Source organism: Prionailurus viverrinus, chromosome C1, assembly GCF_022837055.1.
Source record: "Prionailurus viverrinus isolate Anna chromosome C1, UM_Priviv_1.0, whole genome shotgun sequence".
Taxonomy (NCBI): Eukaryota; Metazoa; Chordata; class Mammalia; order Carnivora; family Felidae; genus Prionailurus; species Prionailurus viverrinus.
The window spans coordinates 157799243-157871331 of NC_062568.1; the positions used below are offsets into that span (position 1 = coordinate 157799243).

Consider the following 72089-nt stretch of genomic DNA (forward strand, 5'->3'; position numbering starts at 1 on the left):
TGTCACAGAGATTAGTATTAAAACTTTAAAAAAACATGTACTGAGGGGCACCTGGGTAGCTCAGTTGGTTAAGAATCTGAATCTTGATCTCAGCTCAGGTTTTGATCTCAGGGTCATGACTTCAAGCCTCACACTGGGCTCCACACTGGGTGTGAAGCTGACTCACAACAAAACAAAACAAAACAAAACAAAACAAAACAAAACAAAACAAAACAAAACAAAACAAACATACTGAGCACATAACCCTATTATTATTACACACCAACCTCATTTGGGCTTGAGAATAAATGTGTTGGCTGTTAGGCTGTTGGCTGTGGGCTTGAGAATAAATGTGTTTGACTGTTAGGTGTCAGACCTAACCTGACCTTTTGGTTAAAAGTAACCAAAAGACCCATTTATCCAAAATAACTTCCTTGACAGTCAACCCTAATACTGAAAATTTATACCATTCATTCATCTAATCATCCATTCATTTGTTCACTCACTTATACCGGCTGTGTTCTGCATTGTGCTAGACAATGGGGACAAAAGACTAAATAAAAACACCCTAATCTTGATGTAGAGAAGCTGACAGATTGGTTGGGGAAGCAAATAAATTGCCAATTATAATACAATACAGGTGTTACAATGGGGAAATACAAAGCTGTGAGGTATTGCATGTCATATGTTATATATTCTTGGGGTTATATTGTCTATCTTAATTAAATAAAACATCTCAATGAGTGAAAAAAATAATAAATTAGGCAAACACTTGTGCTCATGCAAACTCTAATGAAGTCTGATGAAGAAAGGGACTTTGGGGCACCGGGTTGGCTCAGTCGGAAGAGCACACAACTCTTGATCTTGGAGTTTGAGCTCCATATCGGGTGTAGATTAAAAAACTTTAGAATAGGGAGTTTCTCTTTTGATTCACTACCATATACATAGTGTACACACTATTTGTAAGTCTTAACAGTCTTTTTAAAATTTCTTGCCTCCTGCATTATCCAGCCTGCATTAGCATATTATGCCTAATGCCTTTAGTCATAAAATACTATAATCTCACTTTCCCACTTCCAAAGATATGTAACACACACCCCCCAAGTTGTTCTATATGAAGTTTAAGCAGGTCTCTGAAATTTATGTCAAAAATTTTATCAATTGGTGAACTTCAGCTCCCAACCAAAATTAAGCTCTTAAAGACTAGATTTATCCTCTTGCCTGAAATAATAAAAATTAAAACAACAGTGTCCGAGATACTCAACATCATACGATAAAAAATGATGATCACTAAACAAGGTAAGTCATCCAAATGTACCAGCTTAGTGCTATGAAATGTTTCTGTGCTGTGATGCCCAGAAAGTGAACCTAGATAGAACCTAGAAGATTCTAGTTGCGGAGATGAAGCTGAGAATCTGAGGAGAATGCAGTGACTTAAAATTCACAAGAAGGAGTCCCACAGAGGGGAAAACCTACAGAGAGAATTCTGAAGCTCTGCATAATTTCCCCCTTAAGTATTCTGCTGAAATATTTATCAGTGCTTTTATGTAAGCAAATTACCCAAGGCCAAGAGGAATCTGTCTGGATATGAGGAAATTATAGTCACCTGCATTGAACTGAGAGTAGGACCTATCTATTACCACCATCCAGACTAGAATCTCATGATTCATGGAGAATTTAGTAGAACATACAGAAAAATTCTGCCTTAGTATTTGGACAGTACTGGCAAATTGGCCTTACGCTGCGCGTTTCAATCCCACTTGAGAAATCTTAATAACAAAACTCAAAAGGACCTGTTTCCAAAAACAATGAGTCCCAGAACAAAGCACAAAAATGTTTAAAGAAATATAAATAAACCTAGCAACCAATGAAGTAAAAATGTAAATGCCTGGTATCCAATAAAAATTACCAGGCATGCAAAGAAGCAGAAAAATATAACCCATAATTAAGACAAAAATCAGTCAATTGACACTGACACATATGTTATAGGTACCAGACAGGTATATTAAAATATTCAAAAATTTAAGTAGAGATACAGGAAATATTAAAAAAAAAACCCAAATAGAAATTCTAGAGATGAGGGGCGCCTGGGTGGCGCAGTCGGTTGAGTGTCCGACTTCAGCCAGGTCACGATCTCGCGGTCCGGGAGTTCGAGCCCCGCGTCAGGCTCTGGGCTGATGGCTCGGAGCCTGGAGCCTGTTTCCGATTCTGTGTCTCCCTCTCTCTCTGCCCCTCCCCCGTTCATGCTCTGTCTCTCTCTGTCCCAAAAATAAATAAACATTGAAAAAAAATTTTAAAAATAAAAAAAAAAAAAAAAAAAAAAAAAAAAAGAAAAAAAGAAATTCTAGAGATGAAAACTACAATGTCTGATATGAAAATACACTAGATGGTATTAACAACAACAGAATTGATTAATCCAAAAGAAGGCAGAAAAAAGGGGAGGGACAAAGAATGGAAGAAATGAACAGAAAACAATAAGCTGGTAGGCTCAAATTTAACCATATCAATAGTCACATTAAATATGAATGGTCTATATATCCCAACTAAAAGACACATATTATCAAATTGATAAAAAAGACCAAACTATATTCAGCCAACAAGAAATTCAGTTTTAAACACAAACACACACACATATATATATGCTTAAAGAGATGGGTCTTTGGAGCACCTGATTGACTCAGTCAGTTTAGAGTCTGACTCTTGATTTCAGCTCAAGTCATGATCTCATGGTTTATGGGATCAAGCCCTGTGTTGGGTTCTGCACTGACAGCACAGAGCCTGCTTGGGATTCTCTCTCTCTCTCTCTCTCTCTCTCTCTCTCTCTCTCTGCCATACCCAGCTTGCATACTCTGTCTCTCAAAATAAATAAACGTGAAACAAAATTAATTAAAAAATTAAATTAAAAAAGATGGTTCTTTGAGATCAATAACACTGATAAACCCCTAGCCAGATTTATCAGTGAAAAAAAAGGAAAAAGGTATAGTTACCAATATCAGGAATGAGAAATGCAACATAACTACAGATTCTACAGATATTAAAAAAATAATATGGAATTATTATAGACAACATTATACCAATATATTCACTAGCTTAGGTGAAATGGATAAGTTCTTTGAAAGACACAAACTAACAAATCTTATCAAATAGATATCTTAAATGAAATAGATAATCTAGCGTCCCGTCTCTACTAAAGAAATAGAATTTGTCATCAAAACCCTGTCAAAAAACAAAAGTTTCAGGCTTAAACGGCTTCACTGATGAAGTCCATCAAACACTGAAGGGAGAAATAATAGTAATCTGTACAGAGTCTTCCAGACAAGTTAAGAGCTGATAACAATTTCCAACTCATTCTTTAAAGCCATCATAAACTAACCAAAAACATTACAAGAAACAATACACTATAGACTAATATCCTACATGAACATAGATGTAAAAGTCTTAAACAGAATCTAAAAGTTGATTAAAATGATGATATATATTTCTGGTTTATCCCAGAAATGCAAAGTTGGTTTAATATTCTAAGAAAATAAACATAATTCACCATATTAACAAATGAATAAATAATATTCATATGATAATCTTAATGAAAACAACAACAACAAAAAGCATTTGACATAATCTAACATCCATTCCTGATTCAAAACCCTCAGTATGTAGAAAATTTCCCCAACCTGATAAAGGACATCTATGAAAAAAGCTATAGCTGACATCACACTTTATGGTGACAGACTCAGTATTTTCTACTTAAGATCAGGAATTAGACAAGGATGTCCTCTTTTACCACTTCTATTTAACACTGTCCTGGAGGTTCTAGTCAATAAAATAAGGTGAGAAAAGAAATAAAAACCATCTAGGGGCGCCTGGGTGGCGCAGTCGGTTAAGCGTCCGACTTCAGCCAGGTCACCATCTCGCGGTCCGTGAGTTCGAGCCCCGCGTCAGGCTCTGGGCTGATGGCTCAGAGCCTGGAGCCTGTTTCCGATTCTGTGTCTCCCTCTCTCTCTGCCCCTCCCCCATTCATGCTCTGTCTCTCTCTGTCCCAAAATAAATAAAAAACGTTGAAAAAAAAATTAAAAAAAAAAAAAAAAGAAATAAAAACCATCTAGATTAGAACAGAAAAAGTAAAACTGTCTTTATTTACAGCAACATGATCTTCTATTAGAAAATATGATGGAATCTACTTAAAAAACTGCCAGAATAAATGAGTTTAGGAAGAATGCAGGATACAACATCAATTTACAAAAATATATTTCCATAAGCTAGCATCTAAAAAGCAGAAATTCAAATTTAAATAAGTACGATTTACATTGGAATAAAATATTTAATAACTACTTACTAAGTGCTGGGCTTTACCAGACAGTGACAAATAAACAAGGGCACTGTCTCAAGAAACTCTCTAAGTAGGGAAACAAGAACAAAAACAGATAATATACTCCAATAAGTAAAGGAATAAACATATATGTGGACATTCAGTCAATTGTTATTAACAAATTTCTTTTATTAGTAAACCTATTTTCCCATTGTCTGAGAATGACCCATAAATAATCTAAAATTTCATAAACTGGATTAGCACAACCAGGATTCCTAATGCTATTAGAATAGTTCTTTTTCTGATATTCATGTGCCTAAAGTTAAGAGGATAAATTATTCCTAATCCACATTTGAGGTTCTTTTGTCTAATCAGTTCTCTGGTCCAGAGAGGGTGAAAAAAGTCTGTTCTGAAAGATTTCAGCTGCGCATTCTTCTTTGCATTTGTACCAACTTGCAGAACCAGAGAACTTAAAAGTGTACTAAGGCCTTAAATAGCTGAGGCACCATTAATCCACTAGGGCTGGCCCAGAATCCTCTTTTGTGCTTTGTGTGTCTGTGTGAAGCAAGAGCTAATTAATTAAAATAAGACTATAATCAACATTTTAAGTAAAATATTTTAAATTCTTCAGAGAAAACAAACCCAAATTCCACTCATTTTATAAACACAATTCTAAGATTATTCTCGTGCTCAATTCACTAAGGCAGTTATTTTAGTGACCTATATTAACTCGGTTGAACAAACAAATTTTATTGAGTTCTTATACTGATGCCCTGAACATAATGATGCATAGGCTCTACCTTTTTAAGGATATGTCAAAACATATCACACCCAAGCCAGAGACCACAAAGTAAACTATTACTCACATAGCCATGTGCAAAGCAAAGGGATTTCCTGAGGGGCAAGACCCACCAATAGGAGAGCACTCTGGGGGTGCTTGGGTGGCTCAGTCAGTTGAGCGTCTGACTTCAGCTTAGGTCATGATCTCAGAGCTCATGAGTTCGAGCCCCACATTGGGCTCTGTACTGACAGCTCGGAGCCCGGAGCCTGCTTCGGATTCTGTGCCTCCCTCTCTCTCTGCCCCTAACCCACTTGCATTCTGTCTCTGTCTCTCTTAAAAATAAATAAGCAGTAAAAAAAAATTTTTTTTAATGAAATAAAATTAAATTAAAAGAGAGAGAGCACTCTGGTATCTACTAGAGAAGACAGAAGATAGAGTGTGCATGGTCAGGGGACTATATATATATCTATCTCCTTCCCCATGACATTTTTCAATGATGCCAGGGCAGATTAATTTTGGCAGTGGTGGGGAGATAAGAGGGGCAGGATATTTGCCTTGCATGATTTATGGAGGTGCAGCAGAAGTGAGTGCAGAGATTTTGCTAGTCTATTGGTTTTCACCCTGGGGGAGCAGCTGGGGTGGCTGCCAGTTTCCATCCTGACAGGTGTTGAATGGTTTAGCCAAATGTCATTGTGCTGGGTGATTTAATTCTATCACTCAGCAATCATCAAGAAGCTCACAAACTAAAGTGGAAGATAGACATGCTAACAATAAAACAATGTAACGTGATACATATAAAAATGGACTTACATAAACGTTTCCAAAAAAAGTATAAAAGAGAGCATTCTGTCTGAGGCATCACAGGAAGGTGATGCTCTATCAGGGTGGTGATAGAAACTAGACATATACCAGATGGACAAGGGAAGGATGAGAAGAAAAAGAAAACTTTTTCCAAGAAAAGTTAGCTAGACTCTATGAACAAAGGGAAGCATGAAATGGTACACAACTGATGAGAAGCAATGAGCAGCTTGGTACTGCTGGAGCACAAATGAAAGAGAATGGCAGATGAGGACACAAAGACACAAATGACATAGGCAGGGATCAGGGTATGGGGGATCCTATAGTCATGCTAAAGTGCTTAGACTTTATCTAGTAAGTAATGCAGACCTCTTGAAAGCCTCTAAGAATAGAAGGGACATGGTCTAATTTTCCTTTAAGAAGAATCACTCTGACAGTATTATTGGGGAATGGTTGAAGACGCAGATTAGGGACAAGTTAACTGGGAGGCTTCCAGGAGCATCTGTCTACAAGGAGTACTAAAATCTTATTAAGCACATAATAAAATCGAGAAGATAATATTTATCAGAACTTAAGTGTGGGGTTAGAAATAGTACTTACAAGAATACAGACTGGAATCAGTCTGGAATCAGACTGCTTTGGTTTGAATCCCACCTCCACTGAACAAGTTTCTTCAGGCTAAGGAGGATCCAAGGTGCTATAGGAGGGAAGAAGAGTGGACAAGTCTTACGGAGAAGATGAATATCTTGCAGAATCTCACATTCCATCAGGAACTCTTGATACATCCATTTCCACTCAACTATTCCTCCCCTAGTCTTAAAGAACAGTATGACATTCAGTTGCTAAAAATCGTACTTAGTTCTTCATGCATCTGGCTACAAAATGGCCCTAATTCTTCATCTCTCCCTGTATCCATGACCTTGCTGTGTGACACTGTAGTTCTCACTAAAGGCAGAGGCTATTTTCATACCCCTTGAGGTATGGGCTGGTCCCAGGACTTGTTTTGGCTAACAGAAAATTGTGGAGGTGGTTATCAGTTTTGAGCCTAGCCCTTAAGCGACTTTTTGTATTTCTACTTGCTCACTTTCATTTCTGCCACAGGCAGAATGTGCCCAGGTTATCCTGCTGGACAAATGTGTATGGTAAAGCCAGTTTACCCCACTCATCCCAGCTGAGACCTAGAGATTAACCAACAGCCAGGCAAATCCCATTATGACAGCAAGTCCAGCCAATATCAGCAAATCTACCTAGCTAGCCACTCCAGGCACTTACTGTTGTAGGGCACTCAGGTTTGATGATTAATTTTTATGCTACAAGAGATAAATGATAGTCCCCGTGACTGCATTTTCTTACATCCCAGGCATATCAGTTACATCACACAAAGCCCTAAACTTCTACCTACCAAACAGATCTCAAATCCATCTGCATTGCTCTACTCTAGACTAAAATCATTACCAGCTCACCTGAACTACTACTATTGCTTTCTCTGCTTCCACTCTAGATGCTTATAATCTGTTCTTCAAATATCTGGGAGACTGGTGTAAATCAGATCATCTCAGTCATTACCCTGTTCAAAACGCTTTAATTTCTTCTTACTGCTCTAAGAATACAATCTAATTCAAGTTCCTCACCATGACCTCTAAGCCCAGCATAGTCTGCCACATGGCTGGGATTATTCTCTCAAAAATGGTTTCTTCAAAGAAATGTGAAATCAGTTCCTATTAAGAAATCTCTGCATGTAGAGGTGCCTGGGTGGCTCAGTCGGTTAAGCTTCCGACTTCAGCTCAGGTCATGATCTCACGGCTCGTGAGTTTGAGCCCTGCATCGGCTCTGTGCTGACACCTCAGAGCCTGGAGCCTGCTTCAGATTCTGTGTCTCATTCTCTCTCTGCCCCTCCCCCACTTGTGCTCTGTCACTCTGTCTCTCAAAAATAACTAAATGTAAAGAAAGCTCTGCATGAAGAAAGGAATATTATTTTGGTAAATGTACCAAAATATATCAAAATGAAATAGTTTGTTTGGCAGACAGAAACTGAAGATCTGATTTTTCTAAACAACAACAAAAATTAAGGTGGAGAATAAGAGGAGAGGAAGAAAGAAAAAGGAACAACACATTGGTGATCCAGTGTATAACACCGAAACAACAGAAGGGTACGGTCGGATGAAAAAGAGATCCACATTTGGGGCTTTAGAAGCCAAGAGGTCAAAACAATGCTTTGGGAAGGATAGAGCCTAGCTGTTTTCTGCCTTCACCCAAGAGAGAATATGGAGAAATGGGTTATCTCTGAGGTAAAAGGTATGAGCTGGAAGATTAGACATGAACTCACACTCCCTAAGCATGAGCATCGCTGAATATCACTTAATATTTGTACAGAGTACCTTGAGCTAAAAAATGCTTTTGCATACTTCCTTTGTTTTATACCTCAAGAACTCCGGGTTCCGTGAGGTTCAGTGCACAGTAATTAGTTTTCATTTTGACTTTAATAAAGCATGCTAACTTGATGACTCACATGATCCATGAGTCTATAAGTCTTCCAGGAATGAACTTTGACTTATATTTTTTTAAATGACCCTCAAGCCACTGATTTCTAGGATTGAAACAAGTTGAGAAATAAAGGCTACCAGAGATGCAAAACTAAATTCAAAAATCACCAAAATTAATTCCTGTTCTTAAACAACATGGCTATGGTCCCAGAATACCAAAGTCAACACAGGAATACCTATGAAAGGCATTTGGTACAGTCATGGGCACTCATCAGATTGGTGTTCATCTCCCAGAAAATGCTCTTCAATAGAAAATGCAGTTTGTCAGTGCTTCATCATTCAGCTGGTATAGGTTTTCTAGCACCTGGCTGCCACAAAGCCTTCTACTTTGGCCCCTTGCAATAGGATGTGAAAATGAAGAAAAGCAGCTGGGTTATAGCATTCCTGGAATTTCTCTTCAGTGGAATGACAGTGGATAGTGGACAGGTATCACAACATGGCCCATAACTCTACTCAAGAAGAGACACTTCTGAGCCAACAGAAGTGGTGCAAGAGATAGAAATTCCTTTTAACATTGCTTCCTACACTGCCTACTCTGCCTTCTCTCACTCTGCTCCCTTTACCAGATATTTTTTTTTATCTTCTCTGTGCCCATACCCTGCGTGTCACTTAGATTCCAACTCACTCTACTTCCCTATGAAGTCTTCCAACTATTACAGCCCCCAGTGATCTCTTTCTTTAATAAATATATAAAAATCAGAATTCATTCTCTCTGCATTGCTAAAACATCTCTCTCTCTAAAACACACACACACACACACACACACACACACACACACACACACAGTATGTACTTCAAGTATTTGTACCATATTTCAATACAGAAATCTATCCTTATCCTTTTTTCTACCTTTTATTTCTCCAATGCATTTACCAATCATAAAATTTGATCAGTCCATCTCTGGAATATCTCTTGAATCTGATCATTCATCTCCAACCCCAACACATCCCCCTACATCAGTTACCTTTACTTGTTTGGTCTGTAATTTATCTTGCCCAAATCTCCCTTTCCAATATATAGAATGTAAGTAAAGTAGTCTTAGTAATGCAAATCAGATTGTGTCACCCTTCTGAATAACACATTTTGGTGATTCCTTGTGTTCTCAAGATATGGGTCTCAATTTCTTTACATAGTTTACAAAGCTCCACATAATCTGGCCTATGGTTATCTCTAATCTAGCTTCATCTTTCACCATTTCCCCAGATCACACTCACTTCTAGACTTTTGTAAATGCTACCAACCACGCCTGAACACTCTTCTCCCTGCCCTTTGACTGGCTAACTTTTACATATTCTTCTTATCTCAGCTTAGAGACTTCCTCAAAAATCCTCTGGGACCTCCATATACCAATATAGATATTCATCCTATGTGATACCACAGTATCCTATATTATCAACATTTTACAGAGACAGAGCTCTTAGTTCTAAACAATGAAACCGACTTCAGTTAATCAAACAGCACACAAATATTTTAAATATTAGGTAGCTAATAGAATCCCTGAGATGGCTAAAGGATGGGGCTTGGATAACACCAGGCCAGTGATAATACACCAAGCCCCACTGTCGAATGGCTCCATGGAGGCACTATGACTGCCTTGGATGAGCAGAGACACAGCTGGTACTGGGCACTGGGTACTACCATGAGTACCCCTGCCCCTTCCTCTGATTGGTGGAGCCCAGGTCACAAGTCTGTGCCCTCACTGCAAGGAAAGCTGGAAAAATAAGCTCTTGCCTTCTGTCTTGGGATGCCCAGGTTAATCATTTTGTTTAAGAGCTCTGGGGTGAATAGCCATAACTACTTCTTAATTTCAAAATGGATAATGAGTTTCTCAAAAAATGTTAAAGTCATCAGCTTGTATAGTATATATTTTGTCCATTTCCAGTAGGCAGTACCATGTCTGTTCTGGCAAACTGAGGCTTATGGAAATGTGAAGGAAATAAGGCCATCTACTCTCTGAGGTCTCCCCACATACCAATGAACAGGAAGGTGAGGTGGAGAGCAAGCAAGCATTAGTGACAGGCAAGGACATGAAAAGGGCTCATCCTTAGCAAACTGGAAGGACATAAAGTCCTCAGCCTCATTGTAACTGGGGTGCTGAATGGGGCCAATGAAGCAGCCAGAGAGGGTTGGAGGTGCTGCAATATGCTTCCATAACACTCCATATCATGATTATTCCAATCATGGCACTTAAAAAATTTTATTCAATAGTTTGTTAGTTTCTTGTTTTCCTTGCAGAATTACACCATCTGTGATGATGGGGACAATGCCCATCCCTGTCTGACTCATAGACGATATGTAATAGATGTTTTAAAAAGATGTAAGTGAGTGAATAAATGAGGGTGAAGATGAGGGCACAGAGGTGGTAGAGGGAGGTGAGTGCCAGAGAATAGTGCCAGTTTCCAGTGGGGTGACCCGGATCAGCTCAGGCCTGATGCTAGCCACTCCCACACAGCTTCTTTCTTTCCAATCCACTTGTCATTCTCTTTGGGAAGGATTGAGGTCTCTGGAAAACAGCCAAAAAACTGTTATGGGAACGGCAAGCCCAAATAATGCTCAAGCATCAGGAGGATCTAAGTGCTGAAAGCCACTTCTGTTCCCCTTCTCTCAGCTGAGGGGGTGGGAAAGGGTTTGGAAAGCCCTAACTCCTTTTAGAGAGACTTAGAAGGCATATAAAGGCCCCTGGTTGAGGACTTGCTTCCTCATTCTGCACTTCGTGCCAGAACTCTCAATCCTTCACTGAGAGAAAATGTCCATCCAGTAAGTATCTCTGAGAGATGTTTTTAAATGCCTTAGTGGGTCGATAGTAAATGGGCTATTTCAAGGGGTCCTGAAGAGGATTGATGGCCTGTTTATGGGAGGCCTCCAGTCTTGACAGGGAAAATTTCTTCCTATTTATATATTGAAGCATATATCTAGCACTTAGGTCTAAATTACTGTGGGATTTTTGTGACTGGGCCTTGAAAGCAGTGGTGAGCATGAAGGTTGTAATGAGGCAGGTCTAGGTTCCAGCCATTTCCTAGCTATGTGATTTTGGACAAATTACTTAACTTTTTGTAGTCTATGTTTTCCCATATATAGAATGAGCATACAAGTATTTACCCATTGTGGTGACATAAATGAGCTAATAGCATACAAAGTTCTTTTTATGGTGTGTGGCACATAGTAAGTGCTTAATAAAAGATGGCTATCATAATTAGGGAGTCTGATCAGAGTTCCCACTCTAAGAAGTTCTAAAATGGAGCCAAAGTGAGGAGGCAGAAAATAAGCAAGAATATTACCTGAATCTCCTAGTCAGACTATTTTTAAAGGGCACCATAACTCTTGGAGACTGTTGAAGAAATGAGATGATAGGAAGAGATGATAGTATAATATAGGTGAGTAACAGAGAATGAGTTACTAACCCAAAAAGCTGTCATCTCCCTACTCTTGGAGATTCTTTATGAAGCAAGAGAATCAACAAAGCAGTGCAACAGGGCAGGGTAATTCTGTGGAAAGGACTCTGTCGGGAAGTCAAGAGATAGCAATAGGATTAGTTGATTTCAGAAATATGGGAAAACTGCAGAAGGCAGAATTAAGTCCACCATGACATTAAACGGGAGGTCATTTCCCTTCACATCAAAGGTGGAGGACTGACCCAGGGGCCCTGCCTTGCAAACCTGGTGACTTTTCCAGCCCCCAAATACCATGTGCTCCCAGCAAAGGCTAGACTGGCAGTGGTGCATTGTCGTTGATCCAGAGACTGCCTTCTCTCCTGAAGCTGTGCCTCTGTCTCAGTGGACTTTTTTGAGTATCAACATGGGCTTCTTCCCCATTATTCCACCTTTTCAGAGTTGAACATCCTGCTGGTGGTTACAAGAAACTGTTTGAAACTGTGGAGGAACTGTCCTCACCACTCACAGCTCATGTTACAGGTTGGTCTCACCGGTCTTGAAACCATCTTCTCTTTTTTGTCGAGATCCCTCTTCACTGGCTTTTGTTCATTGGCATCTCTCAGTAGTGTTTCCCACTGTGGGCTACAGACAGGGGAATCTGGAGGTGTGGCCTTTTTGTATCAGAAACCTATTTCCTCTCATTTACCCTTTATTTCCCTAATGTAGAAAAATCCTGCCTCATTGGAATCCCTTGGGGACTGAGACTACACCTTTGTCATCTTTAAACTAGTCAGTGCCTAACTCAGTGTCTGGCACATAGTAAATTTCCTATAAATGTCTGTTCCATCAGTGTCCGGATAAGTGAGGACTGGGTGACAAGCATCTGGAAACATTACAATAAAGGGTGGTAGGTTTCGTGCCTGTTACATTGCTTCTGAAGTCAGACAGATGTAGGTGCTAATTGCAGCTCCATTATTTTACTGGCTGTGAATCTCACAAGTTACTTAAACTTTCTGAGCCTCAGTTCCCTTACCTATCAAAAACCAAACTTTCCCTCATGGGGATGTTGTGAAGATTGAGTAAGACTAATTGAAAGATTCACCTAGTATTCAACACAAAGCAATCAACAAGTAGTTATTATTACTATTGTTAGCATCATTCAAAGACCTCACATGACCCGTACAGCATCCTTGCTTGGATATGGCAAATCTCTCCCCTACCCCCATTTCCTCTTCTGTAAAATAGAAGAGATGAGCCAAATGCTCTTTCTCAGCTAGATTCTGATGCTAACAATTTAGGCTCTAGCAATGAAATTAATGTTATGCCTTTAGTTAAGTCATGCTCTCTTAAAGTTTTTATCAGAACTATAAATTCTTAGGAAGCAGGCTGCTGAAACTGAGCTGTTGGGAATAATCCATTTGTTTAAAAAAGGTTGGTAAGGATTATACAAACACTGCACTTTTCAATAGATAAAAGGGCACAGACCTTACCGCTTAAACTAAAAGTCTTAGGCCTTTGTTGTGTACCCCTCATTTTGCAGATGAGGACACTGAGCCCTAGAGATGTCACATGGCAAATCCTGAACCAGAATCCAGGTCTCTGACACCCAGCCCTGTGCAATTCCTGCTACAGCAGGTTAACCTTCATCTGGACAGTAGCCCATACCCTCAATGGACCCTAGATTTCAAAAAGCCAGTATTACTGTTCCATTTAAATGCTCTTCTCTATTGAAATATCTTTTTATAGTGTTTTGATCCCTGCTCCTAATCTACCTCTCCTATTCCTCACTCCATCAAAATATATCAAGAAATTTGAATTTTTTCTTAAAAGGCAAATGTATTGATACCTGGGGAAATCTGTTAGAATCCATTTCCTCAAGGCCCTTTTCCTTGTCTCCTTCCAACCCTTTATCCAAACTCAGGCATTGTGACATTTCCCGCCACTTGGTCTCCTAGTGAAAGGAGAGTCAAGTCAGCAGGCATTTTTGTCAGGGATGCCCAGCATGAGAACTGGGAATGAAAATCACTGCCAGCTTTACGAAGAGGCTGCCCAATTGAGCTGCTAATATAATCACCACACCTTACCAGGGATGAGCACAGCAAAGGGCAGGAGTAAGAAGCAATGTTCTATGTCTCGCCTTCATCACAGGCAGGATCCCCCTTTGGCTCACTGGCAGTCTCCTTCGATGTGGGCCAGGACTCTTTGAAGTTGGATCTGAACCATTTTACCACCTGTTTGATGGGCAAGCCCTCCTGCACAAGTTTGACTTTAAAGAAGGACATGTCACATATCATAGAAGGTAAAGAATGCTAGGTCCTACTCCTCCTAGGGGTGAGACCTAGCTCAGCTCTTCCTCCTACGTGCTTCTGAACCTCTTGAACCCAAGAGAAGACCTATATATTTGCTTACTCTCAGAATCCACTGGGCCAGTGCATTTGCATAGGTACCTGGGAGGTGTGCCATGATAAAGAACCTAAGAACTAGAGCTTTGGGGTCCAACATGCCTGACTTCAAATTCTATACCTACCAGACACTATTTATCTAGGTGGGCAACGTTTGGCAAGATGTTAATCTCTAATTCTTGGTTTTGTCATCTCTAAAATGAGAAATAATAGAGTCTACTTCAGGGTTCGTTACAAGGATTAAATGAAGCACCTGGGAAGCATTCAGTAATAATAAGTTGTTATTATTACAGTTACTGTTATAGTTATTAGACCATTGGTTTTCTTGACTCCTTTTCTTTTTTAATAATCAGAAAGGCCCCTGGGAAGGAGGGAGTGGGGCACAAAGAGGGAAGGACCAGGGGCGCCTGGGTGGCTCAGTTGGTTGAGCGTCCGACTTCAGCCCAGGTCATGATCTCACCTCTGTGAGTTCAAGCCCCGCGTCGGGCTCTGTGCTGACAGCTCGGAGCCTGGAGCCTGTTTCCGATTCTGTGTCTCCCTCTCTCTCTGACCCTCCCGCATTCATGCTCTGTCTCTCTCTGTCTCAAAAATAAATAAACGTTAAAAAAAAATTAAAAAAAAAAAAACAAAGAGGGAAGGACCAGATTATGTCATAATAATACAAGAAAGAGAAGTTTTCTAAAAACAGGGGATTGTTGCTAAAAGGCTTGAAGGCTTAAGCCATCACTCCAGGAAGTACCCATTAACACCACAATAAATAGTCTTATGCTTTAACATTCAGACCTGTTAGACACTTTGTTGATCACCACAGGTATCAGGAATTCTGAAGAGCAAATGGAGGCTTGAAAGTAGTCAGGATACCTCAGAAGGTAATAGAAGAGAATTCGATCAGATCAAGCAAAAATTTAGCTAAGAAGTCAGAGAAAGCTTTCATATGCTCACTAAAGACCTTGGTACTTTTTCCTCTTCATAACTTTGTTTCTTCATCTATGACACTTTAAACACTTATACAGATTGCAGGAAGTGCAAAATCAGATTTTAATTGATTTTCCATGTGAGAAATCCTAGGCAACGTATGGGATATAGTTCGGGAGTTCTGCCTGTGCAAGATACTGGATTCAAGAATACCCTACTTTTAAAACTAGCAAAACAAATTTTACAATTGAAGAAAAAACAAGAGTGACAAAGAGAGACTGAAAAGAATATAATTCAACACACCATGTTCGGTATTTCTCCACTCAGTGTAGTTGATGGGTTATAGGCTACAGGAAGCTGGAGGTCTTATGTGAACTACCCACTGCATAGTGTGATATGGAGAAATGCGTGTTTCCTGGCTTGGGTCGACTTGAGTTCTAACCTAGCTTCATTACAGACGCCAACGGCTTAATTTCTGTGCTTGGACACAGCAAGTCCAAGCCACGAGCCTCAATTTCCTCATCTGTCACTGGGAGGTTTGTAAGGCATAAATTCAAGCCCACAGCATTGTCTCTTTCTTTCTTAGTCACCCTGAGAAAGTGACCTGACAATACTCTTTATTCTTGATGTAGTGGATTTAGGATTCCACATTCTCTCTGACCATTCTCAGCTCCATATGGACATACTGACTGGCCCTGCCTATGACCCTTTGCCATGTCTCTGTGTCCTCCAGGTTCATCCGCACTGATGCTTACGTTCGGGCAATGACTGAGAAAAGGATCGTCATAACGGAATTTGGCACTTGTGCTTTCCCAGATCCCTGCAAGAATATATTTTCCAGGTTACTGAAACTCAACGGCATATTATTAAAGACATTTTACATTAGCCCTTCTCTCTCATGGCTTGGAAGTTACTGGACTGAAAACTCCATTTGTTTCTGCAGGTTTTTTTCTTACTTTCGAGGAGTGGAGGTCACTGACAATGCCCTTGTTAACATCTACCCAGTAGGGGAAGATTACTATGCCTGCACAGAGACCAACTTCATTACAAAGATTAATCCTGAGACCTTGGAGACAATTAAACAGGTAGGACACAGTGCTCAGGCAACATTGCTCAAGACTTTAGAATTTGCACCCTACCATTAATTGTGCAGTTTGGGGGAAAGAACACGAGAGCCAGATAGATTAAGCTTCACCTCCTTGCTTTGTCATCAACTACTACCTAATGTGAGAGGGCAAACTTTGTTCCTTCATCTATGAAATTTTAAACACTTATAATATGGGTTGAAGGAAAATCTTTAAAAATGCTTAACATATTCATTCATTCATTTGTGACACAAATATTTATTCAGTCCCTTCCATGTATCAAAACTTACACTAGATGCAAAGGACACATCAGTAGGTAAGAAAACATGGGTAAGACAAAAATCTGGAATAAGTTATTGAGTTAATGGGAAGCTATTGAAAGTTTTTGCTCAGAGAAATGGTATAAGCAGAGCTGTGCTTTAGGATATTTAATCTGGCAGGTGTGTGGGAAGAAAGAAGAGATAAGAGATGGTTAGGAGACCAGTTAGGGGAATTTAAGACCAAAACTAGAAATTCAGTGTAGTGTAAATAGAAAGGAATAATAGTCCCAACACTAAGTCTCTATATCAATAGCTGATTTATCATTCTCAGCAGACTATTTACTAAGGCTTAACATATACTCTCAATAGCTCATTCTTGTTTTTAATGTATGTTTGTAATCATATAAGAGTATGTGTTAGATCATTTAGAGAAGAACTTAAGCTGAGTTCTTTTGTTTTTTTAAGTTTATTTATTTTAAGAGAAAAAGCATGTGAGAGTGAACAGGGGAGGGGCAGAGAGAGAGGGAGAAAGAGAATCCCAAGCAAGCTCCCTGCTGTCAGCGCAGATCCCATCATGTGTGACAGGGCTCGATCTCACAAACCATGAGATCATGACCTGGGCCAAAATCAAGAGCCAGCCGCTTAACTGACTAAACCACCCAGGCACCATGGAGCTGAGGTCTAAACCATTCATTTAACTCTGATAAGTAAACCTGTACTCAAATTGCTATGGGAATATAATTGCAAATATAATGTTCATGTATGGCTTCAAAACAGCCTTTATTAGGGGTCAGGTTCCATTGTCAACAGCACTGTACCTTGACTTCATATAAAAATATAGTTTTAAAAATCTGAAACTTTTTTATTACTATTACTAAAATAGCTTCCTAAGCAGTGCCTTTGCCTCTAGCCTGATTCTCTTAAATACAACTTCCTTAATTCAGTAGAAGCAACGTTTCTAAAACTCAGGCATAAATGTGTTACGGTATCGGAGGCATCCACAGTTTCTAAAATAAAGTCCAAACAGGGCTTTGCAGCCGCCTGATTCTTCTTTCTCCTCCTGCATGCATGCCTTTGACAGCAGCCATGTTCGATGACTAGTAATCCCCAAACAGCACGTGCTATTTCACAACTCAATGCCTGTACATCAGTGTTCCCACTCCCTAGAGCACACTGCCATCCTTCTCCACCTGATTAACTTTTACTTGTCTTTCAAGCATTAATTGGAGTCATTGTCCTTGAGAAGCCCTGCCTAATCTCCCAGTCTGGGTTAGATGACCCTTCTCTACAGATACCATTTTGCATTTACCAGCAATGTACTATATTTTATATACAGCGCTATCAAATAGAACTTCCTGTAATGATGGCAGTATTCTATACATCATTGTCCAAGTGCTATTGAGCACTTGAAATGTGACTACTATGACTGAAGAACTGAATTTAAAGTTTTATCTAATCATAATTAATCCACATTTTTATTACTACATGTGGCTACCATATTGAACAGCACAAGTCTAGACTACAGTTGTTGAAAGCAAAGACCATCTCTGTTTTCCTAGACCCTGGCACAGTAATATTAGCTCAATGAGTACTTGATAAATGAATGAATGTCTTGCCTATTATTTAAATAAGAATGCTAAAAACTCCCTTTAAAACACATTCTCCTAATCAAATAGAAAGAATTGTGGTTAAATAAATATATACCTCATCAATTATTCATTCGATAAATCTGTGTTGAGCCAGTCCCACGTAGAAATTCTAGTGCTGATTTTGCCAGCATGTGGCTCTGTATCCTTGAAAAAGTCACTTGACCTGTCTGGGACCTCAGTTGTTCTTTCTATAAACAGAGAGGTTTATGCTAGATTTGTGATTCTGAATTTCTTATGAGACTCCAAATTGAATTAAAGCGCTAAATCTTCTCTCCAAAAACATTTGCATTTAATTTAATTCCAGGAGATTCATGGTTCTCCTGAAGTCTATTTAGGTTAAGACTCTATACTAAATAGAATCTTGGGGTTTCTTTCAGTTCCAAATTTATACTCTCCACAAGACAACAGGTTTGGTATTTAGATTATACTATACAAATTTGCCATTTTTGTAAAATAAAATTACTGCACATAAGCAGTTTCACACAATTTACTTAATAAAATAAGGGGGATATAAAGAAACCCCAAGATTCAAATTACCACTTTGAGGACAACCTGTATGCGCAAAAGGAAAGTGGCTAACTAGAGTAGCATCTGGTATACACTGAAGAGCACAACCAGGGACATCTCCAAGATTTCAGAGGTGTTGGGGAGTCAGCATGGGGGTCAGAGGAGAAAACAGGCATTCAGGCAGACCTGAAAGAGGGTAGAACCCAGAAAGATGCAAAGAAAGAGAAAATGCACTTAGGGTGAGGCTGCAAGTGGTAGCAGTGAGGCCAGACCTAGAGACCAAAGGGGTAATACAATCTTTCTGTTTACATGGATGACCTCTGCTCTCTTTCCATAGGTTGATCTTTGCAACTATGTCTCTGTCAATGGAGCCACTGCTCACCCCCATATTGAAAGTGATGGAACTGTGTACAACATTGGTAATTGCTTTGGGAAAAATTTTTCAATTGCCTACAATATTGTAAAGATCCCTCCACTACAAGCAGGTCAGTTTACCAATTTGACTCTTCCTAAAACAAGTATCTATATTATGAGAAAGCTACCAGAAATACAGAATACCAGATCAGTATACCAGGATAGCACTATATATGCATGGTGAAATTATTCTCAGATTGCCCTTGCCCCTATCCTACCAGGGACCGATGGTTAAGGGCACCATAGCAGAAAATGACAACTTGAAAATATAGAAAACGAGTGGCCAAGTTGTTTTCTACAATGTTTCAAAAATATTGTGCATATGTGTATTTGATCATATAAGAGTTAGATTAAAATTCAGGAAATGTTTATTGAGCACTTATTCATGTGCCAGGCAAGATTAAATTTTTAAAACAACCTATATGTATGCATAATTGCACGTACACATATATGAAAGTGTACTAAGTATTTTGTGTGTGTTTAATTCCCCAAACTCCAAACAAATCTATTAACTCATGTTAATATTATAGAGAAAGAATATTAAGACAGAAAGAGAGTACTCTTTAGAATTCTCCATTCATCCTCCATTCATTGCCAGAAATTTGATAACCATCTTGGTGACAGAAGTATTTGAATAAAAATGGATTTTTGTTTAGTATTGGGTAGCATGGTTCTGAAGATATAGTTCCTGAATCAGCAGCATTATTTGGGAAGCTGCTAGAAATCCAGATCCCCACCCGTGGTTGACTAAATGAGGAATTCTGGGTGTGGGACCGCAGTGAGGATTTTTAAGAAGCTCTTTATGTCATCCTGAAGCACACTAAGGTTTGAAGACCACTGACCTAGCAGTAAACAAACTTTTATGTGCTTAAGAATTACTGTACAGAGCTAATGACACAAACCCACATATACTGTACTTTGTAGGAAACTTAAGAGATTATAAAAGGCATTTTGACCATACAAAAGTTTTCCTTTACTCCCTGACTTAGCACCTACCACCTCCAGTTGTACGATGTGACTCCCCTGTACTCTGCCTGCACAACACTATTTGAGTGCACTTTTCCAAATCTGCTGCTATTTGGATTTTCCTGGGTGACTGCAGCTTCTCATGAAATTTCCCTAAGAAACACCAATGACTGAGAAAATGAAAATAAGCTCTAAAACAAAACAAAACAATCAAGATCTGGAAATGTATTTCTTTACTTGCATGAGCTGTTCTAAATGCTTTGTATTAAAAGAGAAAAGAGAGGCTTTTTCCAAAGCCTTTTAAAACCGCTTTATTTCAGACAAGGAAGATCCAATAAGCAAGTCAGAGGTCGTTGTACAATTCCCCTGCAGTGACCGATTCAAGCCATCTTACGTCCATAGGTAACTTGAAGGCCTGCTATGAATCTTCAGGAAAACCAAGTTTAAAGATCTGTTTTGCCTACCTTTGATACCAATCCTGATCATGACATTTTCTTGCAGAAACCTAAATTTAAATGTAATTAATTTCACGTAGGCACTGTTGATTCATATAACTGAGCATACCTCATGTGCACGTATTTCTTTGTGGTTTGACAATCAGTCCTTCCCATTCACAAGTTTATTTGTGTTTCTAAACAGTTTTGGTTTGACTCCCAACTATATTGTTTTTGTGGAGACGCCAGTCAAAATTAACCTGTTCAAGTTCCTTTCTTCATGGAGTCTTTGGGGAGCCAACTACATGGATTGTTTTGAGTCCAATGAAACCATGGGGGTAAGACTTACATTTACTTACCAGATTCATGCTTCTGAAGAAGGTGTTTCATAATGTATGCTGTTTTCCTTTTTAAATCCATCAAAATATTTTCCTCACTTTTCAAGGTTTGGCTTCATATTGCTGACAAGAAGAGAAGAAAGTATCTCAATAATAAATACAGGACCTCTTCTTTTAATCTTTTCCATCACATCAATACTTACGAAGACAGTGAGTTTCTGATTGTGGATCTCTGTTGCTGGAAAGGGTAAGAAAGGACATTGGATAATATTATGTCTCCAGTCACTCCTAGAAATTAGGGACATTTTTCAGCGATGCTCTCAATATTTAATCTGAATTACATCTAGAAAAATAAAGTATGCTTAAGTCGCAGAATATAATTGAGAAAGCAGTAGGAAGGCTAGGTAATCAGAAGCACTCACAAACTGAATATTAAAACCACAGTTAATGACTGAAAACCGATCAGGTCTATGAACCTGACCTGAAACTAAAAAGTGCTATGACCTGATAAGTAAATTTAAACTTAACTTCACTGCAACTTGACAAGATCCCTTGGCGGGGGGGGGGGCTTGAACTCCACCCACTCTGGATTTGAAAGAAAAAGGCATGCTTTCTTCAGAATACCGAGTCACCAAAAAGACAGTAGCCTCTAAAGACACAGATGGAATCATGATGGAGAAGCAGAACAGAAAGTATAAGTCTGCTGTTATTTAAACATATCCATGAGGCAGGTTTGTTTGTTTGCTTGCTTGCTTTTCATGCAGCATGAGCATGGGCAGCAGCTTATGGCTCTAATATACCTGGGTCATTAGCAGGTTCTGAGTTGGAGAATGAAGGACAGGCAGGCACTTGTTCTTTTAAAAGGCATGGATTGTCTCTCCGAAATCATTTGCAATTGTCTGCACTCATGTCTGACTTCTTACTTTTGCAGATTTGAATTTGTGTATAATTACCTATATTTAGCCAATTTACGTGAGAACTGGGAAGAAGTGAAAAAAAATGCCAGAAAGGCTCCCCAGCCTGAAGTCAGGAGATACGTACTTCCTCTGAATATTGACAAGGTAACCACCCTCTACACAGATTTCAGATATAACCAGAATGTTTCATCTCTCTCAGGATTTGTTCTCCTGCCTTATGTTTATACATAAAATCTTGAAATTTTAGAGCTGGAAGGAACTTTAAAAATATACTAATTCAACTCCCCTCATTTAACAAATGAGGAAACTGAAGCTCCAAAGAGTGACATGACTTAGCAAAAGCCAATGGCAGCAGAGCCAAAATGAAAACCAGGTTTTGATTCTAAATCTGCTGTTCTTTCATTTGCAAAATCCTTTAAAAATATTTTTTCTCAGTGAATAGTGCAGACCACTGATGCCTAGGATCCTTTGTCAATAGTATAAATAATTTAATTCAAATAATTTGAAATTCTAAAGAAATGAAGCTTAAAAAAGTACCCCTGTAGGGAAATCGGCCCATTATTTTGGTTTTCTGCAAACCATCTGAAGATACCACCACAGGATAAACACCATTAATAGCCTTTGGCAGTCATCTTTTCATCTCTGCTTTTCCTTCCTTGTGTTCAGTGGCTCTCTTTTTAGAATATTAGATTAACATCAAGAAATGTTAGTGTGATAGAATACCAGTCAAAATCAAGAAAAATATAATTTTCACAATAGATACATGGACACACACTGGGTAAGACAGCTATATGGAATGTAAAACACTGTACTCAAAGCTTAGATCAGATGTACTGGGAAATAAACCCAGTTTAGAACTAGACACTATTGCTCTTAAGCAAGCTTGTAAGCTCTATGAAGAATGAGAAAAGAAGAGAAGGTTGAGGTGGAGTAAATGAGCTTCTACAAAGGCAGGGAGGGTTTAAAAAAGCAAAACTTGATACAGAAGTATAAAGAAGTTGGTGGAGCTGATACATTAGGAGCATAGAGGAGATGGGCATGGGGCAGAGAGACTGGAAAGACAGATTGGAATGATCTTATATGGGACTTTAAGCACTTCTAACTTGGCCCTTAGGAAGCATATCTCTGGTATATGTAGTTTAGTGCCCATAAAATACCAAATGAATGAGTCCATTGATTTTAGTGAACTCTTATTTGACTAATAATGGTAAAATCACAATCATCTTTAAATTAAGGAAATAAAATAAGATCATTTAACTTAAATATTCCTTACCTCAGTGTCTTCACATTCAAAAAGAGGAAAAAGGAAAGATTTTCCTAAATGTGTAGCCATCACTGTCTGAAGAAAGACCACCCAATTGTAAAATAGGGAACTTCAGTGATGATGAAAAATGGCTAATGTCACCCGAGACCCTACCTTCACTTTCTTCCAATAGTTATTAATTACCCACTGTAACACAGCATCGTACTAAATTACTTCAGTGCGTACATCAATAGGATATGCTCTTGCTCTCCTGGAACTCATCACCTAGTGTGGTAGGGAGGAGGAAGGTGATTCAGTAACGATAACACATGTCAGCATGAGACAAGTAGTGTGAGGGAGGCATAAATTGCTTTGGCTATTCAGAGGATGGAGCAGTCACACTTGTTTGGAGAGATTCATGGAACACAGTCATTTGCAATATTCTGGCAGAAGAGATGAAATTGAAGCAGATCAACTTAAGGCAGAAATAATAGTTTGAGGAAAGACAGAGAAGTGGGGAGGGACAGAAAAGCAGCAGGAACTGACTTAATCCAACTAGTTGGAACATAAGCATAAGTAGTGGAATACATTGTTGGGGGGGGGCGATAAAAAAGCTTAAAATGCAGGCTGGGGCACCTGGGTGGCTCAGTTGGTTAAGCATCTGACACTTGATTTTGGCTCAAGTCATGATCTCATGGTTTGCGGGATGCAGCCCCGTTTGGGGCTCTTCTCTGTGAGTGCAGAGCCTGCTTAGGATTCTTTTCTTCCTCTCTCTGTCCCTTCCCCACTCACACTCAGTCTCTCTCTCAAAATAAATAAACTTTTAAAAAAAAGCAAGCTGGTAATCTCTGAAAGCATTTTTTTTAAGTTCACTTATTTGAGAGAGAGCACAAGCAGGAGAGGGGCAGAGGGAGAGGGAGAAAGAGAATCCTAAGCTGATAGCACAGAACCCTATGTGAAGCTTGATCTCAGGAACTGTGAGATCATGACCTTAGCTAAAACCAAGAGTCAGAAGATCCACAGACTGAGCCACGCAGGTGCCCTCTTTTGAAAGCTTTAAGGCCAGGATAAGAGGTGGTACTTTATTCGGCAGGTGATGGGAGACAGTGAAAGTTTCTGAGCAGAAGGAAACCATATTCAGAGCTAGGGGACTGGGTACTAAGTGTGCTGATTTGCATGGTTCTCTCTACTACTAAATGTCCGCCTTCCCTGAACAAGTCACTCAATCACTGTAAGTTCACTTGCCTGCTCTGAAACCCAACTAAAGTGGACTAAATAATAACGAGGGTCATTTGCAGCTTTAATAACTTGATTTTCTAAAATAAATTTCTGAATAAGTGCTACTGGAAGTGTAAAAAGGACAGAGATGGGGACCTGCAATAGAAGACAATTAAAATCACTCAGGCGAGAGAAAAATGTAGTACCAGGAACAGGCAAACACAGACAAAAATAAGAGCTCCTATAGGTGGAATTACAAGGGTCTTGCATTTGATTGGATGGAGGAATGAATTAAATCTTTGATATGCAAAATATCATAGAGATCCTGTAAGCCTACATGTCTAGAATAGTGATACCTTTGGAAATAGGGAGTTAACAGGCAGAGCAGGTGTGGGGACAAATATGAATTGCAAAACTATGAGAAAGAGAGAGGATAACGAGTAAGGAGGTTGATTTCACGTCAAACAGAGCCAGGCTTGAGTTACAGCTCTGCCACTTACTAGCTGGGTGATTTAACCTTAAATTTCCTTCTCTTGGTCTGTAAAGGGAAACATTTAACCTTGTTAAATTTCCTTTTCTTTATTTATAGCCATCTTACTGGGTTGTTGTGGTTGATAAATGAGTTGATATATGTCTGTTATTAAATAGAGCCCTTGACACAAAGTAAATGCTAAATAAATATTCGTCATCATCATCATCATCATCAACAACAACAAAATCAGTATCAAAACATCTTCATGAAATATGCTTCATGGGCTTTCATACATCAATGCAGGGCCTTGGGAGATCAATTAGAATTGATAGTTACTGATATAGAAATGATGATCAACTATATGAGAACACATAGATGAGACTGCTAACAGGAAAAAATAAATCTTATTTCAAAATACATTTTTTAAAAGAAACTTACCCATTTGCTTATTTTAAAAATGAATTTGATAGCCCAGAAAATGCTGAGAGAAGAAAAGATGGCCAGGCATGGAAGTTTGGGAAAGTGTCATGTACAGAAGTTGGTATAAAAAGAGGAGACAGAAAGGGAGAGAAAAAGTCTTTAAAGAGCCCTAGCTAGAGCTAAGAGAGGGCAATGCCACATTGGATAGGGCAAGAGGGTTTCATCAGTGCCCACTCCTATGGGCGAGTTAAAAGGATGAAGACTAAAAACCACACACTAGATTTGGTGATCTCCAAAGGGAGGAGGGTGAGAGAGGCAGCAATCAGGATTCAAGGCACTGAAGATGAGCAAGTGGTAGGATGTGGGAGCACTTACTGTAGTCCACACTGAAAAGTTTGGCAGTGAAGGGAAATATCGGTCATAAATTAGGAGAAGGAGAGATAAGAAAGAGATTGAGGGAAGGGCTAAGGAGAGGAAAGAGTACAAGATGAGTGAAATTTCCAGTCTAGTGATTAAGCTAATGGTAGCATCTTTAAAATACATCTTTATTTTTTTGAATAGGCAGTGCTTTCAAATGGTCAAAAATCAAAATGATATGAAAAAGTACACACTGGGAAATCTCACTCCAACTTCTGTCTACATCCAGTCCATACCACCTCCATTCACTTTCTATGTGTAACTTTTCATGTTTTTCCTTTTCTTTGGTTGGTTTGTGCAAATATAAGAATACACACACACACACACACACACACACACACATACATGTAACTATTATTTCCCACTCTCATACACAAAAAGTAACTTTCTATATCCACTGTTCAGTGCCCTACTTTTTTCATTTAACAATATATGCAGAAGATCTTGCTGTTTTCAACTGCACAGTATCCTGTTTGTGAACACACCCAAGTCCCACACTGCTGAGCAACAGAATTGTTTCCAATCTTCGGCTGTTACAGATGTTATGAGGAATAACTTTGTATATGTGTTCTTTCATACATGCATAGATATATGAAGAGGATAGATCCTCAGAAGTGAGATTTCAGGGTTAAAGGATAATTGCATCTATTAAAAAAAAGGGGGGGGGATGAAAAGGAGGAGCTAGTTTGTTGGGGAAAGCAAAAGTAATGTTACAGATTTCTTACATAAAAAACTTTATTTACCAATAGAAAAAATAAGACAGAATGAAGTAAGATAATCAATATAAACTTACAAGTTCATAAATAAGTCTGACATAAGCATTTGATCTCTTCTACCCAAAAACCACCAAGTGACTTAACACTCCATTTCACAAAATCTCATAAAACTCTCTCCATTTCTCTATTTGCTCTTTATCTCCCACCCCTTCCTCTACTATTTCCTCTTAATGCACCTCTTAATACACCACCAGAAAAATCCCCTCCATCCTCCTCTTAGAATGTTCCTCTTTCTCCTTCTCCTTCTCCTTCTCCTTCTCCTTCTCCCTCTTCTCCTTCTTCTCCTTCTTCTAATCAAAAACTGGCTTTCTTCTGAGGATACTGATCTCTCCAGCAGCAACCTCCAGTCTTCTACAGCCCTTATATCACTTGGCCTGGGGTTAGGGTAGGGGTTCTCTTTGTCCCAATTTTCTGCATCCAGATTCACTGTTCCTTCCATCCACTCTTTAGATATTCCAATTTTAAATCTCACTTCAACGAATTATATAGTCAAGTGGCATATACACCTCTCATTCCCTCATTATTGTTGTCATGTACGAACCACCACTCACTCACTTCCCCTCCTGGCTCAATGTCACACTCCCCAGATCTACTCCTGACCCTTGGTCATTTCCATATATACATCATAGGTGATTCTTCCAACAACTTGTCCTCTCAGTTCCTTGACCTCTTGCACTGATCATGTCTTCCACTCTATCTCAGCCACTCACTCCCCATAGTCACACACTTGACCCTGCCATTACCTATGACTGTGCTCCTTCCAAAATCTTAGTTTTGTGCATGACATACTCTGACTATCACCTCCCATCTTTCAAGATCACTTGTCCTACTGTGATTCTTTCCAGGAACCTCCAATCCACTGAACCTACCACCTTCTCACTATACCTCACTCCACTGAGAACTTACCTGTACTCATTACTTAACTAAAATTCCATTGTCAACAATTATAATCTTAGTTCTTCATTTCTCTTACCTTTATTACTTTATTGAACTCATTTGTCAAAACCACAATCCTAGTTAAATTCAACTCTCCACCCACTCTACACTTGTACCTCCAAGGCTGAAATTAGGTGCTGAAAACACACAATCATGTTAATTGGTTCATTTTTAAATACATGACCACAAACCTCACTGCTACATTTCTCAACTTCATTTACTCTCCCACTTTGCTAGTTAAGTATTTCACACCCTCCTCTCTTCAAACTTCTAACACCTCCCACCTCCACACTCATACTCAGCTGATGGCTCTGCTTCCTATTTTATTGAAACAAATGAAAGAAATCAAAAAAGAACGTTATACTCCTGCCACCACGTCTCCCCACCCACCAGCATCTGTACTTGTATTGAATTATCTTTCATCCCACCCAGAACTAATCCTTCCCATTTTCCCTTCCTTACCCACTCAAGGACATCACCCAAGCAATTCTCCCCCTTTCCTGTATCATTACTCTCCCTTCTCACTGGATCACTCATATCCTACCATTATTTCGGCCTCTTACAAAATCCTTCTCTTGACTCTTCTTGGCCCCATCGGCTATCCTCATTCCTCTTCTTGTATATTACCTCTTAATGTGAGAGGGCACTAGAACTCAGCCCTTCTTTTTGTCTTCTTTTTCTACATTCATTCCTTTTGTAAAGACTCATACTTTAAAGCAGCCTATATTCACATTTTCAACTTCCTTTCAACTCAAGCTTCGTATATGCTACTACCAACTCCAAGTCTCCATTTAGCTGTCCAATAGACAGCCCAAGTTTAGTAAGACAAAATCTAAATTTCTCCTCTTCCTCTACCAAACCATTTACCCCACCTGCAGTAGTCCCCATCTTTGTTGTGACAGCTCCAACCTTTAATTATTTAGGCCAAACACCTTGGAGTCATCCTTGACTCCTCTCTTCATTTCATGCCTCTTCCCCACCCCATAGCCTATCAGGAAAACCTCATGACCCTACCTTCCACTTCTCGCTGACTCCAGTGCTACCTAGTCTGAACTCCAGTTCAGCCTAGTCTGAACTACTGTTTTCTTTTGACTGGACCACTACATGACAGACTAGTTTCCCCAACTGCATTCCTGCTTCCCCCCTACTCCCAAGGGTAATCTCGACAGAGCAGCCAGAGTGATTCTTTTAAATATCATAGCATGCCAATCCTCTGCCCAAAATCATTCCATGGCTTCCCATCTCTCACTCAGAGTAAAAGACCAAGTGCTCACAATGACCTATAAAGCTGTACACAAGACAGCTCTACCCTCCTCTCCAGCTCCTTTTCCCCAGGCTCAATTACTTGCAGCCACACTGGTCTCTTTAATGTTCTTCAGCTATATTTGGCATCCTCCTACCTTAGGCCTTTGCACTGTTTATTCTCTTTGTTTAAATGTTCTTCATGCCCTGTTGATTTCTTCACCCCTTGCAAGTTTTGTCCCAAATGTCACCTTTTTGATGAAGCCCACCCTCACCACCAAGTAAAATTGTAACTCACCTACCCTTCACACTTTTGATCTTCCTAACTCTGCTGTATAGTTTTCTCCCTGTACTCATGATACACTATACACTTTTAAATTATATTTATTGTTTATGTTCCCCAACTAGAATGCAAGCTTCATGAGGAGAGGGAGTCTATTCTCTGAAATATCCCAAATGTCTAAAACAGAATCTAGCACAAAACATGTACTCAAGTATTTGATATACATATTAGTAAATAAATGTGTTCCTAGAAAGACCTCATGGTATCCTTTCATAAGATAATCTGAAAATCACAGGGCGGAATAAGGGGTTGACAGATCTTAGACAACATCTGGTCCAAGAGTTTTTCTGCATTTTTTTTGACAACATAACTATATGATTTTTTTTCAAGCAAAATCAAAATATATCCCAGCAATAAAAATACATTGTATCTTTATAGTACAGATAAACACTAAATGAATCCCTAGAGTTTGAAGTCTTTTGTCATTCTACAGGAAAACATTTTTTTTTCCTCAGAGGCCCTCCCTTAGAGCCCTAAATTTTCTTTCAGGACAATTTCATTGGACACATGTGAAGATTAAGGGCCTAGAGGTTACACAACTTTCCCAGGGATACATAGGCAGTGACTCACACAGGCACAGACAGCTTTCCCAGTAGTGCACTTGGTTGGGTTTGCTTGCCTGTAGCTGTCTGCACTTCTCCTCCCTACACATTGATTTAAGAAACAAAGAACTCAAGAGACAAAACTCAGGAAGACTGCATTTATGGCGGCTTGATTTTTTCCTTCCTTCTCACTGAGGTTTCTGTTATCCTCTTTCCTTAGGCTGACACAGGCAAGAATTTAGTCACACTCCCCAACACAACTGCCACTGCAATTCTGTGCAGTGACGAGACTATCTGGCTGGAACCTGAGGTTCTCTTTTCAGGGCCTCGCCAAGGTGAGATGATTTAGCGAGGGAACAAACTGTTCCATTCAGAAATTAACTTGAGTTTTCCTAAGCATGTCCTCTATTTTGTAGCATTTGAGTTTCCTCAAATCAATTACCAGAAGTATGGTGGGAAACCTTACACATACGCGTATGGACTTGGCCTGAATCACTTTGTTCCAGACAGGGTAATTAATCCATCTTACCTAATGCTAGAAAAGTAGTTTGTGTCCTCTACTAGCCAAGTAAAGCACATTGACTGATTAATTGATCGATTTCTCTTTCTTGCAAGCAGCTCTGTAAGCTGAATGTTAAAACTAAAGAAACTTGGGTATGGCAAGAGCCTGATTCATACCCATCAGAACCCATCTTTGTTTCTCACCCAGATGCCTTGGAGGAAGATGATGGTAATGAAAGCAATGGATATGTCCGAACACTTTCTTTTTATTGAAATTCTGTATGTTAGTGCATTAGGAGAGAAGCCACGGTGATTACTCCCTAATGTTCAGATGTGATCCTTAATACTACTGAATGTGAAGCACTAAAGAATTTAAACTTATTTGAAAATAAGTTTCATCTATGGCCAATATCACTGATCACTCATGGGAAAACGTTAAAGCACCATCTGTGTCATAATGGAACATCATTGTCTACTCTAGATGGAGGGAAGGTGAAGAGAGAACAGCGTGAATTCTGTTTTTGCCTTTTCTGATTTAGATAAATTTCTGAAAAAGGGTAGACTTCTAAGGAGAGAAATTGAGTATTTTAACAGATCAAAGAGAATGAGAACGAGGCTTTGTGCCTCTGCTTTGGGTTTGTTCTTTTATAGTAAGCCAGAGCTACAGCCTGTAACACAGCAACTCAATTACAAAGCATCAATCTTTGTTAACTATTGATTAGCTGAGACAGGAAGGTAGATTATACTCTCTAAGATTAAAATATGGAAAATCACAGATAAATGAATAAAATAAAGAATTATAGAGCCATTTCAGGCTGAACAATTTTACAAATAGAGCCAACCCAGACAAAACTGCAAAATGTTTGCTCCCATTTTGTTAGAAGGAAGTAAGCTTCTAGCTAGGTCTTGGAAACTACAGAAATAATACACCTTACTGTTTTCAAAGTCTTTTAATATATATTTTTCATCTGACTGTCACACTTTTTTTGCAGTAAGTTATGTTAAATCTTATGTTACAGATAAGAGCACAGATCCATTCAATTAATAAGATTTTTTTTTTTAATTTTTTTTTCAACGTTTATTTATTTTGGGGACAGAGAGAGACAGAGCATGAACGGGGGAGGGGCAGAGAGAGAGGGAGACACAGAATCGGAAACAGGCTCCAGGCTCTGAGCCATCAGCCCAGAGCCCGACGCGGGGCTCGAACTCCCGGACCGCGAGATCATGACCTGGCTGAAGTCGGACGCTTAACCGACTGCGCCACCCAGGCGCCCCACAATTAATAAGATTTTAATGAACAGCTAACTCTGTCCTAGTAATTGTATTATGCTACTGGGATATAACAAGTATCCCAATGACAATCCCAGAGACAAGACAGATATGGTCACTCCCTTCCTAAAGGTGATACTGTAGGGAACATAAAGAGTTTGAAAGACCTCTTCAGGGTGACCACATTTGTCAGTGCAATACCTTCTATATTATTTCAATGACATTTAATCAATGGTCCTGGGATTTTTTTTCCTTCTTTTAATTTAACATTGCCTTCCTTACTTTTGATTAACAGGTGTAGTTCTGAGTGTGGTGGTGAGCCCTGGGGCAGGACAAAAGCCCGCTTATCTTCTGATTCTGAATGCCAAGGACTTGAGTGAAGTTGCCAGGGCTGAAGTGGAGATTAACATCCCTGTTACCTTTCATGGGCTGTTCAAAAAATCCTGAGCACATTCCAGCAAATTATATTTCTATTGACAGAACTAAGAGAAACAGTCAGGTCTGCAATCAAATTCTGTTCAATTTTAGCCTGCTGTATTATATGGTTTTAACTTGCAGATGCACACAATTTTTGCAATATTTTACAGAAAGCACAAAGTTGAGCAAGCAATTCCTTTACAAAAAAAAAAAAAGTACGTATTTAGATAATCATGCTTTCTCTGAGACAGACAGACCATAAGTAAAAACTCTATATAGTTAGTAACCAAATAGAAAATGAATGTGGATTTATCAAACTTTTTGGTTCCTATTATAAAAGTGTATTTTAGGTACCCATCTGCTCCAAGTATTTTTTAACATTTAAAAGCCAAAGTTCTCTATACCAGATTTGTATGTGGCTTTGCTGAGTCAAAGCAGTATCAAGCAAAAAGGCTTAATTCCTAAATATCGGACCAAACTTTTTCACAAACCAGGAACTATCATCTAAGGGTAACCCTAGTAATTGTGTATATATACACACATACATACACACATACATGTATGTATGTATGGGTGTATATATAACTGCTCTGAGATTCTCAAGCTTTATGAAAGGCATTTAATATAGGTAATTACTGATTATTTCTGATTTTACAATGAGAAAGCCTATCTCTAATCGACTGAGGGCTCTAACCAAAGAACATCGCAAAGACTAAGTTATCTATTAAAAACTTATATAACATCAAAGCAATTACATATAGCAGTGACTATAACTTTTTGAAATACTCACAAATAGAATTTCTACTTAAAATAAGAGTATAGGATAATGTCAGGGGGTTATATTATGTTGCCTCTTATGTTAATCATATTTAAGCACTGTGCAATCACCTGACCTAAGTGAAAGACAGAGAGAAAAAGAGAAAATATTAAATCATTAACATTCAATATTAATACATTTTAAGTACTTTTATTTTTAAAATTATTCTCCTATGTGCTACATGATGTAAAAAAATGAAGATTGACAAAAAATTATATTGTATATCTTAATCCTGGTATTTTATGCTAAGAAGTATTACATATCATTGTATTTAAGATAATCAGCATTGTGTTTGACTAAGTAAAAATAGCTTGAAGGAACAGACTGACTAGGGTACTTGATGTATCCATTTGATTTCTTTATTTAGATAAAATGCAAACTCATTTTTTAAAGTTATAAATACTCATTGAAACATACTTCTCAAAGAAATCTAAAATTATAGAAAAGTAGAAATTATAAAGTAAAATTATACAGAGCTCATCTAAGCTCAACTACCATTAAGATTGGGTAAATTCTTTTCCATCTTTTTTCCTCCAGTGGATTTTTAATGTAATCATTGTTTCATTGTGGCTCATTCCTAGCTAGAACTAGAAATTTCACAAAAGAAAAGAAAAATGCCAGAGAATAACACACAATATGTGACTGTAGATAAACATCAGTCTGTTAGTTTTTGTCTCTAGACATGGCATATGAACATAATTCCACAAAGAAGGATATTTATCCATTTGTGCTTAATAAAGCCTCCCAATTTGAGAGAGTTCCTAAAGTTGCCCCTTCCTACATTTGCCAATCACTCTGTGCCTTCTTCCCATTCATTTTCCATGAAGCAAGTCTTGCAATTTGGGGTGCCCACCTCCCCTCTTTCTGTAGAAGCTCATTATGAGCACTGTGCTCTGTGAAGAACACCAGTGTTTTTTAAGATAGGAAACAGATAACGCCACAGTAACATTCTGCCAATACCATTTCACCAAAATAGGAATTCTCTATACAATCATTGCTAAATAGTATGCCAAGAAGGCTTAGGAGCTACCTTTCAAGACCCAAAATGGGATATGGGCTTAAGTGTTTTAATTAGAATAAAGGAGATTTAAGTCAGACAAGAGGGAGTAACTTGGAAATTCAGATTGAAAAAATTAAGGAAACTGCTAAGAATCAGAGCTACGTATTTGGGGGATCTAGAGAACCATGTCCCATCTACAAATAAATCTGTTTTAAGGAAAAAAATTCAATTGGATTAAGACAAATAAACCTGTGGATAAGCAATTATTTTTAAAATAACAAGCTGCTTAGAGTGCTTTTTCTCCCACTTTGATCACTTTATATTTGTCATAGCCAAGTAAATAAAACTTTTGAAAATATCACCAAAGGCTAATTAAAAACTGATAATTGCCTTATGGCAGACAATCTAGACATAGTTCCTGTGCTGTATTGTAAACCAGAAAATACCAATAGACAGCAAAGGCAACCGACTTTGCAAGAATTCTGTGACAATATTATTCCATCATCCCACAGTCTGGCTGAAATGCAGTGCTTTCTTCCGTAAACCTGATAGGAAGAGTATCAATGATTAGGGATTATAGAGAAAATATACCCTTAAAGAATCCCTAAGGAACATCCCGAAGGAACACCAAATCTGGTAAAATTCAGCCTCGATGGGAAAACTATCTCTGAAAGACAGGAAGAAAGGAAACTCATACTCGGACTGCCTTTTACTTTTAGAGAAAAGGGAAAATTATTCCTAAGACTACATCCATCATGATACTATCTGCACCATTTTAAAAGTGAGGAAAGGGAGGCCAAGTTACTTTTCTAATGAGAAGCAAAACGTAAATTAAAATCTAAATCTAACAGTTCTCCTTAAAAATTTGGTTGGTTTCTGATACCTTTTGAAATACCCCTACTAATTGAAACTTTTATTTCAAATACAACAACTATCATACTACTTAGTCTTCAAGTCTGGGTGCAAATAAAATCTTTGATGGGACAGTCGCTCTTACTATTAATTAGTAGGCAAAAATGCTCCTTAAATAATAGTGACCATATATCAGGTTATTATGCCAGGGATTCTACTAACCAGTCTCTATAAAATCCTATGTGTAGATTTGATAATCTTATATTGCAGATAAGGAAAGTGAAGCTCAATAATCTTAAATAACTTGGCCAAGATTCCACACAGAATGGGGATCTAATTCAAAATATCATCTGTATCTGTTAGGCACACTGAACTACTACCTGGAGGTATTTCACAATTTCAACATTAGATTACTACACTCTTTTGGACGATATCCAAGAAGTAGACATAGAGGAAATATTTCCCAATTCATTCAGAGGCCAGTATTACCTTATAGCAATTTCAGACCAAAACATCACAAGAAAACTACAGACCGATATCAGTTTTATTTTATATGAAAAAAATGATCAATAAAATACTAGCAAACCAAATTCAACAATTCATAAAAATTACTGTATCCAGTGGTATTTATCCTAAAAATTCAAGGTTGGTTTAACATTCAAAAATCAATAAATGTTGCGTACCATATTGATAAAGGACAAAACCACAAGATCATCTCAGTAGATGCAGACATAGCATTTGAAAACATTTAATAACTATTCAAAAAAAGGACAAATATTACAAATAAAAAAGAATTTGTTCATCTAGGCAAAGAACATTTATGAAAAATACACAGTTCACATTATGCTTTATGATGAAATACTGAATTTTCCCCTGCCCCAAGACCAGGAACAAAAGAAGGATGCCTGTTTTCCCCTCTACTATTGAGCATTGTACTGGAGCTTTTAGCTGCAGCAATTAGTCAAGGAAAAGAAAATACAAAAGAAAGACTAAAACCATCTCTATTCACAGATGACATAATTTCACATCAAAAACTACTAGAATTCACATCAAAAACTATTAGAACTAATAAACAGCTCCGCTAAGTTGCAGGATACAAGATCAATATACAAAAATTGGTTGTCTTTCTATACACTACCCAAAATAAAATAAATCCATTTACAAAAATATCAAAAAGAATTAAATACTTAGAAATGAACTTAATAAAAGAAATTTCAAGACTCGTACACAGAAACTACAAAATACAGTTGAAGCAAATTAAGTAAATGGAAAAACATCCCATGTTCTTGGATTTGAAGGTTTAATATTGTTAAGATGGCAATATAATCCAAATTACCCTACAGATTCAATGCAATCTATATCAAAACTCCAGCTGCTTTTAATCAGAAATTAACAAACTGATCCTAAAATTCATATGGAAATGTAAAAGACCGAGAATAGCCAGAGCAATCTTGAAAAGAAAGAGCAAAGTGAAGGGCTCATATGCTCCCATTTCAAAACCACAGTAATCAAGACAGTATGGTACTAGAATAAGGATAGACATACAGATCAAAGGAACAAAACAGACAGTTCAGAAAACAACCCTCACATTTGGTCAAATGATTTTCAACAAAGGTACCAAGACAATTCAATGAGGAAAAAAATTGTTTTTTCAACAAATGGTGCTATGAAAACTGGATATCCACATATAAAAGAATGAAACTGGACCCTTACTTCACAACATATACAAAAATTAACTCAAAATTGATCATAGAACTAGATGTAAATACTCAAACTTCAAAACCCCTAGAAGAAATCATAAGGGTAAATTATAACCTTGGATAAGGCAATAGTTTCTTAGATGTGATACCAAAAGCATAAACAACAACAGAAAAATATAAATTGGACTTCACAGATATTTTTTACATTTGTGCCTCAAGAATACTATCAAGAAAGTAAAAAGACAACCCATAGAATGGGAGAAAATATTTACCAAAATATATCTGATAGGAACTTGTATATGATATATAATAGATTATGTAGTATATATTCTAATAACATTCCTAGAAATATTAGTACTAGAAATATTGGTGAAATTTTATTCACTTGATTTCAAAGCTAGCTTTAACAAAAGCTTAACATTTAAAAATTATATGCATAATTATGCCCATTTCTTACTATACTTTTCATACAATAGAGAATGCATAATACTTAACATCCTTTTGGAATCACATACTCTTGAAATTGAAAGGACTTGAGAAGTCATCCAAACTAGCCTTTATCTGAAGTATAAATCTTCTTTTCCACATTTTAGGTAAGGGATTATATAATCTCTTTTTCAATTCCCTGGTGAAAGGAACCCATTATTTCTGAGACAATAGGTACCATTTATTTACAGATCTATTTGTGAGAAAGTCTTTACTAATTAAACCTACTTACATTAACATTATAAACAATAACTCTCTTACCAAGAAGAACAACAGAAAAATCTTGCTTTGTTCCAAGAAAGCAGTGCTTCTGAATATTTTTATGTTAGCCTTAAATAATAGGTATACTCAAAACATACAAACCACAATAACAAAAACAGCCTGGTAACAGAGAATCACTAAGATATTAAAGTTTTGTGGTCTTACAAGTTAAATGGCAGAACCATAATCCCTCAAACTAAAAATGTGTTTAGGGTCATGTGTGAGGCAAGTCAAATGGGGACACTTTTTTTTTTCCTGACTTCAGTGGAAGTTCCCTTACAGCTAACAGACTTAGCATTTAAGAAAAACATTAGTAAATTAAGATTACAGTATAATACCTAGAGTTTACTTAAAGTTATAAGTAAGCCTTCACTCAACATAAATGTTGAAGATAAAGTTTACTGTAAGATAGGTAATGCAAGCACTTTGGAAGGCTCTGTTGCTGTCCATAAATCTGTGAGCAAGCCTCTTCACCTCTCTGGTCTCCAGTGCCCTCAGATCAGAAGGACTGGACTACATGACCTTTATGGTTTCTTCTAACTTTGAAAATTCTGTATAGGATGGTAGAGCCTAGGGATAATTAGTTCCTTATAGACTTAGATAGTAACATCCTCAGTATTTACTGATTATCTACTGTGTTCCAGACTCTGTTCCAAGGACAGTGGTGAAACAAAATAGACAAATATCCCTGACCTTATGGAGCTTACCTTCAAGTGGGTTAGGCTTACCTTCTAGTGGGTTAAGCAGATAATGAGCAGTAAGTAAAAATAAGTATGCTCAATAATGGTTAGTGTTGAGAAGAAAATAATAAAGAAGGAAGAGGTATATGAAATATTGGGAAGGTACCAAAAAACTTTCTTTGTCTTGGAGGGAATCAAAATTTTAGATATGATGGCTAGAAATGGTCTTAAGGAGGTAAAAATTTTAGTCATGTTGGAGGGAAGAATCTGCAGCGGAGTGAACTAGGGGAGTATGAAGATGAAGGCAGAGAGGACTTGAGGATTAGGAGGAGGTTGGTGAGATCATGTGGACTTTTGGATTGCAAGTAATTGAAGAGTTGTACACAGAAGTGTAAGGTGATCTGGTTTACATTTCAATAACATCTCTTAAGTAGCTCTTCTGAGACTTGACTGAAATAGAGCAGAACTAAAAATAAGGGGGCTGTTAAGAAGCTACTGCAATACTCCAAGGGAGACAGGATGAAGGTTTAGACTAAAGAAGTGGTAATGGTAATGAATAAGAAGTGGTGATGAAGGTGACAGAAGTGGAGGAGTATTGGATATACTGTGAAGATAGAGCCAACACAACTTTCTGACAGACTAGGCTCAGGGGAGAGAGTGAAGAATCCAAGATAACACCATAATCTTTGCCCTGATCACCTGGAGGGATAGAATTATCATTAATGGAAATATCAGCATGGGAAGCAGGTTTAGTGACAAATACTAAGAACAGTTTTTGACATGGTAAATTTGAAATGTCTATAGAGATCCCATGGTATGTCAAGTAAGCCACTAGTTATAAATTTCTGGAGTTGAGGGAAGTTCAGGACTGAAGATGTATTTGATAGTTATCACTTCGTAAATGGTATTTAAAGCCATGAAATTAAATGAGATCATCTAGGGAAGGGACAGAGATACGAGAAGAAAGAGTTTCAAAGACTGACCTCTGGGGCACTCCAACATTTAGAAGTCAGAGAGATGAGAAGAGATTAAGAAAATAGAAAATGAGTAGACAGAAATATAGGAGAAAAAAACAAACAATATGGGTGTTTTGGAAGCAAAGTGTTTTAAAACAAGTGAGTAATCAATGGTGTCACATGCTGCAATAGGTCAAGTTAAAGGATTGAGAATTGACCTCATCTTCTCATCAAACTTAGCAATATGGGAGTCATTAATAGACTTTGTTAAGAGCAGTTTCTGCACTCCTCTGGGAAAAGATACTTTATTGGAATAGCTACAAGAAATAATGAAGAGACAATTGAAAATATAAAGCATATAACATATATTCAATAAGTTTCTCTGCAAAGGGTCAATGAGATAATAGTGGGGGTGGTTGGGACAGACTTATATCCAAAAAAATTTTTTTTAATTAGAGAAATTATAGCACACTTAAATACTAAGAACGATCTGGTAGAGAGGGAAACATGATGATTCAGTAGAAAGAAAGGAACTCTTCTGGGACAATGTCCTTGAATAGACCAGAAAAAAAAATGGGGAAAAAGAACACATATACATTGGATAAGTTTAGGAAGTTTAGTATCTATACAAAAAACTATTATAATGAATAGTCATGTAGTTTAAGCAGAGTAAGACAGGAAGATGGAAGATCATAGACATAAGGTCAGAGGTCACATAAGGTCAAGTCATTTGGGGAGTAGGAGAAAATAGGAGATAGTGGGTGCAAAGTAGAATGTGTGGAATTGAGATTATAGAGAGTTTGCAGTAAAGGATAGGACATTAGAATGAATGACCAAGGAAGGGTGAAGGAGATTAAGCAATTTACAATACCAGAACAAATGTACAAATCATCTAAATAAATATTGAATTTCCCCCCAAATTATGGCAAGGGTGATTTGGGGTGGGAAAAGAGTTATCTAACAGATAAAATGTTCAAGGAATAAAGGTTAACAACCTAGGAAGCGCTAAAATGATTACATTAGGAGGGACAATGGATGGCAAAATCTGATAAGAGGAGATTCCAGTGGGTGTTTTTTATGGAGGAGAAAGAGAAGATGGCCTGAAAATGCCAGGCTCCATGGTATGTATGAGGTGCTTGGGAAAGGAAGCATTCACCACTTGAAAAGGCTGCAGAGATGCAGCGTTAAAAGGGTAGAGCCATGTTTTGATTACGGAAAAAGGAGAAGAGAAACCTCACAAATGAGACTGATAATAAAGAGGATTTAACTGATGATTCGCATAGAATTCTAGAGTTTTAGTACATGGAGCTAGAAAAGATGAGGACAGAAGAGGCAATGCCTAGAGTAGGATAGAGCCCTGGGAGTATATGAACAGTGATAAAGGATATCATGACATTACTTCTGATGCACCAAAAGCACAAAGTTGTTGAGAGGTTATGCACATTTAGGAGAGAAAGCAAAAACTGTTCAGGGCCTCACACCTGGCCCCTACTGAGAGAGATGAGGAGTCCTATAGAAGAGTAGTCTTAGTTAAGGACACTGACACTCTGGAGCTTTGTTGACGATGGCTGCCATGATGGTCTTACCAGACACTTTCTTGACCCCTACCAAAGACAGTCTGACATGGGAGTAATCTTACTTACTTAACTCACTCACTCAATTTCTCTATGTACTCACTTTCTATGCTCAATGCATTTTTCTATGCATTAATCCTAATAAAACATGGCCTTTTGTAGCAACGTGGATGGAACTGGAGAGTGTGATGCTAAGTGAAATAAGCCATACAGAGAAAGACAGATACCATATGGTTTCACTCTTATGTGGATCCTGAGAAACTTAACAGGAACCCATGGGGGAGGGGAAGGAAAAAAAAAAAAGAGGTTAGAATGGGAGAGAGCCAAAGCATAAGAGACTGTTAAAAACTGAGAACAAACTGAGGGTTGATGGGGGGTGGGAGGGAGGAGAGGGTGGGTGATGGGTATTGAGGAGGGCACCTTTTGGGATGAGCACTGGGTGTTGTATGGAAACCAATTTGTCAATAAATTTCAGAAAAAAAAAAGATCCTAATGATTATATATTCATGATTAAATAAAGTACTATTTCACTACAAATAAACTCGAGATAGTGAGAAGTTAATGAATTTGTCCAACAGCTGGTAAGTACCAAAAAACAAGATTTGTACAAAGGCAGTCTGGCTCCAGAGTCTATGAGTTTAGTCACACTATAAGTTGACATTTCAGATGATGAAAGAAATGATAAAATGTAATGACTTCCCTCAAGTCCACCTATTGATTGACAAAGCCAGGATTATAACAGAGCACAGGACTCTCAGTAGCCCTTGCTTCTTTGACATCACCCATGTCTTCCCTGATAATGATGTTATTAAAACTGTATCTACTTATACCTTTGATTGCAGAGGTAGTTCTGAGTGCAGGACCATAGCCTGCTACCAGAAGAGAAGTTGAAATTAGCATTTCTATCATCTTTCTTGGACTGCTCATGGAATCAAGACACTATTTAGAATTGCTTCTGTACTGTTGAGTTCTTGGGAAAACAATAAAACTCATCTTGTGGAAGCCAGTATTCAAAATATCTCACGTCGATACCATAGCCTAGTTTTTGCTGCCAAAACAACCACCAATGACCAGACTTAACTTGGGTAAAACTGCATGGGCAACTGTGGCCATCATAAAAGCCTGGGCTCTCAGCCTCTGGAAAGATCTTCTGCCTGCAAGGAGGATAGATTTTAAAAATGAATTACTCTATAAGATTTCTAAGAAATCTTTGTGGGTATCACTGGGTCAAAGGCAAAGGAAGTGGAGAAAAGTAAAACAAAACAAAACTTAATGAAAAATAAATCATCATTAATAACAAAAACAAAAATAAAGAATGCACTAAATAAGGCTATGGGTTAGAGAAGACAATTTTTAAAAATCTCTATATAGGGCACCTGGATGGCTCACTTGGTTAAGCATCTGACTTTGGCTCAGGTCATGGTCTCATGGTTGGTGAGATTGACCCCCATGTCGGGTTCTGTGCTGACAGCTCAGAGCCTGGAGCCTGCTTCAGATTCTGTGTCTCCCTCTCTCTCTGCACCTCTCCCTTGCCCCTCCCTCAGTTGCCCTCTCTCTCTCTCTCAAAAATAAACATTAAAAAAAATCTCTGTATAACAGAGTATCATAGAAAGGAGGTCACTTAGGAGCCATCCCTGGAATGTGTAATATATAATTAACTTTAATCCAGTGACATAAATAACTATACCAATAATAAAACTGCTCTTCCTATGTGCCATGCTAAGGGATTTGCATAATTTTGCATGTTCCATCCTCCTAACAAGCTAGAAAGGTTGGCATTATTATTTTTATTTTCCAGCTCAGAAACTCAGAAAGGCTAAATAACTTCCCATTTACAAGGCTAGGGTTTGAATCTGAATCTATCCAGTTCCAAATCTTGTGATCTTAACTTTCCTGAAGCATGAAGAACATTCTTCAGAGAGAAAAAAATAAAAAATTTAATATAACCGTGTCACGATATATTTTTTGCTATTTTTACTATTAGTTAGGGACATAACTAATTCTTTCAGAGACTAAGTACCAAGATGACTTAGACACGATTTTATTGATGGAGCTAATAAAAAAAAGACTGAAATATAAATATTACCTCTGCTTTTGATAACTCCCTCTCAAAGAAATTAAACTGAGCTTCACATAGGCATGGAAATGTCTCCTCTGTTCATTGTTTATTTCCCATTCTAGCCACAAAGCTAGGTACACTGAAACCACTCAGTAAATATTTGTTGAAGGAAAGTATGCTAAAAGACTCCATGGGTGCCAAGTCAAAAAGTATCAGAAACACTTATTTTGCTGAAGTTTTAAATAGAAAATACAGAAAGCCTATTAACTAACCAGATCTAAGCCTTTTCCGACAGCAGCTTAAAAGTCCAAGGTGACATCCCCGTGAGAGACTTGCTACATGATGCTGTGGGGTGTGTTTGGGAGAAACAGAATCAGGATGTTTCTGTGACTACACAATTGACAAAGTTGTTCCCTGTACGAGATGCCGCCATTATTTGCTGCAATTCCAATCAGATGTCTGGTAAAAGAAAAACACAAAATCACCCCTTAGTCTTAAATAATTTCTACCTCTGTTCTTACCACTGCCAACAGCTTTGAAAGTGCATGCCGAGTCTTCCCTCATGAACAAGGCTGTGTAAATCTGCATTCCTTTTCACGTAAACCATAGCAAAGCAACAGGAGAACAACAACAACAGCAACAACAACAACAAACTTCCTACCTACTTCATTTTAAGTAAGATATATAAATATATTTTCAGGCTCCAAAATAAGCATAAGGCTATCGAAAGCAATTGGGATGGGGCGTCAGGGAAAAAGTGAAAGAAGCAGCAGAATAGAAAGAGGTCTTGGTATTCAAAATATTACCATGGCTTGCATGGCAAGCACAAAGCTTGCAAAAATGAGGGAAAAAACTAAGGTAAGAAGGGCTGGCAACCTTAGGCCTCCAAGATTTATTTGATAAAAATCAGCTAAAAAGGTAGGGCTACACACAGTCAAGCCACAGTTGTGGAAGCTATCTGTCTCTGAAGGAGCAGCAAAGAAGAGCAGCATTAGGGCACGAAGCTGGCATGCTACTTTGGCCCCTCTGCCGACCCTCCTCAAATACACAAAAATAAATCTCCCAAAAATTGCTGACCCAGGAAATTCCAACTCAGTAATTAATCCAACTCAACTAGGACAGCCATAACAAAGTACCACAAACTGGGTAGCTCAAAATAATAGAAATTTATTATCTCACTGTTCTGGAAACCAGAAGTCTGAAATCAAGATATCTATCACCAGGGCCAGCCTCCCTCTGACCTATGAAGGGAATCCTTTCTTGCATCTTCCTAGTTTCTGGTGGCCCCAGGCATTTCTTGGCTTCTGACACCATGACCCGTATCCTCAGTCTTCAGATGGCATTCTCCCTGTATATCTTTACATAAGCTTCCCTCTGTGTGTGTCTGTTTCTGTGTCCAAATTTCCCCTTTTATAAGGATACCAGTCACATTGAATTAGAACCCACTCTAATAACCTTATTTTAACCTAATCACCTTGTAAAAACCGTATTTCCAAATAAGATCACATTCAGAGGTATTGGGGTTAGGATTTCAATACATCAGGTGAGGGGATACAATTCAATCCATAACAATGAATACTAAGAGGAGACTAGCACGACATCAATGAAAGAAAAAAAAGGTGAAAAGTGCAACAAAACTGCCAAGAAATGAAAAACTCACCACAAAAGGTACCATGGAGTAAAACACAAGTAATAAGAAACATGTGAGATTTTTATGAAGAGCACTTTATAACGCTGCTAAAAGATGAGAAAAATTCAAAGGAAAGCTAGAGGGCGCAATAAAGATAGAAAAAAAAATAATAATGAATTTCTGTATGCCTCTGAGTCTCTGCCAAAGTAACAGACCCTCTAAATGGTGGAGGTAAATGGCTGCCTAAGGTAATGACAACAATTCTCAGCTTCCCTTCTAACTTTGTTAACTTCTGAACAATGGGACATGAGCAGAATATGAGATAAGGTGAGATCTTTCCCTTAATATTAAGAAAATAATATCTTCCCCTACCACTTTCTTCTTTGATACTAACTCCAAAGAGGGCATGGTACAGAGACACTTTTGACCTTGCAGATTAGGCAAAAGGCTAGGCCTAGAGGAGGAACAAGATGGAAAGAGACTGAGTATAACGTTGAAACTCAGCTGCCCCAGCCTCAGGAGTCAGGCCAGCACCTGCAAACCCACCCTCTAAACTGGCACTGGTTGTCCCAGGCTCTAGGCAGGCCTGCCCCAGTGCCAGATCATTGCCTGAAGTCCCTCTAGGAACCCCAGGGTTATTTTTATATTCACAATGAATTATTTATACTTTCATGTAAATATATGCTTATATATACATATATATTCATGTGCTGTATAATGGGTGTATACATATATAAAAATATATATGTTTTTTTTTCATAAAAAGGATCTTGAATACTAATAAAAAATATTTTTAGACAGGTCAATAGTGGAATGGAGATTCAGTAGAGTTAAATCAGGGATGGTGCAGGAAATTTCGTAGCTCCGTCTTATTCTCAAAGTGACTTCATTGAAATTAATTTGAATTAACACATCCAATATTGAAAATTGCCAAAGTATTAATCAATCACTACATTATTCTACCTTTTCTTTTTGGTGCTTATCAAATGTTAAATTGATATTTTCAAAGATATAAACAACAAATGTAAATTGGCCCATCTGACAAACAAGATCAAGTATTATTTTCAATATTTTCAATATCAAGATCAGGATTATTTTCAATATTCAGTATCAAGTATACTTTCAAATAAAGTAATTACTTTAAAATATAAACTCAAGATTCTTTTAAGTGTATGACCACTTTGATTCTAAGAAGACTAAGTACTATTTTGGAAAAATAAAGCCATTTTCTCCATTTTTGCTTGGCTAAGCCAAAATCACTTATAAACTACCATAAGGATTTAATTTTAAAAGAATGTTACAGTTACAATAATGAGCCCTTTTTCCTATTTACCAAAAACTAAGCTTCAGATCTAAAAGAAATCATGATAGGAAGCAGAAAGATTGAAATTTATGGGCTGGAGAACATTGTCATGAACAACTAATTTTTTATTCAGGTTACGTTCAAGAAAGTAAGAGAACAATGTACAAGTGGATACTCTTTTCACTTGAACTTCTGGTACAAAACCCTTGTCCATATTTACTTTGCAACAAATTAAAATATTTTAACTTCACAATAGTCTTGATCCCCTTCCAAGTGGTCTTTTGTTCTCATAACACAATGAAATGTTAGGTCTAGCTATGTCATTCCACAATTAAAACTCTTCATGGTTTCTCACTGCATTGAGGATCAAGTACAAGAATTTCAAATATTCAGAATCTCACTCACAGCCTACCTCCATACTTCATTTCCAAAATTTAACTTCAGTGACATTATAATTCTTATAGTTTCTCTTATTGATCATGTCTTCTCTTGCCTCTTTGCTTTTGCTCATGCTGCCCCCCCCCCTTGCCTGGGAAGCTAAATTTCCCTATGCATTTCCCTCATTACTTCTACTCATCCTTTAAAATTTAGCAAAAACATCAACTTCTCCAATAAGTCATTTGTGACTTACTCAACAAGGCATCCGCACACACACACACACACACAACACACAACCTCTTATTAAATGAGTCTTTTCTTTGTCCCCACATGTACCATACACCTTTCTGCTAAAGCACTTACCTACTGTTTTATGATTAATTGTTTCTCTGTCTTCTCCACTAGATTTTAAACTTTTTGAGAATAGGATCTGTGTTTTGTTTATCTTTGTGTGTCTGCAGCTAGCACAGTGCATGGTCCTTAATAAGGACTTAAATATTCATTGAATGAGTGAATAAATTAACAAGTGAATGAGGACCAAATTGCTACTTGTATCTATGAAGAAAAATCTCCATAAAATTTAAAATATAAGTTTCTTGACCTTAAATATCCACTTGACTATTTCCAAGGGCCAACTGTGTAAGCCACTTATAAGGCTATCCACTTCCTTCTCTAAACATAGACTCAGTCTCTATCTGCTATTCTCTTGTCATGAGAGTTGCTTATAGTAAATATTTCTGTATATTTTCAATGCTTAAAGGAACCCTTCGTTCCTAAGCAAGTGGTGTTAGAATACTAGCAATAGCATCTAAGAAAATAAAAGGTTAAGGTTTAAACATCCTAAGAAGCAAATTGACTATCAGTATGATATTAGCCCTTTCTCATCGTGGTTATAGCTATAGCCTTCATGGTAGAACCATTCCAGAACTGTTACATTTTTCACTAGAACCAGTCAATGTCTAACCTCCCATGAAATATGAGCCCCAAATACTTTAGAGCAGGTAGTCCCCATGGGGGTGAAACAACCCCAGCGGGATTATGGAAATATGTGAGGCACAACTGGATCATCATGAAGATGGAAAAGGGGACACACTGATGACATTTAAGCCAATCCAGTTTTCTAGCAATTTAAGGGACAATTTGATCAAAGAAGAATAACTCTGTACTCTTCACAATCAAAATCTTGACACTTAGGTGAGTTAAAAACTCATTAATGACGTTAGAGACCAGAACATAACTCAATCTTATAAGAAGTCTAGTATATTTTTTCTTGATTTTAATATACACAGAAATTTCCAGGAATATATGACCATCTGAGGGAAGATTATCCTTTATTGGTTTGAAATTTTGACTGTCAATAATTTCATATCATTATGTCACTGGTGACAAAAGAGCTTTGAGTGTAGCTAGTGTTTGAGGAGCTGAATTTTTAATTGGCATTTTTATAAGCAAGAAACCCAGTCTCAGTATCCTCTTAAGGATATCGACACGCACAAATGGAGTTCGTGACAGAGAAAAGTAGTAGATATGTTTAGTTAGACACATTCAAAGGGCCTTGGGTTAGGATTTGGGGTTTGATCTGATAGGATATGGAAACTCATTGTTGATTCATCAACAAATGAAGAAGGTGCAGAAGAAACTGCAATGGAATCATCTTAATGTGTATATCTGCAAAACCTACCAATGATTTCATCTTCCCATGAGGTTAATTAGGCAGCAGACTGTAAAGGAGTAAGGGTCAGGAGCCCTGGGTACTAGCCCTTTTTTGCTTCTTATAAGCTATGTAATCTGAAATGAGTCACACAAAATGCTCTGATATGAAGTTTGTCCACAGAGTTGGAAGAATTATATCTGCCCTATCAGCCCTCAAAGACTGTTGTAAGACATATAAGATAACACATATAAACATCTTTGGTAAATTGAAGAGAAGGATGTAAACGTAAGGCGCTAACTCAAATAATATAACTTAAATTTGAGAGTAATAAATGTCTCAATTAGCAGTAAACTGTAAATACCAAAAACTTAATTAAAAAAAAACTACCGGAAAGTACCAAAGAAGTAAAGTCAAGTTTACTCCTGTTATTAAAAGCAACTTTTTGTTATCCACACAGGTTGCTTGGGAAACCACCGCAAGCAGATTACAAATCCCTTGACTGCCAGCTCTGCTCACAACCATCTCTCTCTCTCTCTCTCTCTATCTCTCTCTCTCTCTCTCTCTCTCTCTCTCTCTCTCTCTCTCTCTCACACACACACACACACACACACTTCATGTTATCCCTTAACACAGACTCACTTCACAAAATGTTCCTAGGAGTTGTCCCAAAGCATTTTGAGCAGATAATCAAAAGATTGAGGGAGCCCGCTGGAAAAAGGAAGAGCAAATAGGGCCATACAGTTATGTCAAGTTCACCCTATTTCCTGTAGTCAGAAAAGGAACTTTCGTTGAATTGCAGGAATAGTGGCCATGAGGAAACACCAATCCTAAAACATAAACAACAATAAACAAAAGGTCATCCACTGAAGTATTTGTTTGGAAGGCATGATGGAAACGACAGCTCTTCAATGTGCCCAGATCATTCACCATCTGAAAAAAGTTTTTGATTCTCAAAAAAAACTCTGCAAGGTAGCAAAGTAAATATTCTTTGTTTATTCAGCCCTTTCACTTGGCTAATATTAATTGAGCAACCACTATGTTTTAATTACTGTCTAGACCAGTAGAGCCTTCTGTGATGATGGAAATGTTCTATCTTGTGTTGTCCAATAGTGTAACCACTGGCCACATATGGCTACTGAGCATTTTAAATGTGGCTAGCATGTCTTATTAAGCTTGTTTGTAAACAAGACAACCTAGTCTCAACAAGCATATTACCTGCTTTCATCAAAATCTCCTTTCTCTAACCCACCCTTTCTTCTCAAGGGTCAAAGCACAGCACTGAAGCTACTCTCCTTGCCTTACTCTGATTTTTATGTGTCCTTGAGGATGGCAAGCTTGCTCTAACTAGCTGAGAAAACTCTCCCTTTATACCCCTGAAAGAAGTGTGCCTGTCCCCTCAGGATAGATTTCTAGTTTCCAGATTCTGATTACATCAAGACTGGTTTATCTCATCATCTACCAAACTCAATATTTCCAATGTGTTGCTGACCACACTCTGGAGAAATTTATAATATATCTAGACCAGTGAGGCATAAATCTCTAGAAACCAGGAAATCAGATTGTCCTAAAAAATTTCATCCTAGGATGAGGAGAAAGGGAAGCATGCTAAACTAAGAAAGGATCATATGATAGAATTTTAAAAATGAGCAAAGAGAAAAGAAAAATAAAAAAGGATTCTTTGCGCATGTTTTTCCTAATCCTTGTGAGGGTATCACTGGCAGTGATATAAATACTAACAGCTAACGTTTATTGAACACTTATCATGTATCAGGCTCTATTCTAAGTATATGTATTATATCATTTAATCTTTCCCCAAAGCCTATTTCACAGATGAGAAAGTGGAGGCACAAAGATGTGTGACTTGCCTAAGGTCTCACTTCTTGTTAAGATGGAAGCTAGGTTTGGATCAAGGCAGGCTGTCTGCAGTCTTCATTCTCACCCACCAGTATTCAGCAGCTGTCACTACTGTACTAGTTCTACCTCTAGTTATTCTCCTCTTCCTCCCCTCCCTCCTCCTCCTACTACATTATACTACTACTACTCCCTCTGCCTCATACTGGTTAAGAGCACAGTCTCTGAAGTCCGACTGACTAGGTTAGAAGTCTAACCTCAGTACTCACTACTATTGACTTGGCAAATTACTTAACTATTCTTTGCCTTGGTCTCATCCCTGAAATGAGGGTGACCGTAGTATCTACTTCATAGGATTATTCTGATTATTAAATAAAGTAACGTATATATAACATTTGGAACAGGTTCTGGCACACAGCAAGAAGTCAATATATGTTTTTGTGTTACCATCTCAGTTGGGGCAATTTACATAGTCATCTGAAAGTTTGCAGTTTATTTTAATGTCATCTGCTTCAATTATTTCCTAGAACACTGGATCGGGGAAAATCATTAATTCCTTATCCAACAGGCTTTGGGGGGCCCTCCAAAATAATATAGCCAATGAAACATTTAACTAATAACACTAGATTTATTAAACCAGTTGTTCTTACACCTCTCTAGAAACTCAAAATTCATGATGTGTCCAGCATATTCAAACATACCCACCGGATATTCTTTAAATATCTATGATGATGATACATGATTCAGTATAATTTGCCTCTTAATTACCATGAAAAATTTTAACTTAAGCACTAAACAACGACCTTCTTCTAGAGAAAGTGAATTTGCCTGACACAGGAAAGTGCAGTATTTTAAAGCAACTGGGGGGTGCCTGGGTGGCGCAGTCGGTTAAGCGTCCGACTTCAGCCAGGTCACGATCTCGCGGTCCGTGAGTTCGAGCCCCGCGTCGGGCTCTGGGCTGATGGCTCAGAGCCTGGAGCCTGTTTCCGATTCTGTGTCTCCCTCTCTCTCTGCCCCTTCCCCGTTCATGCTCTGCCTCTCTCTGTCCCAAAAATAAATAAACGTTGAAAAAAAAAAATTTTTAAAAAAAAGCAACTGGCATAGCACTCAGTGCAGCCTAATTTTTACTTTGAGCTGTTGAAGATTTAGATGCTGAAAGAAGTTTCCCACTGCAGAACACTCTCAAACCCTGGGAATGGGACTAATATTCACATCATAGCATTCTCTCTAATGGAACTTAACTTGAAATTCTCTTTCAACCATAAAAACCCTTAGTCCTCTTACATGGTTGATAAAATGAGGTTTAGAGGAACTAGTTCAGATTATCATTGAAAATATCAGCCTTAGGAGAAAGAGTACTTTGTCCTCTTGTAGCTTAGCTTCACAAGAAAAAAAGTGCTCCTGAAAAGTGTATCTTACCCTCGCAGATGAGCAAAACTTGTTACAAGTGTCATTCCGCATTCTGGCTTGAATTCATGGAATCAACTTCTATCTGTTAACCAGCTCAACATCTACAAAAAGAGATATGATCTTATGCCTTCATAGCTCAACTAATTTAAATGTCTTTATGATTTTTGCAGAAATTTAGTTATAGTTTTAAATTTATGGGTAATTTAATTTAGTTAACGTCTGCCTTTTCCACTGCCAAGTAAGTTCATGTGTCACATAGTAAGTACCCAGTGATCACTTGCTGAATAAATTAATAGATGAATTAACAAACAATTTAAAAACTCATTGTATCCTCATATTCATTCATTTACCTAACAAATATATTTTAGTCACTCCAAAGGATACAAATCTTGGTAAAGCAATAAGCTAATGGCCAGACCCTTTGCTTTCTTATGCTATCAAAAAATAGCAATCCTGTGCCTTCGAATTTTGGTACCTACATAACCACCAATTATAATAGCTATTATTTTTTAACATGGTGCCAGACAATGTACATGAATATTGGATTAAATTCTTATAATGACCTTATGAAATAGATGTTATCATTGTAAGCATTTTACAGATAAACAGACCTAGTGAGTACATAATTTACTAAAGGTCAATAGTCTTAAGCGGCTGAAAGGAGATTCAAAATCAGGATCATTGAATGGTAAAACCTGTTTGTGACTCCTGTGGTTTTTCAGTTTCATAAGCGTTTACCCCTGCTTGATAAACCTTTCTGAACTTCTTCATCTCAAAGATTTCTTTCTACCATTAATTATCTCTCCACTTCCATAGAATCCTGGAACTAGGCAATCATAGATTTTCAAACATTTCTAACATTTTCTTTCGCCCATGTGTTTGAAATATACTAACAGAGTTTAAAGATAAAAATCGCATTTCCACAGGAGCTATAAAATCCCATGAAATTGGAGTAAGCTTGAAAATATGTCAGACTTCTAGCTCAAGTCACTCTCTACCTGATTAAATACAAAAATTTATAAAAGGGATAATTATTCACTATCACTAAGCTTTAACTTTTGGTGCCACATTTTAAAACTAATCTAAATGCTTGGAATAAATGCACCATAATTTTTAGTGAAAATGATTACTCACTTGTCCAAGCAATCATCTAGAAATAAGTTTACTCTTTTTCCCTTACCAATTTAAGATCTAGATAAGACTCAAAATTTTGACATACCAGTCCATTTAGCTTTTTGGGGCTATATAAACAATCATCACATTCCACAGGATCTTCAGGTAGATATCCATAATTTAATGAAAGAAAAATATTTTAAACTAGTTGTAGGCTTCCTCTTCAATAGGTGCAAAATAGTCAATACCACCACTAACTCTAAGTGCAACAAAATTAAGGTATGAACAGGAAAAACTACAATTCAAGACATCAAATTATAGATAAAAATTTAAGCCTGTAGATTAGAAAATAATTACATTCTCATATACACAGTACACATTGTGTATATATTTTACATCAAGAAAAAAATCCTACCTGATCTTGGCATCAGAAAGAATTGTGTTTCTCTTGGGGTGCCTGGGTGGCTCATTTGGTTAAGCATCCAACTTTGGCTCAGGTCATTATCTCACGATTTGTGGGTTGGGCCCTGCGTTGGGTTCTGTGCTGACAGCTCAGAGCCTGGAGCCTGCTTTGGATTCTGTGTCTTCCTCTCTCTCTGCCCCTCCCTACTCATGCTCTTTCTTTCTCTCAAAAATAAATTTAATAAACAAACAAACAAATAAATAAATAAAACATTTAAAAATAAATGAAAGAATTGTGTTTCTCTTGAACAGCTGGACTTTTTTTAATATATATTAATTTTTGAGAGACAGAAAGAGACAGAGAATGAGTGGGGGAGGGGCAGATAGAGAGGGAGACACAGAATCTGAAGCAGGCTCCAGTCTCTGAGCTGTCAGCACAGAGCCCAACCCAGGGCTCAAACTGTAAGATCGTAATCTGAGTTGAATGAAGTTAGACGCTTAACCGTCTGAGCCACCCAGGCGCCCCACAACTGGACCGTTTTTAACTTATGTGACTTGTAAAATTAATTTGAATTCCTTTTGCTGCTCGTTGTTAGAAAGGTTAGAATCAGGTTTGTGTCTCAGTTATTGGAAATATTTAAGATGTTGTGGTAAACGTCTATTATGGACTCATTGCTCATTCTATTTTATGTTCCTACCCTACCTCTCTGCCATCTTCTTTTTATTTCTTTGAATTTTAATTATTGCTTATTTAAAATAACTTAATAAACTGCCTTAAAATACTTTTTAAAAACAACCTATTTCTTTCTTTCCAATCTTTATATTTTTTTCTTGCTTATTTTTTTTAATACTTTAATGTTTATTCATTTTTGAGAGACAGAATGTGAATGGGGGAGGGGCAAAGAGAGAAGGAGACACAGAATCCGTAGCAAGCTCTAGGCTCTGAGCCGTCAGCACAGAGCCTGACATAGGGCTTGAACCCACAAACTGAGAGATCATGACCTGAGCCGAAGTTGGATGCTTAACCAACTAAGCCACCCAGGTGCCTCTTTTCTTGCTTTATTACGCTGGATAGAACCACCAGTACAAGGCTAAAGTCATATGAAACATTCTTATTTACAGCCTCAGAGTGGTGGCTTTCAACAGGATTTTCTTTTGTTTGTTTGTTTTGGTAAATACTCTTTATCAGCTTAAGGATGTTCCCTTCTATTTCAGGTTTCCGGAGAGTTTTTATTATAAATGGATATTGACTGTTATCAAATGATTTTTCTGTGTCTATCAACCTATGATGTATCTTCTATATTATGTTGATGTGATGAATTCCATTGATTGTACAAATTTGCATTATTGGAAATAAACTCATTATTGGAAATATTTTGAATATTGCATTATTGGCTGGTTTTACTATTCTTTTTATAAATTCCTGGATTTGGTGTCACAATATTTTATTTAGGATTTTTATATCTAGATCAATAAAAAAGATTGACTTAAGGGGTTTTTGTTTGTTTGTTTGTTTGTTTGTTTATCAAGCTCTTGTCAGGTTTTGTTATGAAAGTTATACAAAAGTTATATATGAAAGTTACCTAAAAACAGTTGGGAAGTGTTCTTTTTCCTCCATATTCTAGAAAGGCTTGTGTGACATGCATTATTTCTTCCTTTACATATTTTGAAAAACTCATTGGTGATGCTATTTGAACTTGAAGTTTCCTCTACAGAAAGGTTAAAAATTTCTTTGCCATTTATAGAATTCCTTGATTTTGTATTTCTTCCATTACTTTTGGTAAGTTTTATTTTCCTAGAAATTTGTCTATTGTATTAAAATTTTCAAATTTACTGACATGAATTTGTTCATAATGCGTCTCTGTGATCTTTTTAATATCCCCTTTTTCATGCTTTCTCATTTTTTATAGCATCTCACCTTTTGTCTTGACAACTAATACCTGATATTTACCAATATTATTATTTTTTCAAAGAGACTATATTTTTACTCTATTGATTTTTTAATTATATACTTGTTTTCCATTTCAGTATTTTCTGCTTTTATTATTTATTTTCTTTCTCTGGCTTATTGTGATTTCAGTTTGTTGGCATTTTTCTAACATCTTGGAACGACTGCTTAGACCATCGGTCTGTTCTTTGTATGATTTCAATCTTCTGGATTTTGTTTGAGATGCTCAGGGTCACATCCCTAAGCCAGGGTGATGACCCAAGTTATGGCCATTGCACAATGCCTGGGTGACTCAGCTGGTTGAGTGTCTGACTCTTGATTTTGGCTGAAGTCATGATCTCACAGCTTCTGGGATACTGCCCCGCCCAGGGCTCTGAACTGACAGCACAGAGCCTGCTTGGGATTCTCTTTCTCCCTCTTTCTCTGCCCCTCTCCTGCTTACATGCCCCCCTCTTTCAAAATAAATAAATGAACATTAAAAAATCCTGATCCGGGGCGCCTGGGTGGCGCAGTCGGTTAAGCGTCCGACTTCAGCCAGGTCACGATCTCGCGGTCCGTGAGTTCGAGCCCCGCGTCGGGCTCTGGGCTGATGGCTCAGAGCCTGGAGCCTGTTTCCGATTCTGTGTCTCCCTCTCTCTCTGCCCCTCCCCCGTTCATGCTCTGTCTCTCTCTGTCCCAAAAATAAATAAACGTTGAAAAAAAAATTAAAAAAAAAAAAAAACCCTGATCCTTCTTCATAATGCTAAGATTACAATTGCTCAGTGTCCACAAGAATAGCCTGCAATTTACCCTGGGTTTTGAATACCACCTTTTGAGAGCAACTAAGCTGTTTTTCATCTCCTTTCCTACCAGGAATGCAGAATGGCTCCTCCCAGTTCTTCCAAAGAGTTATCTTCTTTTGTAGCAGCTATTACTAAAGCTGGCCCTGATAGGAACAATTTTGTTTACAATTCTACATTCCTCAGTCAGGCTAGAAATGAAAGCAGCTCCTGCTACACAAAAACCATATACAACTGCTAAAGTGAATGAGAGAAACAAACAAAATATATTGTTTGTCTGGTCTTAAGATTATATTGTCATATTTACCTTCTAGGTCAAGGTCCGAAGATTCATCTTATGAAACAGTAATATAAAACTTCTAAAAACATGATAATTCCCAATGCTGGCAAGAATGTAATGAAACTGGTCCTCTCCTATATTTCTGGAAGAATTATAAATAGGCATACCCTTCATTAAAATAAGTTGACAGCAGGTATCAACTTTTCAAAGGCTATTCTTGTGAAGACTGAGCAATTATAATCTGAGCATTTTGAAGAAGGATCAGTTTTTTTTTATTTCAATATTCATTTATTTTGAGAGAGAGAGAGAGAGAGAGAGAGAGCGCGAAAGCGAGTGAGCAGGCATGTGAGCAGGAGAGGGACAGAGAAAGAAGAGGAAGGAGAATCCCAAGCAGGTTCTGTATTTCCTTCTGGGAATAATTTGCAAAAATGTATCAAGAGAAATAAGAAAATTAATAACCCTTTTATTCAGTAATTCCACTGTTAAGTAATCTAGTCTTTAAAAAATTTGCCATATGAGGGGCACCTGGGTGGTTCAGTCAGTTAAGCGTAGGACTTCAGCTCAGGTCATGATCTCATGGTTCATGGGTTCGAGCCCCACATTGGACTCTGTACTGACAGCCCAGAGCTCGGAGTCTGCTTCATACTCTGTGTCTCCCTCTCTCTCTCTCTTTCTGCTCCTCCCCTGCCTGCACTCTGTCTCTCAAAAATAAATAAACATTTAAAAAAATTACCAAATAAGTTTATTATAGTAGAATATTAGTGATAACCTAAATTTTCAATAAAAGAAATGATGGAGAAAATTATAATACATTTATAAAAATTTAATGTTATGCAGCCATCGATAGCAACTTAGGAAAATGCAGATGATACTGATGTAAAGTATAGCATACAATTTACAAAGACCACATGCATATTCTGATTATAAATATGTACACATATGTATATGAAGAGAAGACCAGAAAGAAATGTGTCAGAATAATAGTGATGTTTTGTCAGTATTATGTGTCATTGTCTTCCCTTTATTTGAATTTTGATTTTGTTTTCAAAGTTACTGTGATACTTCTTTAAGAAAAATACGTACGTTTTCATAGGAAAGAAAAAAATTCAGACATTTAAATTTATTTTTAGGTAACAGTTCTATAAATGGAATGCAATACATTAGATTATTAAAAATATCATTTTCTAAATCCTACATAAAAAAACTTTTAATTTGGAAGTTTCCTATGGGATTTTTATTGAAGATTATGATGTTATGTTGTATATCATTCTACCACTATACTTCTCATCTGGAAAAATCTGCCTGAGAAGAGAATCAGACATAAACTAATAAGTTCCACAGAAGACTTCACTAAAGACTTATAAAATAAAAATCAATTTCTATTAAAAAATTTACAATTTGAATGCACCTGGGTGGCTCAGTAAGTTGAGCATCAATTCTTGATATCAGTTCAGAGTCATGGGATCAAGCCCCACATCAGGTTCCTCACTGACTATGGAGCCTGCTAGGAATTCTCTCTCTCTCTCTCTCTCTCTGTGTCTCTCTCTCTCTCCCTCCCTCCCTCCACCCTTCTCCCCCACTTGTGCTCTCTCTCTTTCTCTAACATAAAAAAATTTAAAATATCACAAGTTGAAACACATACTATTAATCATGTCTTATACATCTTCAAACTTTTGACTCAGCACTCTAAAACTATAAGCTATAAAATTATATTCTAAATTTTAAAATATTAAAATACTTTTAACATATTACTAAAATAGAGGTTTTAAAAATAGGAACAGTCATAAATTTAAAGAAAAGTGATTAGTAACTTACATTTTTCCTTTGTTTAAAATAATCTCAAAATTAAATGTACTCAAATACATTCTTTTGAAAGAGAGAGAGAGTGCACAGCAGGGGAAAGGGATAGAGGGAGACAAAGAGAATCCCAACCAGGCTCCACACTCAGCATGGATCCCTATGCAAGGCTTGATCCCAAGACCCTGGGATCATGACGAGCCAAAATCAAGAGTCCGAGTGATGCTTAACTGACTGAGCCACCCAGGTGCCCCTGTATTTATATACATTTTAAAGCAACTGTAATGAGCAGCACCTGGGTGGCTCAGTTGGTAGACTGACTTCAACTCAGGTCATGATTTCACAGCTCATGAGTTCGAGACCCTGCATCAGGCTCTGTGCTGACAGCTCACAGCCTGGAGCCTGCTTCGGATTCTGTGTCTCCCTCTCTCTCTGTTCCTCCCCTGCTCATACTCTGTCTCTCCCTCTCTCAAAAATAATTAAACATTAAAGTAACTGTAATGAAAACTCCTAGTAAATCAACAATATGTGGAAACATCTAATAAAAGTCATCTATTACAAACTAGCAGGATACATTAACTGTAGAAGCATTCTAATAAAATCTAAGTCAGGAATACTATTACCATTAGTAGTTAATATTGCCTGACTGTGCTAGGAAATACAATAAAGAATGTTGAAAGAGGGGTGCCTGAGTGGCTCAACTGGTTAAACGTCCAACTCTTGATTTTGGCTAGGTCATGATCGTGAGATCAAGCCCCCCATCACACTCTGCAGGAAGGAGAGTACTTGTCCTATCAGATATCAAAACATACAACAAATCCATAGTAATTAAAACTGTGTAGTATTCGGGGCGCCTGGGTGGCTTGGTCGGTTAAGCGTCCGACTTCGGCTCAGGTCATGATCTCACGGTCCGTGAGTTCGAGCCCCGCGTCGGGCTCTGTGCTGACAGCTCAAAGCCTGGAGCCTGTTTCAGATTCTGTGTCTCCCTCTCTCTCTGCTCCTCCCCGTTCATGCTCTGTCTCTGTCTCAAAAATAAATAAACGTTCAAAAAAATTAAAAAAAAAACTGTGTAGTATTCAATGATTGATAAACAAATGAATAGGGGAGCTAAATAGTTGGTCCAGAGATAGATCCATGCATGTATGATAGGTTAATATAAAATAAAAGTGGTATTTCAAATCAGTGGGAAAAGTTCTTATCTTTTGAGAAAAAAAATGATGTCAGATTTCTATCTCCCATAAAACACAAAAATAAATTCCATATTGGAATAGGGGCTTTCTTACATATGACAAACTCTAGAAGTCAACGACCAGAAAAAGGACAAAGATTTGAGTGTGTAAAAAGCAACACTTCCATAGAAGAAAAACTCTACGAACGAGTTAAAATCCACATAGTATGATAGAAAATATTTGTAGAATATAACAAACCAGCAGTTAATATCCCAAATATATAAAAAGCTCCTATGAATCAATGAATAACAACCAAAATTAACTAATAGATAAACTGGCAAATATATAACATATACTTCATAGGATTAAAAAAGTAAAGATGTCTAATAAAAATATGGAAATGATTTTTAATAATGGTAATAATACAAAAATCATAATTAATATACCAGTAGGGGTTGTTCTTCACTTGGAAGCTTAGAAAAAAAAAGAACTAAAAATGTTCAGTGTTGGTGAAGATGGGAAGAAGTTGGCACTCTTCTTTACTAACGATGGGGTGTGTATTTGTACAATATTTTGGTGGACAGTCACAAACTATCTAGTAAAATTTTTTTTCTTTTACTTTAATTTTATTTTTCATGGAGATATAACATATATGCTCTCAAGCATATAAAGTGCACTAATATTACTTATGCAATTCACTGATTTTTTACACATGTATAATATCACGTAATTACCACCAGCATTAAGATATGGTAACTCCTGTCATCACAGATTAGTTTCACCTATTCTTGAATTTCATGTAAAAGAAATCATATAGTTAGTATTCATTTGTGTCTGATTTCTTTCAATTACATGTCTAAAAAATTCATCCATATAGCTGAGTGGATCAGTAGTTCAAATTCTTTGTCAATTTCCAGGTGATAAACATTTAGATTATTTCTAATTCAAGGTTGATAGGAATAAAGCTATTGTGAATGTTCTTGCATATGTCTTTTGGTGGGCATATATCCTCATTGCTGCATGATTGCTGTGTCATAGAGGTGGAAGATCTTTAGCTTTAATGGATATTCCCAAACCATTTTCCAAAGTGTTGTATTAATTTATATTCTCACAAACAAGATATGAGAGTTCCACTTGCACCATATGCTTCCCAACATTTGTTATTGCCAGTCTTTTAATTTCAGCCATTCTCATGAGGATGTGATGGTATCTCCTTGTGGCTTTAATTTGCATTTCCCAGGTAGGTAATGATGTTAAGCACCATTTCATATGCATAATTGGTCATTTGCATACCCATTTTTTGTGAAGCACTTCTAATAAAATGTGAAATGCACATACATGAATGAACCCAGTCCTTCCACTTCCAGAAGTCTATTCTCCAAAAATATTCACCCTATTTCTGCAAGAAATTTGTATATTGAAGCATTGCTTATCATACCAAAACACTGGAAATAATGACACATTTTGTTTAGGGAAACAGAAGAAACTGGGTAGCTATCTCTAACTAAAACTAAAGCTATTTCTGAATCAGAAATTGTTTCAAGACAAGAATATTTTGTTAGTTGAATCTTTAATATATCCGAGGGCACTGGGGTGGCTCAGTCCATTAAGCATCTAACTTCAGCTCAGGTCATGATCTCGTGGGTCCGTGGGTTTGAGCTTCATGTCTGGCTCTGTGCTGACAGCTCAGAGCCTGGAGCCTGCTTCAAATTCTATGTCTCCCTCTCTCTCTCCCTCTCTCTCTTCCCTTCCCCTGTTCACACTCTGTCTCTCTCAAAAATAAACATTAAAAATTATTTTAATATATCCACATGCTTTTTGCTTCTATTTTAAGGAGAAAAGCCATACTAATAATGAGCAGGAAAATCTACTACACATGCTCAAACTTTTTATTCTAATCCTGGGTCTTCCTTCTGAGAATAGTCCAGCGCCTGACCTGGGTGGCTCCTCTCTTTGCCCTCACAGCACTCTCTGCTCCCCATGATCATTACTCTTACATTAATTGCTCTCCCCTACCCATACTATACACCTCTTTTAGGTAGGGATAAAAGCTGATTCATTTTGATATCATATCCTCCAGCACCTAGCACAATGCCATGATGGACACTAAATACATATCTGTTGAATAGAACTAAATCTGAGAATAACAAAAATAGCAAAAGCCTGGACAAACAGCCAATCTCAAAATTACTGGTTTGTAGATTGCTATTGATTGAAATTATAGGTCATTTTGCAATGAACTTGTCACAGAGTCAACTAGCTTCCATGATTTTTAATATACAATTTTTAATCCTCCTTGCCTTGCTGTTTAGTACAGGAATGAGGATGTGACCCAAATCTGAGACAACCAGTTATAGAATATCTCCATGGCTGGGATGCCTGGGTGGCTCAGTCAGTAAAGCATCCGACTCTTGATCTCAGGGTTGTGAGTTCCAGCCTTACACTGGGTGTGGAGTCCACTGAAATTAATAATAATAATAATAGTATTACTAATACTACTGCTAATAATAATAATATCTCTGTGGCCATAGTGCTATGACATAAGATGACCTTGTTAGAGCAAAGCTCAGGACCCTTGTGGAAGAGACTTGCTCTCGCTCTGATGTGAACAAAAAGGCATGTAGCCCTGGTTACAGGAAATGGTCATCTAGCAACCATCCAGGCAAACAGCCTGAGAACAAAGACTAAAACCAAAATAGAAGAGAAATATAACCAGGTCCTTGATCAAATGCTTGTTGTCTACATTACCAGTGGAATTTTTCATTTTGTGAACCAATACATTTCCTTTCTCACTTAAGCCACTTTGGGTTATATTTTCTGGGGTTTTTTGCAAATGAAATTATCTTAACTAATACAAACTCTAAGAAGTTTACTTTAGGGGTGCCTGGGTGGCTCTGTCAGTTAGGCATCTGACTTCAACTTAGGTCATGATCTCACGGCTCATGGGTTCGAGCCCCATGTCAGGCTCTCCACTCTCAGCACAGAGCTCTCTTGGGATCCTCTCTCTCTCTCTCTCTCTCTCTCTCTCTCTCTCTGTCCCTCCCCGACTCTCTTGCTCTCTCAAAAATACATAAACATTCTTTAAAAAAGTTTACTTCAAAATCAAAATATCTGGCCATGGACTCTCTTCAGAAATATTTCAAAGGCTATCTCAGCTCCAAATCCATTATAAAGCATTCTCAGACAACTCCAGGAGACACTTTTATCACCATCCTATAACTCCAGAGTACCTCTTGTTTATACCTCTCATTTATAGATGTTACTCTTTTGTAACACCTATTATATTGTTATATTGTATTATCAGTCTTCTCTTATTTTTTTTTAATTTTTTAATGTTTATTTATTTTTGAGAGAGAGAGAGAGACAGAGAGAGACAGAGAGACAGCACAAGTGGGAAGGGACAGAGAGAAAGGAAGACACAGAATGTGAAGCAGGCTCCAGGCTCTGAGCTGTCAGCACAGAGCCCAGCACGGGGCTCGAATTCGTGAACTGTGAGATCATGACCTGAGCTGAAGTCAGACTGACGCTTAACTGACTGAGCCACCCAGCCTCCCCCTCTTATTATTTTTGTATATTGCATTCTTAATAATTGAGCTCATTGACTATCCTTGTGGTTTCTACAATATTTTGCAGGCAGTAGATTGCTGATTAAATTCAGTTCAAAGTTAAATAATTCTTTAAATTTTCTGTATCAGTCAGAAAGATAGACCTATGGTGTTGAAGGAAAATGTCAAAGCCAAACTATTGAAAATGTATAAATGACAACAGCACTTGAAATCACTTTAAATGTTTGCACTAGGGACTTAACCTAATTCCACATATGACACAAAACACTTTTCCATGTTATAATACATAACAGAATACTAATGCTTTACCTAGTGCTACATTTTAGAGAACACTATGTATATAATACAGTGCCAGGCACCTTCTCTTTCTTGCCTCAAAGACTTTGTGCTTGTCTACACTTATAATCTGGTTTATTATTGCTCATCTTTTAGGAATAGATTTCCCTGAATCTGTAGATTAAAGTAGATTTCTTAATTATAAATTCTCACTATATCTACATATTTTCTTCATTGGGTCTATTACATGTGCCATTATATAAATATCTATGTTTAAATCCATCTGTTCTGCTAGACTATAGCATACACCAGAAAAGGGGCCAGAGCCATTTTACTCTCCTGTGTATTCACATTGACTAGAATGTGACTGGAAAATCCTCAATGAATACCTGTAGAATGAATTAACATTGCAGGAGATAGTTTCAGATTAACAATAAGTCCTCAAGAACAGTCAATGTAACTGTGCCCCTCATCTCTGCTGTCTTTGGTAATCAGCCAAAACACAAGCTTCTTTAATCCACTATTCCCTTACATGCTATCTTTTCCATACTATCCTACACTCCTTCCTCACTTGTGATTCTTCTTCCCATAGCTGTCCTACTTCTCAGGGCTCTGCAGAATTCTTGAGTTCCTCCAACAATCCTTTTTATATTCCCAACCTAGTTAAACAATGTTCCTCTGCCTTCCTAGTCTTACCAGAAACTTGGAATCCCCTATGAGAATTTGTCTTCCCCTCAGCCCCCTCAAGGCTATTTTGTCAAACTCCAAGTACCACAGAGTCCAGGCAGCACATGAGGGTAGGGGAAAGGATGGTTCTTCTATATCCCATTCTTGATTTCGGCTCAGGTCATGATCTCATGGTTCATGAATTTGAGCTCTGTGTTGTGCTCCATGTGGTCAGCTCAGAGCCTGCTTGGGATTCTCTGTCTCCTCTCTTTCTGCCCCTGCCCCACCCCCTTTCTCAGAATAAATAAACTTTAAAAAAAAAGAGCACATTAAAAAAAATTTGAGCTAATGGTTAAGTGCTATAAAGTGGGGTAAGAGCAAGTCAGTGGCTGACAGTGGGTGGGCTATAATAGATAGGAGGGTCGTAAAAAGCCCCTTCAAGAAGATGATACTTCAGAAGAGATATCAATGAAGAAAGAAAAAGCCACCGGCAGAGAGAAGAGCAATGTTCCAGCTCCCAAGGCAGGAAGGTATCACTGTATTCCAGGGGCAGCAAAAAGAATGATGTAGGTGGAAGAGAGTGAGCAAGGCTGGAAATGGTAAACATGAGGTTGTGTAGGCAGTAGCCAGAATATGTAGGACCTTGTAGGAGTTTGGATTTTTTTCTAAGTGAGATGGGGAGTCACTTGGGGTTTTGCCGAAGATAGTAACTTGATCTAATGGTTTTAAAACATTATTCTGGTAGCTGTGTAGAGAATAGTCCAAAGTGGGGCAAACATGAAACTGAGTGGCCAGGCATGACACTCAGTACACCCAAGGATGTGATGATGGGCAAGAAAAAGACTTAGAGGCACAGAGGAGAGTGATGAAGAACATGGACTCCAGCAATTCTACCTGGGTTTGAACCCTGGCTCCCCCTATCTTATGCTGGGTGACCACAGGCAACAATTTGATGTCTCTGTGTTTCAATTTATTTGTATATAAAAATAGGGATAATAGGGGCACCTGGGTGGCTCAGTTGGTTAAGTGCCCAGCTTCGCTCAGGTCATGATCTCACAGTTCGTAGGTTCAAGCCCCACGTCAGGCTCTGTACTGATAGCTCAGAGCCTGGAGCCTGCTTCAGATTCTGTGTCTCCCTCTCTCTCTGCCTCTTACCCACTCACGCTCTGTCTCTCTGTCTCTCTCAAAAGTAAATAAACATTAAAAAAAATTTTAAATAGGTATAATAACACCTATTTACTTCCTAGTGTTGCTGCAAAGATTAAATAAGTTAATACATATTCAATACTTAGACCCAGTGCCTGGCACAGAATAATCCAGTATAAATTTTAGCTATAAGCATTCACAGACCTGGGTGGAAATCACAGGTGTATCAAATGGCATTGGAATTGATTATTTACAAAAGCTACAGTGAGTGTTAGTACAAGGTGCTGAGGAAGCACATGAGGAGTTCCTACCTAGTCTTAGCACAGTGATTGGGCACACAGTAGGTGCACAAATAATTATTTACTGTGGTCAAATTATATGGTCTTTTCTTTTTCAGATGGATCTTTTGGGTATTAACTTTAATTCCATAAAATGCTATTTCTGGTACACAAGAGTGATTAATCTCTTGGTTTATTTGTTATAATAGAAGTCATTTTTACTTTTAAGTATTTTTATTAATATTTTCTCTTAAGATCTTATAAATTTATTTAAGCCTAGTTATTCTAAGAAAAAAAATGTTACCCCTTGATAACAAATAGATAACGCATAAGATACAACGGTCTCTCCACATTTCCAAGTTGTGACTGCACCAATGATTTATTAAATGGACCCGCCACCTTTGGCCTAAAAGCATCATTGCCTTCCCTAATTTATTAGCAATGAGTCACCACAGCTCAAGAACATCTTACAGATTAGAGATGGGAATAAAATGAACCAAAACAAATGGACTTGTAAGAAAATGTAGTGAATGACTCCGTGTCATTACTAAAATACCACCACAGGAGGGCCCAGTGTCTTTCCTTGAGTGCGATGTGTTCTCCAGAAGAAAGACCTTTAAGCCTTGTGACTCCCAAGGACAAGCACATAAAGGAGATGAATCACTTTCCAGTTTTCATCAGTGAATCATGGTTGAGATCACCACTACTTAATTTGGGCTTTTCAAATGTATGAGTCATCACACAAGCCCCTGCATTCTAAATTAGAATGAGAACAGATCTCGTGATGTTCAGGCAAGTAGCTCTAAGGGGTCTTTCTTCCTGGAAGCAGGGCAGTTTGACGGGGACTGGAAGAACGGGTGCAGCACATCGGATGTGTTCCAGCCAGCCAGCTCAGGCCCTACACTATCGCAGCAGCTCTCTGGAAATCAGCCCAATTGAGTCACGTCCTGAAGTTAGAGGATAGCGAGAACTCTGCCAAGGGTATAAGTAGTGTGCATAATAGCTCTGCTAAAACCACATGATCCAGAGACACTGTCAGGCACGGGGATCCTACCAACATAGCTCAGGTGTTTCCTTCTTATATCAAAGATGTTAGCACTTACACTTATCTCCTCTAATACAAGTCACACTGTCATCCCGGGAGAGCTCCACAATCCCATGGATGACCTACTGGACTCCCCAGCCCCTGGCTTCTTTGACCTTCTTAGTGCTAATAACCTTCATCTCACATGTCCCTCTCCCACCTCTCATATCTCATACTCCCACGTCCACCGGAGATTGCTATAGTCTTACCATTACTTGGAACCCTTCCCTCTCATAAAGCTTGAATTCAAACACTCCACTCACTGCAACCTTCTGCCTCTCTCATTCAGATACTTCCATTCTATTATTCAAACTCGTCATGACTTCCACACACCCTCCTCTGTCTCCCAATGTCAGCCCCTCTTGTCGTCACTTCCTTTCCAATAATAGTTGCCACAGCAGTAGTAATAGCAATAAGTAAGTAAGAGCAATTTACAAGAGTAGTGACTTTTTTGAGTCCTAAGCATCTCCTTGCCTTCCCATCATTTAATTCTCAGGGCTACTCTGTGAACTAGATGTTGAGGGCCTCAGTCAAGCCCTCCATGCTAAACCCATTCATTCAAGTTCTTGAACTGAATATGTAGACACTGCTCATTATATTACAGTGCAACTGCACACACTAGATGCCTAGCCATCATTCTAAAATCTAGGACAACGTGGCAAGATGGCACTGGTGGCTTAGTGAGGAACTGTACCTGGAACCTATCCGACTAGATACAGGTTTGTAAAAGGAGGTTTCCTCAGCCTTATAAAGTAATTACACTGAAGTCTGGGTGTGACATATTTTAGAATATAAGAGACTTGGTAAGCCCCTATGCAGGGCTTCCTGCAACCTGGTAGGACCTCATCCTGGTGAAGTGAAACATGACCACCATCAACGTAGGCAGTTGTTATGTGAAGAGCTAAGGAAATCTGAGAAGCTACACTCACCTCACAGATCTTGGGTGAGATACCTGGAAATCCGTTGCTTAGCATGTATCCTTTGCTCTGATAACATCTATATGTTTATGTGTCAGAGTTTGCCAAGCCTCCAGCCTCACTGTCTCCTAATGTATTACTACAGATAAATGATTATCCTGGTTTTACAGATAAATAGTATAGCTTCTTATCACTTCAGCCATTCTCTTGCCAACAATTTCAACTCCCTTCCCCAATGGTAATTTCATTGCACCCACCTGTCCAAACCTCTATCCAGCTGAGATTTGTCTCCTGCGTCCTGTAGAACAATACAAGCAAGTTCCTACTTGACATTTCCCTTTGGCTATCTCACATACTCTTCAAACTCAGCATGTCCAAAACTGAGCTCATCTCCTCCTCAATACTGCTCCAACTTGTTGACTGGTGCAGCCAGTCACCTAACCTCAAAAGTCCAAAACCTGCACGTGAACCTTTCTTCTTCCCCTTCTTCATAGCCCAGTTCCAAGCAAACACATGCTGATCATTTAGTCTCTATTATCTCTCAAGGCCATGCACTCCTTTTCATTACCACCATCACTCAGTTCAGATACCTTTAGTCTGGAAGAGTCTGGTCTGATCGCCCTGCAATTTGGTCTGCTCCCTGTAATTCATCTCTATACCGCAAACAGTTTTTTCTAAAGGGAAAACCTGGTAACATCCTATGCTTAATACTTTAAATTATTTTTCCCACCATTTTCAAGATAAAGTTCACATTAGTATACAAGACCCTTTGTAAGCGGTCTGTATTTACCTCTTCATCTCTCTCTAGCCACTTGCCCCTTGCATTCTAGCTCCAGATACACTGAAATACTTGTAGGTCTATCAATTGCTCTCATACCTTCAAGTATATTTTATATGTATTTCCTGTGCTCAAACACACACACACACACACACACACACACACACACACACACCACACTCATATCTGCCTACCTGTATATGCATAAACACTATAATCCAATTTAGTTGTTACTTCCTTGCTCCTCAGATCTGCAGAATTTCCTATCACCACCTCACTCTCAGGTTGGGATTAAGTAATCCTCATATGCATTCCTGTATTACCCAATCATAATAGTTAATACATCATATTACCATTATATATTTCCTTATTTCCCTCATCCAACATAAAGTCCCTGAAGAGCCAGAAATATTTATTATTCAATCCTCAGTGTTAATCCAATGTCAAGTAGTGCATATAAGGTGCCCAGTGATCATTTGTAGAAGTGATTTGGTCTGAGATCTCAACTCTCTGAGAACACATACTATCCAGGTATATATACTCCTCACAGAATTTCCCTGAGGGATAAAGCATTAAGGAGCTTAAAACTAGAGTTACTCCTCTTTATTATGGGCTTTTAAAAAATTTTTAGAATCGTATGTGACCTATGAAAATTCATTTAATCAGTGACCTATGAGATTGTCCTATAAACCTCTGGCTAGGCTGGGGGCACCTGGGTGGCTCAGTCGGTTGAGCATCTGACTTCAGCTCAGGTCATGATCTCGCAGTTTGTGAGTTCAAGCCCCACGTCAGGCTCTGTGCTGACAACTCAGAGCCTGGAGCCTGCTTCCGAGTCTGTGTCTCCATCTCTCTTTGCCTCTTCCCTGCTCATTCTCTGCCTCTCTCTCTGTCAAAAATAAATAAACTTAAAAAAAAAAACACCTCTGGCTAGGCTGATTTTATATGGTTTACTAAAAATGTGATCTCTTTTGCTTAACAGTGTGTGTGTGTGTGTGTGTGTGTGTGTGTGTTTAATTATACACACATACACTCACATTATTTTTCTACTGGTGTGTAACAAATTACCACAAACATAACTGTAAACAACACAAACTTATATCTCATAATTTCCAGGGGTCAGGTGTCCAATACACTTTAGGTGGCCCTCTGTTGAGGTTCTCAGAGATTGTATGAAATCAAGATGTTAGCTGAGCTGTCTTCTCATGAGGAGGTTCTAGGGAAGAATCTGTTTCCTAGCCCATTCAGGTTGTTGGCAGAATCTAGTTCTTGTGGTTGTAGCACTAAAGTCTCCATCTTCTTATTGGGGGCTGTTGGTCAGGGGTCACTGTCAACTCCAGAGGTTTCTCAAAATCCTCAACATGCGGCTCCCTCTGTCTTCAAGCCACCAATGGTAAGTTGAATTCTTCTCATGCTCTGAATCTCTGACTTCTGCTTCTCCGACCACTCAGAGAAAAACTTTCATCTTAAAAGGTTTATGTGATTAGGACAGGCGTACCTGGATACGCTCACTCTCTTAAGGTCAACTGATTAGTAACCTTAATTTCATCTGTAAAATCCCTATTCCTATGTAATAAAATCAGAAAGTAACACCAGAGGGCAGAGATCAAGGACTAACTTAGAATGCTACCAGAATACTTAGAATACTGTCCAACTTTTCTTCTTCTTATGAGGACACCAGTCATTAGATTAGGGTCTATGCTAATCATGACCTCATCTTAGCTTGATTATATTTCCAAATAAGGTCACATTCACAGATTTTAGGTAAACATGATTTTAGGGAGGAATTATTCAACCCATTATATTATTTATCCTTGCATGAATTTCACAGTTTCATGCCATTAAACAAAAGCAACACCCACAAATATTTTTGAGGTCTCTCTTCTCCATCTCTGGTTTCTGCTCAGATGGCTGAGGGACAAAACCCCTAGGTTTCTCAGACACCCTCTGGTTTGATTGATGGGAGCCCTGTATCACACCCTTAATCTCCTAGAAGAGTCTTATGTATGACTGAATACTTTGACCTATTGGCCTTTCTGTTGTTTTGACAAAAAGATGAATAATCACACAACCCTCTATACCATGTTTTCAGAAGCCACTTCTGACATTTAGAATCTTTTACCATCTGGAATGGTTGAAACTTTTCACAATTATCCAGACTTTTATGTTTACCAGGATTTTTTTCCCTTCAAAATATTTCTTTTTTCAATTAAGGAGTGCACCTGTTGTGATGAGCAAAGTGTGATGTATGGAACTGTTGAATCACTATATTGTACACCTGAAACTAATATAACACATATGTGAGCTTACTAGAATTAAAATAAAAGCTTAACAAAAATTAAATTACTTCTTTTTTCTTAGATTTTAGTATAAGCAGCAAGAAGAAACAAACAAGCTCCTTCAACCCTTTGCTTGGAAATTTCCTTAGCTATTATATCCAAGTTGTCACAAAATTCTGCTTTTGACATAACTAGAGGCTACAATTTTTTCTAAGCTTTCTGCCACCACATAAGGATTTTCCTCCTTCCTCCAGTTCCAATAACATGCTTTGTACTTCCTTCTGAGTCCTCACCAGCAGTGTTCTCAAAGCCCAAGTTCCTAATAACAGTCTGTTCATGGTGACTTATGATTTCTCCAAAACAATTTAAGTTTTCACTATAATGCTCAATTCCTTCTGAACTTTCATCAGCTGCATCTTCAGTGTCCATGTTTCTGCTAACAGTCTGTTCAAGGCAATTTTAGGTCTCTCCTATCATATTCCTCAAAATTCTTCCAGCCTCCAGCTATTGCCTGATTCCAAAGCCACTTCCAGACTTCAGATATTTATTATTGTGGGGCAGACCTCACTTTCAGGTACTGGAAAATCTATATTACTCTTTTATTGTGACATAATTACCACAAACTTAGCAGCTGTAAAGAACCCACCCTTACCATCACACAGTTTCTGTGGGTCTGTAGTCTGGGTTAGACCTGTCTTAGCTATGACCTGTGCTTTAGCTACGTCCTCTGCTTAGGATCTCAAATACTGAAATCAAGATGTTGGCTAAGCTGGAGGCTCCGTATGAGAATTTGTTTTCAAGTTCATTCACGTTGTTAGAAGAATCCAGTTCTTTCTGGCTGTAAGACTGAGGTCTCCATTCACTTTCTGGCTGTTGGCTAGGAGTCACTTCCAACTCCTACATATCACTGACATTCTTTTTTAAAAAAAAATATTTATTTTGAGAGAGAGAGAGGGGGAGAGTATGTGCGCGCAAGTGGAGGCAGAGAGAGGGAAGAAGAAAATCTCAAGTAGGTTCCGAGTTGTCAGTGCAGAGCCCAGTGTGGGGCTCAATCTCAGGAACCATGAGATCATGACCAGAGCTGAAATCAAGAGTTGGATGCTAAACTGACTGAGTCACCCAGACACCCCATCACTCAAATTCTTCAACTTGTGGATCTCTCCATCTTCAAGCCAGCAATGTTGGCTGGAATGTTGAATTCCTCTCATGTTTTGAATCTCTGACTTTTACTTCTTCAACTAGGGAAAGAAAACTTTGCTTTTAAAGGATTCCTATCATTAGGTTAGGCCCACACCTGAATAATGTCCTTATTTTAAGGTCAACTGATTAGTAACTTAACTACCTCTGTAAAATTCCTTTTTCCAGGTAACATCCCATAATCACAAGAATAACCCCATCTTGGAATTCTGCCTATTATGTATCTTTGTACTAAAAATACTCTAAAAACGTATCAATAGTAGTGACTCTGAGTTTTCATTTCTTTCTGCTTTTTTATTTTGTACAATTAAAAAATATATGACTTTGCAATCAAGACAAATGCAAAATGACACCACCATTAGTTTAATTAAATCACTGTGGCTTTATAGAATCTTGGAGTTATCTGCTCACCCATTTGTAACGACGACAAGCGCATGAAGTACTGATTACAAAGATTGCATGGCCAATTTTCAGAAAGCTGGTTCTGTTGCATTGTAAGCTTTTCCTGCAAACACAAGTACACACACGCATTTCTAATAAAATAGTCTTCTTGCTGTTGAGAATAGGTAGTTTAAAGTTGTGCCTGTCTTCTCACTCTATCTACTTTTATAGCAAAAGAATCACAATGCTAAGGCCCCATTAGGTACAACCAACTAGCTGCTTCCAACTGAAATAGCAGAGCAGGATTGCATAATACAGTTGGTTTTTAGCTTCCCCACTCACTCGCCAAATGTTTATGAACTCCCACTACATGCCAAGAACTCGGGTACAGAGTTACAGATGGTACACTCTGAACTCAAATGAAGAGTTCAAAATTTCTCATTTTGCCCAATAGGCAAGTTTCTTATTTTGCTTAAATATTTATACTTTAAATATTAACTACCAAATTTTGGAAGGCATTTAAGATATTCTAAAAGTGTCTTCACAATTAAACAAAAAGACACCTGCAGTCTAACCACTGTTTATTTCCTACTTCTTAAAAAACTGAAGTTAAAAAAAAATTTGGCAAATTGTAATTTTTCTTCCAACATGACCTTTGGTTGACATTCTCTGGGCTATTTTGACAAATAAGAATCTGGCAAAAGACCAAAGTTAGATACCTTTGAGATCACATACCTTTACGATCACATCTTTGTCTTCATCATCTGTTGTTTGGGAACATACCGTAGTTACCCCCAAATGCCACTTTGAAAAAAAATCTTCTTGGCTTAACCTTAGCCCAACCCAGCCAATCCTCCAAATCAACCCAGCAGCAATTCTGGCAGACCTTGGAGAAATGGAACACCAGGCTGTTGTTCATGGGCTGTTTCCACTGGAGCATACTACATTTTACAGGGGAAAGATGATTAGTTGTTTAGAAGGTCTACTCCTTGAGCAGTGAAATATTATAGTGCAGCCTGACATTTTAACATAACTTCAAAATTCTTGACTAAATGAATTCCTAAACTTTACATTCAGTTACTGTTCTCCACCTGCTTACAATTACTCATCCTGAACTGCAACTCTCCTGGCCAGAATTGGAGCAGGTGGGACTACAAAGAAAAACCCAAAGAAGTTCAATGGGTCCTGGAGCTGAGGACAGGTAAGGAGGAAGAGCCCAGCCTGACAGTGGTTCTTTTTCTATTCCCCTTTTCGAGTTCCTCTGCCCCATTTAACTGTCTCCCACTAGCTTCCTTGCCTTTCCTCATTTAAGAGAGCTTCCTGGCCACCATTAATTCTCAAATGCTGCCCAAACATCCCCAATTTTTCATCCTTCTGCTAACACTGGCCCTTCGGGTGCTAAACACAGTCATGTTGTGCTTCTAAGGGCTCAAAGTTAAAAGTCACATTTTATCAAGTACCTTTTCGATGTCAGGCCCAGAATTAGGCCGTGGGTATCAGGAAGGGAACTAGACCCACTCTCTACCTTCAAGGTCACGGAAGAAACAGTCACACACACAAGGGTCTACACTGCATTAAGTTTTTATGTGAGAGCACGAAATGTGGGTTTATCCTGAATTGATACACTAAGGGAGGCTAAATTTTAACACCCTTCAATACTACCAAACCTAATCAGGTACAAGACAACAAAAATTTTCCAAAAATATCTGGGTGTGTGTTGAATTTGAGGTAGGACTGCTTTCCAGGGAACACTAACAGTGGAACAAGTATATTTCTAGAAGAGGTTTGTATGTTAGCAGAAAGGGAGATCAAGTTTGTGAAAGAGGTGCATTGTGGGAGGTTTCAGGACATGCTATGTATCTGTTTATCTCAGTAAATTCTTTGCTCAGAGATAAGAAGGAAGTATGAAATGAGTTTGTTTCCCAAATATGGGAGGCAGGACATGAATAAATGCATTTCTAAGT

The 72089-nt window shown here is 38.0% G+C and overlaps 1 protein-coding gene across 1 annotated transcript; it reads left to right on the forward strand.

Moving 5' to 3' along the window:
• The first annotated feature begins 11153 nt into the window (after positions 1 to 11153).
• Positions 11154 to 31491, forward strand: RPE65 (retinoid isomerohydrolase RPE65). The gene is made up of 14 exons (XM_047872056.1): positions 11154 to 11164; positions 12236 to 12318; positions 13927 to 14077; positions 15829 to 15936; positions 16039 to 16180; positions 18934 to 19081; positions 20297 to 20378; positions 20616 to 20748; positions 20856 to 20995; positions 21680 to 21809; positions 29495 to 29609; positions 29691 to 29785; positions 29893 to 30004; positions 31340 to 31491. The coding sequence occupies exons 1-14, from the start codon at positions 11154 to 11156 to the stop codon at positions 31489 to 31491; spliced, it is 1602 nt and encodes a 533-aa protein (XP_047728012.1).
• The last annotated feature ends 40598 nt before the right edge of the window (positions 31492 to 72089 follow it).

Excerpts from the sequence above, each read along its gene's own strand:
- RPE65 (XM_047872056.1), top strand. Across the intron at positions 15,937-16,038 it reads TGCAAGAATATATTTTCCAG|GTTTTTTTCTTACTTTCGAG; the intron begins GTTACTGAAACT and ends TTGTTTCTGCAG. Across the intron at positions 21,810-29,494 it reads TTCCTCTGAATATTGACAAG|GCTGACACAGGCAAGAATTT; the intron begins GTAACCACCCTC and ends CTCTTTCCTTAG.